This window comes from Pteropus medius, unplaced genomic scaffold (assembly GCF_902729225.1).
Source record: "Pteropus medius unplaced genomic scaffold, Ma_sr-lr_union100, whole genome shotgun sequence".
In the NCBI taxonomy this organism is placed as follows: domain Eukaryota; kingdom Metazoa; phylum Chordata; class Mammalia; order Chiroptera; family Pteropodidae; genus Pteropus; species Pteropus medius.
This window is the reverse complement of record NW_024350319.1, coordinates 14,479,769-14,551,857: the sequence shown is the minus strand read 5'-3', so window position 1 is coordinate 14,551,857 and position 72,089 is coordinate 14,479,769. Positions and strand designations below refer to the sequence as shown.

Sequence of the window (72,089 nt, the reverse complement as noted above, 5' to 3'; positions counted from 1 at the left end):
GCTATTTTTATTTTCACTTATTTGAATATTAGTAAGGTTGAACATATTTTTATGTTTAATCATCATTCAGAGTTTTGTTTACTCTGAATTTTCTCCTCATAACATTTTTCTATTTTTATTGAGATATTTTTTGTTTTATTTTATATCTGTGAGTAATGGGCTATAATAAAGATATTAAGTGTTTGACAACTATAGTAAATAATTTCCACAAATAAATTTTCTCTTAACTTTATTTATTATGTATTTTCTTATACAAAATTTTTCTAAAATGTTGGAAATAAAATTTGCTTTTTAAAAAAAATAACTTCTGGGTTTGGATTTATGCCCCTCAATATTATATAAATATTTACTTATATTTAGTTTCACTATTTTCATTGCTTAATGTTTTATATAAATATTCAATCTGTCTAGAATTTATTTTTGTGTATGCTATGATGAAATTTTTTTCTCAAATGTATAGCTAGCTGATTCATTATCATTTGTTTAATAATGCACCTATTTTCAACTAACTTGAAAAATCAAATTGAGTCTATTCTATACAACAATTACTTTGTTTTGTTCTCCACAAATATGTTACCTTAACTTCTCTAGCAACAGAGTTTGCTTTAATATCTGTGACACAAGTTTTTATGTTATTGTCAAGATTTCTGGGTATTCTTACAAATTCATTCTTCCAAATGACACTTGAAGAAAAAGTTTGCAGTTGTGTTATACAGCATCATGTAGCTTTTTATTGAGTCAAATTTTTAGATTCATTTGGGAATTTAGAAATTTTTATAATCCTGACTCTCGCCACCACAAAAAAATATTAGGATTCTTTTATTTTATATTTATATAAATATTCCTAAGTTTTTATATTCCTAAGTTTTATGAAGTTATTTTATATTGTCTTCTTTTATGCTACAATTTTTTTTGTTTTATTTGCTTGTTATATTTTTCTCTTACTATTAGTAGTATATAACAAAACTATCACTTTTTAAAAATTATCAAAATTGTTTTACAATATCAAATTTTAACATTAACCAAATATTGAACCACTTAATGGCTTATCTAATTGTTTCTTTTCTTTTAACTTATCGGTAGATTAACAAATCTTCTAGATAAACATTTATATTATGTTCAAATAATGGTCTTTTAGAATCTACCTTTATATTAACAATACTATTTATTTATTATTATTTCTGTGTTTTATTACATTGGTTAGATCTTCTTGAATAATATTGAATTACTTTTAACTAACTTGACACTACAAAAATAAATTTCTTAAAATCAGTTAATTTTGTTGGTAACGGTGTTTCTGACATGGTACCAGGCACATAATGATTGCTACTGTGTGGAAAAAAAGTAAGACTAGCTGGCCACTTCCTAAGTAAAGCTTCTACTTCCAACGTGCAGTGTACTTGACAGTATTTCAGGAAATCAGAAGACTGAGAAAAAGAACAATGACTTATTCTGGAAAAACGAATGATCCAATTTGAGATTCAGAGATTTTTTATTTGTTTTGATTTTGATTGTTTTGTTTGTCTCTTTTGCAAGAAAAGAAATGTTTTAAAGAAAAATAGAGCAAAGATAGAATAAGCAAGGCAAGAACAGAGATTAATGAAGAAGCTACAGATAGAACCTAAATGGAGTAATGAGTAATGAACAAATAATAAGTAAAAAAGAGGAAAAAACATGTTTCTCTTGTTTTACTATTTAATTCTAGCAGTTGGTAGTATAACAGGTACTTAAAAAGTACTTAATATATACTGTTAAATAACAGTTTGAATGAAGAATCAGTCAAATGTATGGACTAAGTGCCCATCTTCAACTCAAATGTCACCTCCGGATAATTCCCACAGGTGCATTAAGATCTAGTGTTAACATCCTGACTCCCAAACCTAGGGAATGTATGAATCAGCAGTTTTTCCTCCATAACTGAAAGCTCTAACTCATATTTTAGGGCAATATCCAGTGGGATTAGGGAGAGCTTGGACAAGACAATGAAGATAATTATCCAGTTAAGCTGAATAGGTTCTCGTTACTCCAGGCCACCCTTCTATTGAGCTCTTTTAAAGGAAATAGAAAAATAGGAAAGTATGCTAGTTGCTGAGGGGGAGATTTCCAAATGCTGTTGGTTCAAACTACTGTTGCTGTCCTCAATAATAACATAATACTTTAAACAAAAGGAAACGAAAATGCATCTATAATGTAAATCTCATAAAACAAGACTACAGAACTGTTCACATGAGAAATTTGTGTAAGAAAAGTTATTATCTATATCACACCATAGGAGAAAGCTTTTAGTTAAGACTTAAAGAAATTTGTGGCCTAAGATCTTTACGTTGAAAAGCACATTTATAAGCCTCAGCAACTTGGTAATGCCTAAATACAAACTTTTAACTAGGAAGGTTTAGAGTCCAAAATGCACTGATGATTCAATCAAACTTTAGAGTACTCATTTCAAATGTCACAGTATTATACTTTCACATAAGCAGAGATGCAACATCAAAAAATACTAATTACTACACAAAGTTCTGAAAAACTAAAACAAAATCCTGTGGCAACAAAAACTGTATAAAGAGGTTTCACATGCTCTGATTTACTCATAGCTGTGGGCTTCTTTAATGCTTTTCATATGGTGCATTAGTTCAAACATCCCAGATTGCTAAAATGCACATTACTGATTTAAGCAAACTTCAGTATAGACTTGTTTGGGTTTTGTTTTGTTTTGTTTTGTTTTGTTTTTATTTTATTTTATTATTTTTTTTGATAAATTTTGTCACATATTGAAAAAAATATAGAGATAAAAAACTAAATTCTACACTCAGCTCTGATCAGCTCAGTGGCTATTAAACGTGTCATTCATATATCTTAATTTCTCTAGGACCTAATTGTGAAATGAATCAGTTTATCTCTAAAGCTGATCCTAACAGCCCTTTTCCAGCCCTGTAAGGCCAAGTAGGAGTAGGCTTTGACATGGCTATTAAAATTGAACTTAGCAGGGAATAAATGAACTCATAGGTGCTAAATCCACAAAATTCTTACTCAAGCAATCTAACCAGAACATCCAAATGAAAGAAGAATGGAATAAAGCATAGATTTGAGAAAGGAGTGTGTTTAGGAAAAAAAGGTGAGACATTCTGTTTAGGCCAAAAAAACTTATGGTTTAATGTCACTCTACTTAACAAATCAATTTAGGACACTCATTTGGGCAACTTCATTTGGGTGTGTGCTTGAGAGTTGAGTAGAAGAGAATTGAAGATAAAAATGCTACATCAGTCTTAAAATATCTGACATCCCCCTCTACCAGAGCTATCATGCCTAGCTGTTAAACCTATAATTCTCAACAATATCTGGAAAAATTCCAAATCACAGTTTCTATTAGTTGGGTTTGGCTGAGCCAAATAAGCTTACCACCTGCTCTATGGTGGGCTATAGTGAGGTAATTACAACAGACTGAGAAGACACCATGTATAATGACCCCCACTGGCCCTTCTGTATGACCAGGCAACAACAAAACAGACCTAAAATGGACTCTGTTCAGCCAATTTTGTTTCCTTGGCCATATCCGTTGCCTATCTGGATCGTGGGTACAATCTGTTCGAAACTCTGCTAGAGGATAACTGCTGGGAAGTTCTGAATCAGCTACACCAGGGTGATTTGATTATGTTTTGTCAATGTGGCCATCATCCTCACTTCAAATTATGTGGCAACATTATTGAATGTGGAAAACTCAAGTAGGGGGGAAAGACTCTTGCCATGTGATCTAGATTGGGCTATTTATTTTATGCCTGGAGGTTTCTGGAAGACCAGAAGATAATAGAAAGTGCTCACTCAGAATCTCAATAGAAGATTTCCCAGTCACCCTGGGAAAAGGTCTATACTTTTATTTTCATGCTTGCACAATCGGTTTATAAAAAAAAAAAAGGAGAGACAGAAGAAACAAAGTCAGGAGTGAAAGGGCAAGGACTCAATATATGTAAATGTTCCTATATAAGTTGATATAAAACACATGACTGTGAATGACTTCCAGAATGCTTGAATCCTGTAAGACACACAAAAAAATGAATGATCTGAACACCATCTGTTTGTCCTTTTGGTACATGTGGTAATGGTCACTTATCTGACTACCTGTGGATATGGAAATGCATTTGAAATAATGAAAGACCCTCTGCTCTATTATAATGACAACTACCAATGACATTTATAACCTTAGCAGCGGGTTAGAAACTATTTATGTCCACTCCCATTAAGAATTTTACCTCTTTTGACACGTCCATTTGGTTCTGTTTGAAAGAGAAAATCATTAGTCTGACCTAAAACCACAGATGAAGACCAACTTCTCTCGAGTAATTTACATATACTTAACTATTTATGAGTTCCCTGCTGAGCATCAAAGGTGGTTATCAATCTACCTACACCCCAAACTTCTAGAGAACATTCAGTTTCTGTTAAAAAAAAAACATGCTCAGTTCCCTATGAAATGAAATTTGAGGTCAGAAGCATACTAGGCATTACCTTCTTTTCCTTGGAGAGTATTTTGGCATTTTTTTCAATGAATAAAATTTATCCATTCATTCAACAAATATTTATTAAGTAGCTACAATGTACTGAGCACATAGTCTAATTTTGGAACATGTTTAGATCTTCAGGAGAACAGTATATTAAAATCAATCTTTTTTATCATCATCTATTCTTTTATTGGCATTCACAATCATTCCCTCTTCTTACCATAATTCATTTTGTCATTTGTTGACAGATAAGCTAAATGACAAAATTTGGCAAAATACAAAACATGGAATATCTCTTATTTGAAGCATGTGTACTAGTAGAATACTGGGTCTTTAAACTTATTCAACATAGCCTGCAATAACAACATTTGAATATGTACTTATCTTTTTTACTTGTATATTTATTTCAAGTTCTCATGTTTTTGACTTTCCAATTGATCTAAAACAAAAACAGCAGTTAATACTGTTGTATTTAATATCACTTCATTGCATACAGTGGTGAGGCAGCAATCTTAAGGAAATTACTGCTGCTGCAAGTAAATAAGTTATACATGGTTTTGTTCAAGGAGTTATACTTCCAACATGCAGTGCCTTATGCTTTATTTTGCATTTCTTGATGAAATAATCTGGGAGTATATCAAAAACAAAGCATTAGAATCTTTGTCCAAACTACCAATACTCAGCATATTTTCTAAAATTATGTGAGTCAAATAGCAGGAAGATTGTTTAGAAAGCACAGAACAGAGTCAGAGAGATTTTGGAAAAGATAATTTTACTTCTAACCACTAATGACTTCTGAAGTCTTTTATTCATAGCAAAAAAAAATATTTTAGAAACAAAAATATGTTTATTGATGCCTTTTTCAAGTACTCTTTGTTTTTTAGCATGAAGAATAGAGTGCATTTGTTTCATTTTGTTTTGTGTTGTTTCAAAAATTCATAGAGTCTATTCAATTCCAGCTGACACTGCTGAAGGCAATTTTTAAGATTTTCCATTATATAATGAAAATCATATTTACATTACTTTGCATCATATTTCTGTGCTGTATAATTATCAAATAAACTATTTAGGAGTTATATGGGTGGGAAATTGGGGGAAAAAATTCCTAAACCACTTTCCTGTGGTTTTGTTTGTTTTTCTTTCTCTCTTTCTTCATAAAGTGTTTATAAAATGGGCAAGTTTAGGGGAACTTTCTAATTTGTGGACGGTGGTTCCAAGCTGAGCCTATACAGTTTTATGATTGCTTAGTTCCAAAATGAATAAACACATTGCTCTTCTACATAGCAAAATGCCCAGGACAAGGCAATGTAAAAGAAATGAAGCAGAAAAAAAATATATTGCACCATTTTTTTTTTACATTTTATTTAAAATTAATATAAAGTGATTTTGGCTTCTAGGATCAAGCGAACACTTTCTGTTTGCTGTCTCCTCATTTCATCTCAGCTGGACTTGGCCAACAAACCAATCCCATAACAACTTTTGAGAAAGTCCTCTTAAGTAGGTATTAAAGATTTAGTCTTTCCTTAAAGTCAGCAGCTGATGTTTCTATGTTTCTATTATTTATTTTGAATCTAAATGATTTTTGCTTTGAAGGGTGTGTGTGTTAGAGAGGGAGAGGGAGAGAGGAGGAGAGGGAGAGAGGGAGAGGAGAGAGGGAGGGAGAGAGAGAGAGAGAGAGAGAGAGAGAGAGATTCCTCATAGTCTTTACTTTGCTATGCAAACCAACTTTTCAAAGACTGGCAAAATTCAGCCATCTGCCCACAAAACGCTTGCTACATCAGCTTCAGAACAAAATATCTGGAAGTCAAATTGCTTTAATGTTCATGTTTTAACATACCGTATACGTCTAAGCAATTGGTATGCAACAGAAAGAAAATTCTGTTTGAGAGATTTTGTTTTTGGCTGACAAGCATGATTTTCTGGTGAAAATCCATAATTCTGTGTTGACTAATATAAAATACATGAGTAAGAAAGCAGGAAGGCTTTTGCCACATAGTAGCATTCAACTAACAGAATTTGGATTTGTATCTGAAAGTTAGGAGGTCTTAATGTATTCAATATTTTTGAGAAAGATAACAAAGTATATTCCTACTTGTCTGCTGCTTGTCCAAACTGTAGAGGTTAACCTAACAAACCATTTAGTCTGGTATTAGGAATGTATCCATGAGAAGAATAGCAAAAATACAGACTTTGTTCATGAGTATGTGAGGAGATCCGAGACATGTGACTATCATCCTTCTTTCTTTCATAGCACAAATAAAATTCTTGAAACAGCAGTTGGTTGTAACTTTTTCTGCTCCTTTACCTTCTATTTACTTCTTAAGGCATTAAATAATCTGTTCACAGAGTAAAGGCTTTTGCCTTTACTCCACATGGAAATTGTTCACTTCAAAATTTACCTAGAGGCCTATCAGTAGCCAATGAAATATCTACTTTCATGATCCACTTTTTGAGATTCATTTGAAACATTATTTTCTCCTTGAAACAGATTTAATCGCTGCAGGTGATTTAGTTACTTTCTTCTTTGTGTTCTCATAACAAATTGTTTATAGCTCTCATATTAGAGTAACTTTGATGTGTTATAATTTATCTGTGTACACAGTGGCTGCTCTAACCAGACAGTAAACTCCTTAAAAGCAAGAAATGTTACTTATTCATTTTGTAACACTAACATTTAGTAGATATAGTGATCATATTGTAAAAGCACAACAAATACTTATTGAAGAAATGAATAATGAAGAAATCTCTGACCAGTTTTAGAATAAACTTGTGTTCTATGATTCAATATAATTTTATCATTTATATTAGGAAAAGGAATTAACAGATGTCAATGATTTTTACAAATAGCTTTTTCTTACTAGCATATATCCTTCCTGGAATACTATTTTTGTTATGTTAAACCCCTGTTCCATCATGCATGTAACTAATAACATTAAACATCTATGAACGGGAGTCTTTAATATCACCTTTTAGACTATACACTTAAGTCAAAATTTCTTGAGATCATTTGGCATTTTTAACATGTTTTATTTATCTAGTACATTCCACTAAAACTTATATATTGTAGAAAGGGTAGTGGTCTCTGCCATCTTTTAAGTACAATTAAGTGCAATTAAGTACTGAATGATCCAAAGGTGAAGGCAAAAAAGGAAGGAAGGAAGGAAGGAAGGAAGGAAGGGAGGGAGGAAGGAAGGAAGGAAGGAAGGAAGAAGGAAGGAAGGGAAGGAAGGAAGGAAGGAAGGAAGGAAGGGAAGGAAGGAAGGAAGGAAGGAAGGAAGGAAGGAAGGAAAAGGAAGAGGAAAAAAGGAAAGAAGTGGGAAAAAAGGAAGGAAGTAGGGAAAAAGTCCCCTAAATGTATTTCTATTTCTTTATCAGAATAGAGAAAATATTTTAAACTATAAATTCAGATTGATTTAATATTTGATGGCATATATGTTTTAATTACTTGATTGTCAAAAACACCAAAATGTCAACTAAAAGTAGAGTATCAAACTGGAAAATTATTATAACAGTAAAGGGTTATTTTCTTAAGGGGAAAAAAATTCACTTAGAATTAAATTTAAAAATAGATTAACACCACATACACACACACAACAACACACACACACACGCACACACACACACATACACAGTAATTTGAATGGCCAGAAACCATTTTAAATGATAAATGATATTATTTTATCGGTAAACATAATATTATTTTTCACATGTAAACATGTTAAAATGTGGTCTTAATCTTTAATTTTAGGGAGTTATTTTAGTTTTGTTTGTTATAATAATCAGTGTGGACTGGAATATGTTGAAGCAAGCATTTCACAAACTGTTAGAGAATTTAGTGTAAATTTTTAAAATTGGAAAAATACTTTGTATTTTTTTTTAGTTTTATTTCATTAGTTTCAAGTATATAATACATTGGTTAGACATTTATATAGTTTATAAAATGATCCCCCTAATTACTCCTTCTCTCCTCTGGCTCTCCACTTAGCCAATCTATTAATGCTAACTGCATTCCCTATGCCATGTATTATTTTATTCAGAAACTCAAATTTTCAACATTGTGCCACTAAAATTACTTAAATAGCAATGCCAACACCAAAAACCAACAAACAAACAAATGAAAACAAAGAGAATAAACTCTCAGGTCATTTTTTTAAAACAAAGATGCAATAAAATAAACAATTTTCAAAAGTATAGCTTATATACAAACACATGACAACCATTTTAAGAACTTTGAAAAGAGATTACTAATGAAATGCTTTCTTAAATTACTAATGGGTTCAACAGGAAATCAAAATAACAAAATTAGAGAGACTGCATAGACTATAATAAAAGATTGACATTACATATTAAAACTTATTTGTAGATTTCTAATTCATGATAAGACTTCCATTTCAAGATGGCAGACTGACCACATGTATTATTTTCTTATCTCCAAAGAGCCCTTTGAAATTATAGTAACCAAACAAAACAGTTTAAATTAAATTGAACAGATGAATTGAGGGTGGAGGTGGAGAGGGGATAATCCACATGCCTCTAGAGATTTCATAAAATTTCTAAGATGTGGAAAGCTAATGCAAGAGGAGTAAATAAGAACAGGGCAAGGTAATCAGTGAAGAATGTGAAGAGTTCCTCAGCTAGTGTTTTTTCATAACCAAGGAAAGACTTAGAAATAATGGATACAAAGGGAGGTAAGAAAGAGCCATGGAGTCTCATCAAACCACAAGTTATAGCTGTTGCCAGGACACTGGATTTCTTTTTATTCAGAGACTAACAATTGAAAAAGTGAGTCACTATTGTGATAGGAAAATTGACGCTGATCAGCATGTAAAAGTAAGAGTTCATTTGCACACGAGCACAGAAAGAATGTTTCCTTGTATTCCTTGTGCCACTGTGACTGTGATGGACATGCACAGCCATCCCAGCCTGAAAGGTATGAACACCAAGTGTTATGGACTGAATGTTTGTGTTCTCCCAAAATTCATATGTGAAATCTAATCACCAGTATGATGGTAGTTGGAGGCTGGTCCTTTGGGAGGTAATTATATCATGAAGGTGGAGGCCTCATTAATGGGATTAGGGGCCTTATGAGACAAGAAAGCTAGCTTTATGATGTGTGAATATAAGGAGAAGTCATCTACCTGAAACTTAGAAGAAGACCCTCACCAGAACCCAATATGCTGACTTCCAGTCTCTAGAACTATAAAATATAAATATTTGTTGTTTAAGGCACTCCATCTATGGGAATTTTTTATAGCAGCACAAATTAAAAAAGCAATCTAAGGCTCAGACCCAACAGGATTGAAGATTTGGGTCACACCATGAGGTAAGCCATCAAGACTTCTTGAAATGATAGATGAGCATGGGGACAATTTAGAATGGATAGTGGAAGAAGAAGAGGATTGGTACCAGTTGTAGCTCTGAGACTACATGCACATTGGAGGCTACAGTTTCTTCCAATAACCTTCATCTTCTGTGTCTCCCCAGGAAGAAAGTCCTACAGGAACCATGGAAGACCTGCTCCCCACCTTACAGATCTGTAACATACATAGAAAGGACTACGGTGCCAATGAATAGGCACTGCTCAGGGTTCTTGTTGCAGAAAGCATAATTGATTGATCTTCTCAGCTGCTGCCCTAGTGGATCCATCCATCATCATGTTTCTACTAATGCCACACTATCCACTGCTGGTCCCACCTAATGAATGAGCACAGTGGGAGTTCCAATGCAATTCTAGTCCTCTGATATTCACGGCTCCTTTAAAGTGTATCATTTGCTCAAGAACTCCCCGTTGCTGGCCAAAACTTTCTTAGAACAACACAGTCATCTGAGACTGCTCTTTCTGCTCTCTTTTCTTCCCCTTCTATATCACAGTATTCAGATTTACCTCACAGTCTGAGTATAGGCCCTACCTCATCTGGCTCCCTCCACTTTTTTCTTTCGCAAGCGCTTCCCCAGCAAATATCTTATAAGTTTGTTTCTGCCCTGGAATCTGTTTCTCAGAGGACCAAGATTAAAAACCCTCCAAATTCAATTTTAAAAAGAACAATCATAGAATAATAAGGAGATAGTAACATTAAATATTCTCTGAAAAAAATTCAAATTTATTATTTATTTATTTTATTTTTTATTTTTTATTATGTTGACATTGGTTAATGGATAAGTTTCAAGTGTACAATTCAACAGTAAGTCATATATATTTTGCATTGTGTGTTCACCACCCATAATTAGATTTCTTTCTGTTATCACATATTTGACCTCTTTTATTGCATTTACTCCCCATCCTCTGATAACCACCACCAGTCTATTGTCCAAGTTCATGAGTCTCTGTTTGTTTGTTATGTTTGTCTGTTGCTTTTAGGTTTATATCCCATGTATAAGTGATATCATGTGGTTTCCAACTTTTTCTGTTTGGCTTATTTCACTTAGCATGTTTATCTCGAGGTCCATTCATGTTGTCACAAATGGCAATATTTCATCTCTTCTTATGGCTGTGTAATATCCCATTGCATGCATGTACCACATTTTTTTATCCAATCATCTATTATAGGACACTTTGGGTGCTTCCCTTTCCTGGCCACTGTGAATAATGCTAAGATGAAGATTGGTGTACAAATATCTTTTCGGATACATGTTTTCAAGTCTTTGGGGTAGACTTAGAAAAAATATTAGTGCTGAGAAATATGACAGAAAAGATAATAGACATAGAGAACTGATCACAAAGGACTGACATTAGACAAATAAGAATCTAGAATGTGAATAGAGCAGAGAAAAAAATGAAAGAATTTCTGAGCACTGATAAGAAACCCAAAACTTACACTGAATAATATCCTACTGAATTAATTAATTAAAAAAAAAAAAACACAACGATCTACTTACAGTCAGGCATTTTGAAGTTTCCAGACACTAAATATAAAGACAAGAGTCTACAGCTTTCATGCATCAGAACACATCAACAATGTGAACATGAGTCAAATGGCAATAGACTTCTCAACAGCAGTAGTAGATCCTAAAAGACTATGAAAGGACGAAATCAAAATCAGACAGAAAATAATGTTCACCCTGAGATTCTAAGCTTAGCCAACTTATTAATCAAATTTAAATAAACTAATAGCTATTTTCAGATATACATGAACAGAAAATGTATGGTCTATGCACATTTGCTTAAGAAGTTTTTTTTAAGATCTCTAGAAACATAAAACATAATTATAATAGACAAAATAATTCCTCCCCAAAGACGTCCATACCTTAATTCCAGGAACCTCTAAATCTGTGACCTTATACGGCCTAGGGAGAGGGATTTTGCAAGCATGATTAAGGTAAAGATCTTGATATAGAGATATTATCCAAGCGGGTCCAATGTAATCACAAGCCTGGAGGAGTGAGACAGGAGAGAGGAAGAGTTTTAAAGATGCTATGCTGCTGGATTTGAAGATGGTAAAAGAGATCACCGAAAGCTAGAAAGGACAAGGAAACAGATTCTCCCTAAAGCCTTCAGAAGAAATGAAGTCCTGCTGAGTCATCTTGGGATTCTAACCTCCAGAACTATAAAATTAAATTATATTATTTTAAGCCTTCAATTTTGTTGTAATTGGTCACAATAGCAATAGGAAACTAATAATAACAAAAGAAAGAGTGGCAGAGGTATGGGGTCCCAGAAAGAAGACAACTCATCTTGAAGTAGTTAAAGAAAGCCCAAGACGAAGCTTTGCTGAAAGCCCAGAAGCAAACTTCTTGGGTTGCAAGACTGAGACACAGGAATTTGAAAGAGAGTGATTTGGGGGAAAATATCATGGTCTTATTAGGAAAAAAAACAAAAACAATAAGATTTAATATAAGAAAGACATGGCAAGACATTGGGAGATGGGCAGAAGAAAATATTATATTTTGTTATATTGCTATTTTATCTTGTTTTGCTATTGTTTTATTTTAACATAAAAATTAATTTACTATAACTTTGATTTATAAAGAAGAAAAATAAAAGTGTAAAATTGAAAAAAGCAGGTGAAAATTTAACTGAGATTGTAAGCATTAAAGCAAAGAAACCACAAAAATGAAATCAGTAAATGTGATTATCTTAAATTTTTGCATTTTTGAAAAGACCAAATATGTAAAATTAGAAACAAATAGCAACAGAAAAAAACATATTTTCAACAAATATGACAAAGAATGTATATTTTTTAAGTCTAAAGAACCTTTGCAATCAGTAAGAAAAGTCAAACATTTCTTTGAAAGCACTGGCAAAGTACATGGACAAGTCACAGAAAAATTATGAATGATTAATAAACATAAAAATGGGTAACCTCTTTAATAGTTAACTTGATGTATACTAAAACAAAAAATAAGTATTTTTCTAACTTATAAAAATGATGATGAAATTGATTGATGGTAGTAAATTAGTGATGTGAGAACTCATAAATGACATGAAAAGGTAAAAATTAAAACAGTTTTTCTGAAAGCAATTTAGCAATTATACAGTCTTAAAAGTGTTCTACCTTTTGAAATAGTAATTCTACTTCTAGAAATCTGTTCTGAGAGATTTATGTACTTGAATATGGTGTTGCTTATAATGGTAAAAATTATAAATAATTTAAATGGTCCACATTAGAAGTCTATTTTAAGATATCATGGAACACATACTGTATGACCATTAAATTTCATGTTTATGAGGATTACTTGACATGGAAAACATTTTAAAATACAGTGTTCAGTTAAAAAAATCTTGAATAAATGGACACACATGCCATGCGCTCCAAAGGGATTTATATATTTTTTAAAAATTAAAAATATTCAAGATATTACATTCTGTTATGTATAATGTTAGCATATTTAATTTTATCTGTATATTTTTCTCATTTTTCTACAGTGAATTGTTTATGTATATACATATATATTATATATAACTATATATGTAGTTATATAACTATATATGTAGTTATATATAGTTATATATATAACTACTCTTTGTATTGTAGTTCTGTTCATTTGTTGAGATAGATAGTTATATATATGAGATAGATAGTTATATATAGTAATATATATTATTATAGTAATATATATATTACTATATATAACTATCTCAACAAATGAACAGAACTACAATACAAAGAGTATTTATTTTATTTCCTGGGGCTTATGATTTTTACATTGCCATTTTTGACAGACCACAATTTCTTTACCAAAGTAATTGGTGACCTAAAGAAATGAAATAACATCTTACCCAAATACAAAATTTAGAAGAATATACTTCAGTACTTGATTTTCTCCATGATGTCAGTATCTACCAGCCCCTACCTTCACTTCCCTCTCTGTCCAAACTTGTCTCCAAGGTCACTAATTTTAAATTCTTTACCAATGTCTTCAGTACTCTCTTTGTCTTTCTAACATATGATCAAGGCACTCTTCAAACATAGATAAATAAAATATTTAGTCTACCTATTTTCTTCTTTGGGATATTGAAAATATTCAAAAAAATATGAAAAATGATTAATTACCTTTCAAATTTACATTTATACCCATCCTTTTCAGAAAAGATACTATTCTTTTATTCCTTGCTTGCTCTCTTTCTCTTTCTTTCCTATAACTCCATCCCTTCTTTCCCAAATATTTTCTCCTGTCAGTAGCAAATCCTTCCTTTTCAACTACAAAAAGGACAAGACTTGCCCAGGTCACAGCCTATGAGATCTCAGCTGTGAAGCATAAAGAACCATAGTGAAAGGAAAGGGTTCATCAAAAATGGCAATGTTAGCTCTAGAGCCTCCTAATGGGGCTGCAAACTGCCCCCTGGGGAAAATATCTAGCAGTTTTAGTTACCAACGTGCCAATTGATGTGAGCAGCTAATATTATACTAAGAGGCAGTATATCAGCAAGAACTAACTCAGGAGAAGATTCTCTAGGTTTAAGTCAAGGCTCTACCACTTATTAGTCCTGTGACTCTGTAACAGTTACTTAAATCTGGGGCCTCACTGTCCTCTTATATGAAATGGGGCTCATGTGGACCATATTGCTGTTACTACAGAAGGTTTGTATGAGCATCCAAAATAAAATGTGAATAATTAAGTATAATGCTTTATACAGTAAATAATAAATATTAGTTGCAATTATTAATTCTGTTGTTAATGTTATTTGACTGATCTGGTGGAGTCCTCTATAACCAGATTCATGTGGTCAGATAGAAGGTAATTGTGCTGTCCTTGTGTTTTCTCTTTGATTTAAAGCCAAAATTCAGTGAATTTCTATCAATTGGAATGGATAGTCTTGGTAACTCAAAGAATTACCATATAACCCTAGAGATCATTGCCCATTCTTTTTGGACAGAAGTAGAAGTTATCGAAACTCCTCTGGCTACCTTTTTTTTTTTTTTTTTTTTAAAGAAGGGTTGTAATATCTTGGAATAAATTTTTGTGTTCATTAAGAATATGTTAGAGATCAGTGTCTTTTTGTTAAATTACACAGTTTGACAAGTTCAAAAGATGAATGAGTCATGAATAATGACTGTTAATTAATAAATAGTTAATATATCATGGAATGATTTCCTTCTTATACTATTTCTTGAGCAAACTTTTATTGACAGGCTACTGTGTTCCAGGATCTTGCTCTCATAGAATTTATAACTTAGACTAGAGCTAAAAAGTAACCATATAAATATGAATACACTTACAAATTATATTAAGTGTGAATAAAAGTTCAAGGTAATTAAAAAAATATATAAAATGAATAATAAATGACATTTAGTGAGGAGAACCCTCAAAAAGTGGCAGATTTAAGGTCACAAGTTTAGTTTTAGATATGTTAAGGATCAATGCCTATGAGATCTCCAACAGAGATGTTACATCCAAATTTGCAGATATAGGTCATAAGTTGTGTGTCTGTTTGTTTCACCCAACGAAAAGATTGATAATATCACAGTAAATAGAAAGCAATTATTAATCTCATGAAAGGATTTTTTAAATATTGGTGAAACAGTTGTTGGATGTGTTCTAACTTGGGGCTGGAAGTAGTGAAGTATAAACAATAGAGGACCATAACTCTGCTCTACTCATTTCACGTTGGCAAAATGCACTACAAAGGGACTGTTTCTTCAGAAATGTTTTGTTCTACAGATCAATATAGTATGTTTGGCCAAAAAACAAACAAACAAATAAATGTATTTACTCTGTTTCAGGGAAAAAACATAAAAATAAATACCAAAGGATCTTTTTTTAATACTGTTTGATTACCACTATTGTGCTATCCTATAAATAAAGTATTACCCCCAAGGTTATAGATTTCTCTCAGAGAAATTACTGAGGTGTCTTGGCATAAAAAATATCAACTTTCAAGTGCTGGGAAGTAGCATGTCATCCTAGGGAAGTCACAATAAGCACTCTGATCTTAGCTAAGTGGCCCGAACTACGAGTGGAGGCTGAGCAGGGAAAAACAAAACACACTAGCAGAAAAGGCAAAAATCGCAGTATTTTCTGAAATTCCTTCAATTCGGTAAAAAGCCAACTTCTAAAATAGTAGTTCTTCAGTAAGCAGGTTTTGTACTAGCACTTAATAATAAGAAGCTTTAAAAAAATAATTTACTAATCTGAATTTCTATGAAGAAAAGCATGGCTACCCTTGTGCTTCCTAGACCATAAAAGATCTTAAAGGTAACTGCATACTTTCAGCTGGGATGAGGTGGTGAAAACTGGCATCAAACCTCAACGCTGGTGTTATGAAAGATATTTGACGGCTCTGGAGTTCAAACACCGATGTGCTTTCTTCCGCTTGTTATATATATTAAAACTAAGTAAAAATATTGAAAGTGAAATATTCTGAGAATAGGACAATCCTCTTTATAAGCTTATTTTGACTTCTCAAGAAAGAACAGGGGGAAAAGAAAAAACAGAGTCAACCTCTGTTTATCTTGAAGGCAACTATAACGCTTTTGAATATAATTTAATTTCAAACAATTAAATCCACTAAAAAATAAGAAAGGAAAGAAGAAAGAAAAGAGAGAAGGAAAGAAAAGAGGGAGGGAAAGAGAATTGGAGAAAAGAAGGAAGGGAGAGGAGGAAAGAGGAAAGAAGGAAAGGAGGAAGGAAGGGAGAAAGGGCGGGGGGAAAAAAGTCCTTAGGTAAAATTATTAAAATCCTAAAACTTCAAAGAGCTTTAACAGTGTTCTAGCTCAATCTGGTCAGGAATTTGTTAATTTTTTCTTCCCCTCCATTATTTACTCATCTTGATCAATCACAATAAAAGGGAGCAAAGTCCATTCCCTTGCTAAACACACCTAATTTATTATTCACTTTTTCCTTATGAATTTTTAATTTGCCTTCTAATAACTTTTACTCATTGGTCCTAGTCCTACCCTCTAGGCTTACCAAATAATGTCTATTTCCTTTTCTCACGAAAACCCTTCAATACAAAAAGCCCTGTAGTCTCAGACACTCAGGAAAGACCCCGATCCATGAGGATGCCCAGTCTTGGCAGAATCACAGCAAGTAGAAGCAGACCATCCCTCAAATGGAATGCCACTTTAGAAGTAGATATGACATCATTCTGATGAGAGAAAATGTTGTGGCTGGACTCCTGTGTTGCAGAGCATTTGGTAACATTAAACAGTGAGGCCCATCTTCATAGGGAAACTAAAAACAATTGCAAATGGGGTCAGACTTGCCCAAGGGAGCCTGAGGCAGAAGTATTCTGACAGGAACAGAGAAGATTGGTGCTCTGATGCAGTTAGTAAGGCAATTCTTATATTTGCAGTTTGGCTCAGTAACATTAGAATGATTTGATTCTACTGAAACTAAAGCAGAAAATCTGTTCACAAAAGCATTGTTTTTTATATGCAGGGAGATAGGAAACTAAAGAATTTATGAAGGAGGATAGAAGATGGTGAACACACTAGAGACCCAGCTCCAAGCAGACTATGCAAGCCCTCAAGATGGTATAAGAGCCTTGTGTAGGCACAGCCATTGTAGAAATCTCAGTGAACTCAAAGTTTGATCACAGGAAGGAGACTAAGACTGAAGATGGCATGTTTCCTATAGTAAGAAGATCGTATTTTCCTCCAAAATTTCAATTACAGATTTTCTGCAGATACAGTTGAAGTTGTGACCCAGGAAACAGGACACAGAGAGCAAGCAAAGATTTAAAATGAGGCAACTAGTAGATTTAGAATAATTTCTTTGCTTCTGTGATTAGAAAAATTCTCCACGTTGAAACCCACCGAATAAAGGGGAGGGAACAAAACACCTGAGAAATCAACCCTAGATAAAAAAAAGAAAAGAAAAAAGCAAATACAACCAAAGAATCAGTCAAATAGGAGTAAACTCATATGAATAATGATACTGTCAAGAGGCAAGTTATATCTAATGGAAATAAGCCACCAAGTTGTCAGTCTCCTGATTGTTAAGATAGATCCTGATGGACATGTCGATAGCCCTCATAAAAGGAATAGGTAGAAAAAGTTTGGGCCCAAACGTCAAATCTGAGATAGCTTCACTAGCAGCAAGAAAAACCAATGCTATTTTCTATAATGGTAAGATTACAAATTAAATAGTATTAGAATCAGGTTAGAGAATTTTTCAAGTGGAGCCAAACCAAAAAAAAAAAAAAAAAAATTGTTTGCATTAACAATATACTAGTCTAGGAGAAAAGAGTGGTAGGTAGTTTTCATGTTGCAACATTATTCTTAGAAATTACATCCTGGGCTTGGTTTCTCAACTCACAAAGAACTCTCTCAATGGTCCATTTACTTTCTGAAACAAGCCCCTGACAAACTTGTTTATATTTGTCCCTGTTAGAGCAATAATATTTTACACAGAAATTAAGCAGAAGAAATTCTAGTTCAATATGGGCTTGTGTTTTGAATGGAGGTGATACCTACTCAGGCATCTGCCATGTGGTCTGAGAAGCAGAAGAAAAGCCTGCAGAGGGAGAAATGTGCAACAGAAATCCAAAGAGTGGCAGATATAAGATGCAGGGACTCCTTTCTGGTTTATGGTTAAAATTTTACTTTATAGATCCAAATTTCTTCCAGACTGAGGGCCAACATATGCCTTCTAGTATTCTTCATGAGCTACTTCTATATTCTTTTAATAAACATCTCTCTTTTGCTTTAGCTAATTTAGGTATTGTTGTTGTTGTTGATGATGATGATGTTGTTGACAACTAGAATCCTACATACTACAGAACAGAATTGTGTTCCTAATTTTGTGCAAAATTTTCCACAGATTTAATTTTAGAAGTAAAAATCTTTTTTTTTTTTCCAATCCTTTCTTCAGTCAATCTGAAGAGCCTACTACAATCCTGGATAGGGCGAGCTCCTTAGAGAAGCCTTCTGGCAGAATCTAGCATGTTGATTCAATTCACTTTAGCAAAAGTACCCAAACATGAGGCACCTGTTATGTGTTTAGACACTGATCTGGGTGCTGAGATTTTGTTGGTGGACAATGTGCAGTCCTAACTTACAAGGAGACTATAGAGTCTATAGAGAAGACTAAAGTGCAGTGTGGTGAGTCTTAAAGTAGGAGTAAACTTGCACAATATAAGAGCACAGAGAATGGACGTCTATGCGTCTTTAGAAATCCAGAAAAGGTTTCTAAGGGAAATGAGGTATAAAGCAATACCCAAAAGATAAGCACAAGTTAAACTAGATTAAAGAGTTAAGGTCAGGAGAACATCTCCAGGTCGAAAATAAAGCATGTCACAAGGCTTACAGGCAGGACTTAATATGAGTAACTTTTTACTATGGCTGGCATCTAAAATTCGGAGCAGAAACTGGTGACAAATAAAGCTCAAAAAGGAAAGGGATTCGATGTTAAAGGCAGTGGAAAATCTTTGACAAATTTCAAGCAGGGGGGTTACACAATCAAAAGGGCGTTTTAAAGAGATCATGCTCTTCTAAGTGGGTTGGTGAATGGCAAGGCTGCCCCTTCAAAGAGACCTGGAGGAGTAAGCTGGTTCAGTAATCCAGGCCAAACATGACGATCCCCAGGATCAGTACAGTAAATGAGAGGACTGAGACAGTGAAAAAAGACAGTGAGCTAATGACTAAAGCATTCTGCTGGGGAGATTGTACTAAAAACTCTGAGATAAAGGGTCAGATCCCTTTTTACCATAATCCAAAAACAAAAAGGCTTTGATGCCAAATATAACCACATCAAAATATTTCAAGAGTTACTTTCCATTCCAGAACACTTACGCTCTTGGTAATTTTTATAGTTATCTGAGCCTCAAAGTCCTCCCACACTGGATTGAAACTTTACTTAACCACTTTACTGCCACATAAGTTATAAAGCCTGAGGCCGGCCATAAAGATGTTAATTTAATGAATATTCATAATCAATAAATATTCATTAAACAACATTTCCGTTCCAGGCATGCTGTTGCTCCTGGCAGGTCCCTCCTGCATGGCAGAGTGCACTTGTTAAATGAGTGTTGCTCATTGCAGAAACACCTTATGGGATTTCATGAAAGAAACTATATTCATCTACAATACATACAGATGTGTAGAGACAAGTTTGAACAAATTCTATACAAAAGGAAAAAAAAAACTTTTCCTTTTTTGTACAATGCTTGTGTTTCACGCATCAAATGTGTGTCCAAATATATGAAACCCTATTGGAGAAACCAAGTAGACTTCAAAGGGTTTTATTTCTATCTCTATGTGCTAGGTAAGTGCAAAGGCAGTTGTCCCTAACCAGCTCTATGGCTGCCTGATAAAAAGCCAAGTTTTAAATGCAAATGAAGAATTGTGAGCATAAATGCTCAAAAAATATGTTTTGCATTGTATGATGATGACTTTTGAGAAAGCCATCCATATTATGTTAGATGAAGTACCTATGATGCTGTATACATTTCAATTGGAATATGTGTAGTTTATTAAGATAAATTATTATTTTTTTAATGGAAATTATTACTCACAATGTCTCTCCTTGAAAACCCAGAAGAATTCTGCATGACCACCACCCAAGGAACCTTCACATGTTCTTACTCACTGATAATAACATAAAACCTACTGGATACTGACAATTAACAGATAAATACTACTGCAAAATGTTATCTGCTTCAGAATTTTCTGCTTAATAATACTGTATAAAGCAGGGGTCCTCAAGCTCAGGACCCAGGCAACATAGCAGGAGGTGAGTGGCAGGGCAGCGAGCAAAGCTTCATCTGTATTTGCAGCCACTCGCCAGCGATAGCATCACCGCCTCAGCTCCACCTCAGATTCTCAAAAGAGCACCAGTCCCTGGTGCCAAAAATGGCGGGGACTGCTGGTATAAAGAACCAAATATTCAACAGTTTTTTACATTTTTAAGATGCTGCAAGGCCATCGTTTCCTGCTGATTCCATAGATTGCTTCAGGGAAACGAGGCTTTTCTGCTGTGTTCTAAAAGTATGTTGAGCTTCCAATCAGTGTCTAGTAATACTATCCTTCTCTCAGATACCTAAGATTCTTCCCAGAAGTGTGGATATCCACAATCATCACCCTAATTGTGGGGCAATCAAGCAAATACAAAAACTCCAGTTGGTCTGCCACCATGCTACCAACTCTATGAAAAAGTAGGTTTCTTGAGAAAGGGCATCTTTAGCACTGGGCTTCAGGCTCCTGAAGGAGTTAGCCAAGAAGCTGTGGAAGACTCATAGAACCTTCATAGAACATTTAATGAGTTCTGTTTGTGGTTGTTGTTGCCATTGTTGTCACTGTTGATTTTCAATATTGTGTGGGTTCTTTCCTAAAATTCCCCTCCACATACTCTCGACAACTTTCATTCTAAGAAAAATGAGAGTTTAACTGTAGAGGTAGGTTTCTCTAGCTCCGACAATTTGACCTTTTATTTTTTCCTTCAAATCTTGGAACTTTGATTAATACTTACATATTTTGGGTAAAGTACTAAGGTTTTTGATTCAATAAAGATGGCATTTACTATCATGCGCTTGACATTCTTTGAATAGAAAAGAGATTGGTGGGAAGAAGTTATTGCCCCAAGCATACAAATGGGATAAAAAGCCTCATCTGGGACACACTATCAAAGGAAAAATTATATCTTTATATTTTTCTGCCTTCATTTTCTGGGTAAACATTCTGTTAATAGTTCTTATGTTACATTATTTTCCTTTTAAAAAAAATGATATAGAAACTACAATACTCTCATAACCAAAGTAACTGCTTGTCAAATCCAGGTCACTAATTAGCCAAATTAAAATTTTCATATACTCAACAGTCACCCTCACTGCTAGACACTTTTTATTCCTCCAAAGGAAGTTTAATGGTCATCCTATTACCTAAGCAATTTTAATTGCGTCTTGTGGCATACCATTAGTTTTATTAGTGAGTTACTTAAACATTCTCATGAATAATAATTGTAAAATACAATAAATTTTTAAATACAAATTATAAAAAAGAAAAGTGAACTCAAATACTTTTCTTGGTGACTAATTTTAACCCATGTTGAACTTTGTCTATAAATTTATAATTTTTTTTTTCAGTCCGAGAAGAGAAAACTACAAGGAAAAACTTCCATCTAAATTGGTTCCATGTGACACTATATTTTACAAAACTGTGTTAGGAAAGTGTAATAAATTGACTTGAAAACTATGTATTGCTAATAATATCTTTGTTACTGTGATGACTTTGTCTAATTCCAAAGGTCCTTTTATCCTAATTCTTGATGATCTATGCAACGTAGCAATATACATACTATTTCTTGCTTTTAATTCAATGAGAGATAATATTTCCAAAAGCATTTCAAGAAAGAAAAAGAGTTAAAAAAACAAAGGTATAAATATCAGTCCTGTCTTGTGGTAGAATTCTCTAGTCGCCATTCTTTTGGGATATCACATGAATCTGTCCTCTGAAGCAATGCAACAGTATATAGTAAGGATGAAGAAATTGTGTTTCTATACTCAAATTCGGTGCTTCTTACTTCAAATATTAGCCAATTTGAAATGGCAGTAGAAAATTAAATATGATAATACATTTATGGAGGTTGAGTCTTTCATTTAATTAAACATCCTGAGAAACTTTTGCAAATATACTTCTTAAACTCATCTAACTAAAACTTCTCTCCCTTATCACTGCTCTTCTCCAATTTTTTTCTCAATTAAAGAAGAAATATTCTCACCACCTTGACTTTGCTCCAGACATGTCTCTCTCCACTGCTTGCTCTCCATTTTTCTAAGCCAGGAGTTGTAGACTCAAAAGTATAGAATGACAGCTTGTAAGCCACTAAGATGTCAGGAAAGCTGGAGAAATAGAGTCAGACTTTTGAGCATTTCAAATCAAATCCAAGCAAAACAATGACAGAAACAAAACTTCTTACCAATGATGTGTGCCTTTTAGTTTATTTTATCCCATGAGGAACCAGCCAGTTACCCCTGGTCTAAATCCTAGTGTTCAAAGCTTGTTAACTCTTGAGGTGCTGCAGCAGATGGAGCCAAAGAGCTGAAGCAAGGCTCATTAACAACAACAACAAAAAATTGTCTTCGGCTCTCTTAATTCTGATATATGTGGCTTGGTGAACCAAGGGCATGGAAAAGAATGATGTCAGCGCTTGTATCCTGAGAGACGCTGACTCTTATTCTCTCAACACCTTTCAACAGATCATATCCTGTAGTCTCAAGATCTTTTCTGGGCTTGTTTGGAAACATCTCCTTCAAAACCAAATAGTGTTTAATTGCTATCATTACCAAGTTACTGTTATAACATATGACAGCTATCAGCCAATCATGTCTATCATATATTTAATGGAAAGGCTTATCAGCCACATAGGAACCTTAATTAATTAGGTATTTTCTATTATAAAGTGATACACAAGCATTCAGTTCACATTTATATGAGATAAGCAGTATGAGTCATAGTATAACAATATACTGGTTCCGTGAATGCAGAAATTGAGACTAAGTTTAAAATGATTCATTCAAGGACAAAGAAATAGTCAAGGACAGAACTCAAAATGAATCAGATTTTCCTGCCACCTGTGCTGGTTCTCAGAAAACTCTTTCGTTACTACCAAGGGCAGCAATAGCAACCAAAGGCCCTTTGGAAATGTGTTTTGCATACAAATTTAAAATTCACAGAAATTGAATTTAAAAAGCAGCTATAGAACATAGTAGAGACATCTGAATCTGCTACCTGTAAACTGATAATCTAGTTGGTTTTCTATTCTCCATTCTCTATGCTCCTCTAACTAAAAGAACAGTGACATACATAGTACCACCAAGCCTGGTAATTTGCTGTTTTACCCAGATATATTTTGAAAAGATGAAGTGTGTATGTCAGTTTGCAAAACAGCATGACTCTCTTAGCCTTTGCTCGCTTTATCCTGAGCCAAAAAACGTAGATCTGACAGCATCTGTTTCCACTACCCATGCTATTCCAATCATCAAAAAAAAAAAATAAGGGTTGGAAAGGAAGTTCTGAAAGATTTCACATGCCTGTTCCTTACCAAGAAAGCCACTTTCTTCCATGCATTCATTCTACTTCCCTTATACTTATGTCTGACTCACATGTTCAACTGGGAGATAACTCAAGAGGAAGTCAGGGGAAAAGATCAAGGGTTAAAAAATGTATTAAGTTTCACGATTACAAAAAAAAAGAGATGATGTCAAATATTTTCAAATGAAAGCTAATCACAATGGTTTTTAAAGAGAGAAAAAGAAAAAAAAATGAAACCATCACCCTTGGATCCTGTGAAAATTATGTTAGAACATATTAGACCAGGCATATGAAATTTAACTTTATTGGAAATTTTCAGGAGACAGATCAAAATGTCTTAATATAGGTAATAAAAAAGAGAATAAAAAAATAAATGTATACATTTACTACATTGGATTCCTTGTGAAAAACAGAGATGGAGAATTTAGGATTTCTAAAATCAAATGCATACAGTAGCATTCTCTTCTCTACTATTACATTTTATTTTATTTTTCTTTAAGCAAATGCAAGAATAATTTACCAATAAAATGTTAATTAACTTAGAAAAAAATTTGTGTAACATAGTCAATCCAATATGCTCATCATTTCACCTCAAGTAATTCAATATATGTGGCAAGAAGATGGACAGAAGATCCAAAAGAGGTATTTAAAGGGGGAAAAAATGCTTTTTTGTCTCGTCGTGCATGGCCTGTTGGCATTCTTAACCAATTATCAATGTTAAAAGATGTAAAGAAACATTTGAGCATTGGATTGTTATGAAAAGTTCTTTGCAAAGTTCGTTAACAGGAAAATCACAGTGATGTAAAGATATTTTTATGACATTTTATTTACACTTTGGAATTGAATACACATCGATATAATTTCAACAATTATTTACTTCATTGCAAATATTTAAAAATTTGTATAAAATAAAGAACATTTAAACCTAAAAGCTTGTTTATATCACTATGATCATTTTCCTATAACAAGCTTGGTAAATACTTTTCATAATAATTCAATGCTCGAAATTTTTCTGTATATCATCTAACATGGGCAGTGAGTTAGGTCAGCAGATTTCTACAACAAGCACTTGTATCTCATTCTTTATACACTGAAATTAGATTTATTCATACATATTCAGATCTGATTCCCTTACCCTTACGAATTTTTCACTTAAAATTTCAGTGTCATATTTTTAATATTAGAGAATAGCCTGATCTAATATACATGATTTTGCTTTGTCTTTATTATTCACAGCTCTTTCTCTTTCCATCTAAAACTTAGTAATAAAAATCTAGTTATATGAGCCAATATCTTTGTGACATTAAGCCATCTGTCTAGCCTTATATGTTTTGACTCAATAAGGGCAATCGATGACTTCTCAGAACAATTAATAGAGTTTTTCAAGAGGAACACAGGGAAACTTTTTTTGAATTATAGTCTTTGGAAAAGTTAACACACATTAACCTCCCAAATGACGCATATTCTTATTAGTAAAATTTCACAAACAGTACATACATCTATCATTAACTTTTATGTACACGGTCATACATACTATTTACCCAAATATTATACTGCAATATCAAACTAAAGAGTACGTAGAAAATTTTTTAGAGGTAAACTATCTAAAGTATATATGCATATACGGTATTGAGAAAACTGTGTTTTAATTTTTAACATATTTGCTAAAATTTAACAAAATAAATGTTTCATAAATATTCCAATTTACCAAATCACTGTTTACTTCAATTATTCACCTAGATAAAAATAAATTCAAACATCAAGTATCCCACACATAAATGGAAAGTTGTGTTTGGATATATGTATCTTTATGTGCCAATCCCCCAAGAGCACCTTCCAAAGATAAACTAAGGCAATTGTAGTAATAAAGGTCTTGTTGCACTGTCTTGCCCAGGTGCTCAAAGAAATCAAACTGGTTCTGACTATTCATTTGCACTTATACATTGCAAACTCAATATAGGCAATCAATGACTTCCCAGAACAATTAACAGAGGTTTTCACAAGGAGGAGATCACTTAAAGCCATCTTAGACTAACTATGCACCCTAAACTACTCTTTATTTAGAAGTTTCATAGCAATTTTTAAAGTAAAATTTTGGTCATCTATGCTTGCAAAGTAATATAGGGGCAACCATTTAAATAATTCATACCAAAACAACATAATTCTTCTGTAAGTAATGGTTGCTAAAATGTAAATTTATTTTATTTTTTACTTAAATTATTAAAATAATTATTCTAGTTCCTACTATAAGTGTAGAAGAAATGGAAAAGTTGCTTCACGATGTGACCAGAACAAAATTTCTATATATCTGTGAGTCACTTAATGATTTCTGAAAGATAAACATTTTGGAAATAGATTGAGTTATAAGCATTTAGCTGATTTTTAAAAGTATTTGGACATTGCTTGGACAGATATTTATGAAGTAAAATTTTTATTGTTTTTTTTCAAAGCATGAAATTCCAAAAATAAAGCAAGAAACAAAGAAACTTAGGCCAGAATTGTATCCTTTTAAAAAACATCTCTTTATAAAAAACAGAAGAGATATCATAATTTCTAGTACTTGATTCCAGCTAGATATCTTACTTAGCTGTGTGACTGTCAGAAAATCTACCAAGTTCTTTGTGCCCGTTTTAGTAAACAAGATTATTATGAGAAACAGGAATAATTTATGTGACAGGAATAATACATTATCTCATACCAAGTAGAAACTCAAAACAATAGTGATATTTTTATTATTTATGTAATTTATATAATTTTTAACTTAAGCTAGACCACCACTTAGGCTGTACACTAAGGTTTTGAATATGAAATCAAAATAATTTAATCAGTAGATTGTTATGATCACACATGTATATGAACAAAAATAAATTTTGAATACATGAAGTACTATCTTTGTGCTTCATATTACTTTTAGCTCCAAAGTTTTAATTGTCTACCTGTAGTCAAACAGTGCTCACATCTTGTGGGTATCACCTAGTGAATCTCAACTTTCTTATTTCCTGACTACCCTATATCTTCTTTTGTAATCAAGTGACTTTAATAGTTTACAATTGCAATTTATGGGAGATAGGATATGTAAGCAGATGTTCCACTTTTAGAGATTATGAGTTCCAGTTTTACAGTGAGTTCCAAACCAAAATATCATCTCAAACTTGGTGTCCCTTGAGTTCTGGTGAAGTAATAAAGGGAATTCATGGGTCTTATTATGCTGACTTGGCCAAATTCATTTCTACATCATGTCAGAAATTTTACTGTTTAAGTTACAGTAGCAAATATTTTTTTAAAAAATCCAAGACCACCTAACAACTATATGAAGACAGCATTAGCCTATTATTGTGAACATTATAGTTTTTAAATTAATGATGTACAGAATTAAAGAAAACATTCTTAGAATGACAAGAGAGTATGTAGAATAGAATCAGGGATGTTTCCTCTGATGTGAATACAGTTTACAAGTACTTAATTTTGCCATTTTATTTTTGTGATTTTACAGGATTTTTCTCCTAAAAATATCATAACTTTTAAAACGAATTAAGAAATTATTATTAAAATGTAAAACAAATAAAAAGCTCCTTTTTAATTCTCAAAAAGTTTTACCTGTCTATCTAGTGAGAAACTCCATATAGCACAAAAGTAGTTTCTGCTCTGGGGCCAGAGTGATATAAACAGGAGGCCTAGATTTGCCACTTGGTAGGTATCAGATCTTGGAGAAATTATTTAATCTGTAAACCTCAGTTTCCCCAACTAGAACATAGCATAATAATAGTATCAATTTCATTAAATCAGTTGAAGATTAAAATAAGTAATGAATAAAGTTCTAGCACAGTGCTTGGCATATAGAAAATAATATTATTTTTATTAATAGAATTTTCCACTACTAGCTATAAATACAATTTATTTGACCAAAATAGAATTTCGTAGTCAACATATTTCTACTATACATTTTTAGGTAAAAATATATCTTATCAGTGAGACTTGATGACAATTATTGCAAAATGAGGATTAAGCAAAAGATATGATGCACATGTCTAAATTCTGTATTAAAGAATGAAAACACATATGTTCAACAGCACATTTTGGCTCAGTGAGATGTCACTGCTGTGACAGGATATAAACTTCTCAATGTAAAAACAAATAAATGTGATATAGCCATAACTGCCAGATCATAATTCTTTTCTATTAAACTACATTGTCTCCTTCTCCCTCTAACTTACAGTGAAATGTAAATTGCCAATATTCCCTTTATCAGTTAAAAATTGATGAGAAATAAGGCCCATGCAAAATCAAGTGGTTCTAAAGCAAAACAAGAAAAAGAAGTAACTAACAAAAACTTATTATTTTTCTTAAAACTTACTAAAATGACAGATTTCAAAATGACTTAAGAATGAGTGTCTTTCTGTACGTCTAGTGCAATGATGTAGTACTCTCAAAGATAGCATGCAATATGGTAGTTGCTATGGTAACAAGATGTTTTTCATTGAAGAGCAATAAAAAAAATGGTGACATATAAATAACATATGTACAGTATATTGTCTCTGAGTAAATGACCTTTGCCCTTGGACCATAAGAACATGTTTTCTTCTTTTCTGAAATTCTTGTCCATTTTTGATGTGCATATGTATCTAATAGACTGGTGATCAAACCACCCTCTTTGAAGCTATGCAGGGTACAGGAAAATAAAAGGTGGCTCAATATTGTATATGGGGTTAAAAGGAGTTGATGAGTTGGAAATTGAAGCTTTTGAATTAGGTGCTGTGCTGAAAACATTTCACACTTCACAGGCCCACTTTGCAATTAGAACTTGTAGTAAAGTTATATTTTCTTACAATTTAATAGGAGCACTACTATATAAAGCAATTAATTGTTTATGCAAAAAAAAAAGAGTTATTTGTAGGTAGAGAAGTTAGAAATTTCTTATGTTCGGAGAATAAGCACTGCTGAAAAGGGAAGCACCCTGCATTTAATGTACCATGAAGTCTAACCTAGATTTATCCCTCTCCTACTCTCTGGCATTGAGTGAGTCATTAAGGGACTCTCTTTTCTGTAAGATGAAGATAGGTTTAACCTAATTGGCATAAAGAATAGGTAAAGGTATCAAAATAGCAAATGCAGATGAAACTGTTATTCAAATATAAATAATTTTTATCAAGTATTATGAAAAGAAATACTTGGTAAGGTCAAGTTTTGGAAACAGTTTGTCTTGCTTGCCTTTAAAATGTTGAACAAGTGCTAATGGCAACTCAAATATTTTCTTATTTCATGATCAACTAGTAAGTGTTACTCAGCTAGTAACTATTGACCTTTTAGATTATAATATATGAATGTGCTAGTTTTATAAATGTAAGCTGACATATATTCAATAGTATGGCTGATATTCTAAATGCTTCTGATAATCATAATTGAAGAATAAATTTATTTATGTATATGTATGTATATATAAAATTATTTATGTATATGAATTTCAGAAAAGAAAAAAACATGTTCTTATTGTCCAAGGGCAAAATCAATTTTAGGTATATATATATTTATATTTTAGGTATATATATTTATATTTATATTTATATATTTATATTTTAGGTATATATATATATTTATATTTATATTTTATATATATAAAAAAATCTCTTCAACTATATGTTACAGATATAGTTGAATTTATATACATATAAATTACATATAATGCATGTATATGTATTGTCTTCATATGCATAGATACATATAAAGAGATGGTACATATATCATGTATCTAATTCATCCTTTAATTGGAAGTTCTGGAAAGTATAATACGATATTAAGAAAGGAAGAAAAATGTACATATTATAAAAGAAGACAAAACATTCATAGACAATATAATAGTAAACATAGAAATTCCAGAAGAATCTATACATCAATTATTAGAATAAATAAGAGTTTAGCAAGGTTGATTAATGCAAAATTAATTTATAAATATATTAAATTATATTCAATAACAGCAATATATTAGGCAATATAAGACATTTCATTTGAATAACATCAAACTGCTAAAGTGCCCAGGAATAAATCCAACAAAAAAGTACAAGCTCTTAATGTAATTATAAGGTATTATTGAAATATATTTTCAAAATTTAATTAAGTTGAAATAGAGCTAATGTTTATTATTGGAAGACTCAATACCATAAAAATATAAACTTTTCTTAAGTTCACTGCAATTCCAACTAAAACTCCAATGTAATTTTGTATGAATTTAATGAGCTGAATCTAATATTTTCATGGAAGACTGAATGACCAAGAATAGTTTAGATAATTCCAAAAAAGAAGAAGGAGGTAGATAGAATGAAGATAGAAAGAAGGATGAAAATATTAAGTTTTATTATAAATCTAAGATAGTAAGACAGTGTAGTGACAAATTGCTAAACAAATGTTCGGAGGAACAGAAGAAAGAGCTCAGAACAGACCTGTGCATATATGGAAACTTGATTTATGGCAATATAGACATTATAGATTACATTGGAAAGAATATGTTTTTTTAAATTTATTTTTATTAAATGATCCTGAGATAATTGAGTTATCCCATAAAAAATCAAATTGGGTCCTAACTCATATACGTGCAAAAGTCAGTTCTAGGTAGATTAAAGATTTAAATGCAAATAGCACAGTATAAAAATGTTAAAAGACAAGACGAGAAAACATTTATTATACATATAGTGTACAGAGAATGAATATCTACAAGTCATTAAAAAAAGACAAACAATCCAGTAGAAAATTGGGTAAAAGAATGACTAGGCATTTCATAGAAGAGGATACACAACAGATTTTAAGTCATATGGAAATACGTTCCACCTGGTTAGTAATCAGGGAAATTTAAATTAAAAGTATTCCGATATCTTTTTACAAGTGCAAGATTAGGGAAAAAAATTGAAAGCTAGACAATGCCGATATAGCCTAAAATGTCAGTTAACATGAATTCTCACCTATCCAGAGGATATATATAATTGTACAACCATTTGGAAACAGTTTGACTTCACCTACTAAAGTTAGACATTTGTACTTTCTCTGCATCGGTATATATTCTAAGCACCCTAGAGAAACTTGTATGAATTCATGGCAATTTTTTTCTAAGTTCATAGTAGCATTGTTTAATGTAATAAAAAATTTAGAAATAGTCAGAGTGTTCAGAGGAAGCATAATAGATATATTCAATTGTAATAGTCATAAAACGGAATATCATACACTAGTACAAAATTAAATTTCAGCTATGTATATCAACATTAAGAACCAAGTAACAGAAGAATACACACAATATGATTTCATTTATATATATTTCCATACATACAAAACTAAGTCCTATAATATTTAGTACTTAAATCATATGTAATAAGAATAAAAAGAAAAACAAAAAGATCATTAAAATAATATTTACAAAGGAATAAACTTACTGAGCAAAGAAGAATTTAATTGAGGGATTCTCAATAACTAGTTCTATTCTATTTCTTTAGCTATGTGGTGGCTCAATAGAAATTCATTTTATTTTTCTTTTAACTGAAATATATATTTTATATATATATTTCTTTTAACTGAAATATATATTTTATATACTCATATATATTTTATATATATATTTTATATACTTTCATACATGTGACATATTTTCTAATAAAGAATAATAAGTTGTCATTCATTCGTTCGCTCCTATATTAACAGATAATCATTGAATGCCTTTTCTCTGACATTGTATCCATGTTAAATTGAATAAATGAGTTATATTTTTTCAAAGAGCTAAGTATCTAGTATAAGTTATAAGTAAGCACACCAGAAATAACAATACAGTATAATCACATATTCCATGATAGATCTGTGCACAGAGAAAAGACTGCTAAACAGGTCTAGGGTTTGGGGCTAGGTGAGTTCAGAGAAGACTTCTTACAAATACAACATCTGAGTTGATCACTGAAACATACTTGAGAAGGTGTTAGCCAAGAGACCAGTCCCTAGAAATGAATTCCAGAAATAGCCAAAAGTAAGTGAGGAGGCGGACGTTCTCGAGAAAGCAGGCTTTTTAAAGAACTGGATGAAACTGGTAACTTTCTGGCAATCGCCATCTGATTGCCTAAGCACTTTGGAATTTAAAAAAAAAAAAACAGATTCTTTGGTTGCTGTGGGAGAGGCAAAAAAGAAAAAAAAAATACAGAGCTTTCAGAATCTAGCCATTTTTAGGCATGATGTATTCTTGTTGACCCAACACTTAAACAGGAAGCTACCAAAGGGAATCAAAAGTTCTACAATTCATTTTTTAGCTTGATGTTATATAAAGGGAGTGGTTCTGGTAACCATAAGGTTGATTAGTCAGGAAACTTATGTTTTAAATTAAAACTGGTCAAATGCCTTGAAAAGATAAAAGAACTTAAAACAATTCTCTTCTACTATCAGAGAAGAGGAGTTACTCAATAAAGTAGAGGAAATTATTTAAAGTAAAACAGCAGTTGGAAGGTTCAGAGAAAGCCAAAATAAATCAGAAGAAAGTTTATGAGAAAAGCAAGAAATTAAATTAAAAAATGTACTAGTCTTTTAGACATCACGTTTTAAGAGAGACCAATAAACCCTAACACATCCAAATCAAAGGGTGATGATTAAAATATTAAACAACCTAAACTAGGAGGACGGAGCTTAAAAAATTAAAGTCAAAAGACCTGAGAAATGTTTAGCTTAGAGAAGAGACTCAGGGAAAGAAAATTGTTCTTCAATCTGTCAGTCTTGGATAGTTAACAGTGAAATAAATTTAGAGTCATATAAGGAAGAACTTTCTAACCATCAGAGTAACCTAAATATCAAATAAATTTTCTTGGTGTTGATGAGGTATCTATCACTACCTTCATAAGAAAGGCACAATAAACAGGCAGAGACGGTCTAAAGGTGCCATCAGACCCAATGAGTATATATAGCTCTTCCACACCAAATATTTCCTGAGTATTGTTTCTAATTTTTTTTCCATATTTTTATGGCATCCTTTTGCACCAAAATATTGCATAGTAGAGAATTTTAAACCACTGACATGAATAAATTATTATTTATAGAATATTATAGAAATAGAAATTAAACAAGTGAACCCAGATTATCTCTTAACTCACATGAAGTTTATAGTTTGAATAGTAAAATGTGATAAGACATAAAAGACCTTTTGATATATTCTTAATAACAAATTGTTTCAGAAATAAATTGTTATAAAGGCCATGGAGTAATTTTAGTCTTTGCTACCATCAGGAAGATGAGGTCACTGCTTGCTCTTCCTTCCTAGATCTAACAGTGACTTTCCCACATAGTAAGAATGCGACATGATGACATGCAAACCTTGTTGCTCAGAATTCTAGGAAATTAAAGGAAAAAAATTCCCCCAAAGTATGAACTCCCTGTGAAATTTATTTGTGATTAATCCAGAAAATACCAAGTTTACATGCACACTACAAATGATAGTTGCAGCATAAAGTCCTTCACAACAACAAATTGCATTAAAAAAACCCACAAGTCTCTAGATGACGTAAAATAGTTCAAAAAATCAGTACCAGACAGTGTGTAAATTTAGCATATCATAGCAAAAACCTGATGACCTTAAAACCCAGATCCCCTTAAGCCAAATTTGTTTTTGCCTTCCTTTACAGGAACCAAGAATCATTCAACTCATTCATGTCCTTCATGAATTCAAACCTTAAAATGAAAAGAATCCATTAGAAATCAATAATTTCGAAGCCAAGTGATTTATTTCCTACTTCCTTTTTTTGTCTTCAAATTAAGAAGTGTTGATTTATGTTTTATCTAAATTTTTCTGTAAATTTGTTTGATTAAAGGGTCTTCTCCTAAAATTTGCATTTAAAAACCGTTGGACAAGATGATCTTTATGATCCTTTATAGCTCTAAATTCTGTGAGAACATAAACTATGCCTGTCTTTCTAATCTCCTATTTCCAATTCTCGGCAGTGCCTAACAGCGCTTAGGAAATATTGCTGCATAGATGAATGAATGAATAAATAAAAGGTGAATAAATACAATTCATAATTTTGTCCAATAAGGGATATGAGGAGCATTACCAAGAAATATCTTTTAACTGTTTCTCGGTAAACATTTGTTTATTCACTTATCAAAATTTTATTGAGCACTTTTGTGCACAGGTACTACTCTACACAGTTGAAATACATCAGAGAACCAAGTAGAAAAGGACAGACAATAGATAACAGACATAAATAAATGCTAATTTGGCGGAAGTTGATGACTGCTAAAGGCATTAATGGTAAAATATGGAACAGTGTAAAGGGGTTTAAGATGATCCAGGCACTGGAGGTAATAAATACAGGTTGTGGTAATAAATACCGTGGTCTTGGAAGATTTCCTCTTTTTTTTTTTTTTGAGTTGCCATCAATAAGAAATTTACTTGTTTAAAAAAGAAATCCAAATACTGGCATTGTCCAGAAAAATTTAACAGGTTTATTTATAATTGTTATAAAGTTGAACTGCTGAAACTTGTTCACTGAAACATTTTGACTTTCATTAATGCTTTATGTCCCCGCATTTATATTAAAAATTCACAAACAAATGAAAATAGAAAAACCGTGAATACCTGATTTCTGTCCCCTATTTTTCCACTTGCAATCATATACTTAGGTACCTTTTGACCCCATGGGGGGGGGGGAAATGTCTAACATTTAGAACTGCCAATAACAGGAAGAAGAGTTTTTTTTGTTTTTTTTTTTTAAAGAATGAAATGTTTCCCGTCCTGGTGGATTCTTAAGCATGTTCTCCACGTATGTGCCGTGCTAGCTGGATGTCTTTTGGCATACGTGTTACATATTTGGCATTGTGTCTTCAAAAAGGCCAACCAGATAGGCCTCACTTGCCTCTTGCAAAGCACCAATAGCTGCACTCTAGAAGCACAGTTCTGTTTTGAAGTCCTGATCAATTTCTCGCACCACACACTGGAAGGGAACTTTGTGAATCAGAGTTCAGTGGACTTTGATAATGTCTAATTTCACGGAGTGTCACAGTACCGGGCCTGTAACGATGAGGTTTCTTCACCCCTCCAGTAGAGGATGCACTCTTGTGAGCAGCTTTTGTAGCCAGTTGCTCCCTCAGTGCTTTACCACCGGTGGATTTGCAGGCCGTCTGCTTTCTACGAGCCGTGGTATAGAGACCTCTTTACTTACCCACCTTCTTCGACTGGATCTTGGCAAGCTAGAGGCGGTGCAGCAGCTTGGAAGATTTCTTTTTGAAAGTGACGTATGATCACAGTTTTGAAGATGGTGATCAAATTTGTCATGCAGAATACCTGGCAGAAAAGAATTCTAGGCAGAAGAAATAGATAGTGCAAAATTTCCAAAACAGAAGTACACATAGCATGATAAAGAACAGGAAGAAACTAATGTTTCTAGATTGGAGTGAGCAAATATGAAATAGTAGAAGATAAGGTTTTCTTAATCTGCTCAAACTGCCATAACAAAATATCACAGACTAGGTGACTTACATACCCAAAATGTATTTTCTCACAGTTTCGAAGGTTAGAATCCCAAACTGAGCACATGCAGAGGTGATCCCTGGTGAGAGCTCTCTTTCTGACTTATAGACAGTTGACTTCTCACTGTGTGCCTACATAGCCTTTCCTTGGTGTGTACATGCATAGATAGAGCGTGCGTGCTCGCTATCTCTCTCTCTCTCTCTCTCTGTCTCTCTGTCTCTCTGTCTCTTTTCCCTCTCCCTCTCTCTCTCTCTTCCTCTTTTTATAAGACCATCAATACTAGGGCCCCATCCTTATGACCTCATTTTACCTTAATTACCTCCTAAAGCTCTATCTCCAAATGCGGTCACATTGAGGGTTAGGATTTAACCCTAATATGAATTGGGGGTGAAGGCATAATTCAGTCCATAGCAGAGACCAACAAGGTAAAAGTTGAGGGCGGATTATGTAAGGCCTTGCATACCATTATAAAAACTTGAACTGATTATCTCTGGAATTCTCTGTATAGAGGAGTTTTATTAATCTGTGTTCTATAAGGCCATAGAATTTTTTTTCTTCACATATTTTTGGCTTTTAACTTGAGCTGAAATGGCAAGAGACAAAACTATGAAGATACTCAAGTTGAGTCTCAAATGTCAGCTTCGAATACTAGTTTTGAATATAATTGGAATAATTCGAGTGAATTTATTACTTGAATTCTATATCGCAAACCTTGGAATTATTGTCCTCTTAATTTAACATGCAAATCTATGCAGAAACACACAAAACAAGATTTGTAAAGCAGGTGAAATAGATCTTCAGGCTTTATGCTAGGGGTCAAAGAAAGGAGACAAGAGGCAAGGAACATAAATTCTTTAAGGAGAGTGTTTGTATAATCTAGTATGCCAAAATATATATTGAATGTATGTATATTGGTAAACTGACTAGTTAAGCCAAAAATGAGGTGAGACCGTGTTCAATTTAATTACAAAAAATCTTACTGCATACTGCATAAAGTATACTAATGGTCTAACAGATAATATACAAAGATGTCTAATTGCTACTAAAGATTAGCTATTCAACACATATGTGCCAGGAATTTTTGGCAGAATATCCTTCCATTTAGCCAGAAAGTAACCTACCTAGTGAAAAATCTAATTTGATATTTGTCCAATGTCATTAAGAAAAAAATAAATGCAAAGAGGAAACAAAGAAATTAAAAAATATTTTGTGCTCATAGATTGGAAGAATTAATATTGTTAAAATGTCCATATTACCCAAAGAAAGCTACAGATTTAATGCTATCCTTATCAAAATCCCAATGACATTTATCACAGAAATAGAACAAAAAAATCTTAGAATTTGTATGACATAAGAAAAGACATCAAATAGCCAAAGAAATCCTGAGGGGGGAAAAAAAGAACAAAGCCAGAGGTATCACACTCCCTGATTTCAAACTATATGATAAAGCTATAGTAAGCAAAACAGTATGGTATTGACAGAAAAACAGACACACAGACCAATGGAACAGAATTGAGAGCCCAGAAATAAACCACATATATATTTAACATGATTTATAACAAAGAGTCAAGCCATAAAATGGAGAAAGAACAACCTATTCAATATATGGTGTTGAGAAAACAGGACATCCATATGCAAAGAATGAAATTAGTCCACTATCTCACACAATACACAAAAATAGATTAAAAACTTGAATGGATTAAAAAGACCTGAAATTATAAAATCCATAGAAGAAACATAGGCACTAAGCTCCTACACATTGGTCTTAGGAATGTTTTTGTGAATTTGGCTCCAATAGCAAGAGAAACAAAAACAAAAATAAATAAATGGGACCACATTAAATTTAAAAAGCTTCTGCACAACAGAGGAAACCATCAATAAAATAAAAGGCACCAAAACAAATGAGAGAAAATATTTGCAAATGATATTTCTGTTAAAGGGTTAATACCCAAATATATAAAGAACTCATACAACTCAATAATAATAAGAAAAAACAACCTGATTAAAACATGGTCAGAGGATCTGAATAGACATTTTTATTAAAAAAAAATGCAGATGGCCAACAGGCACATGAAAAATGTTTAACATCACTAATTATTAGGAAAATGCAAATTCAAACCACAATGAGATATTACCTCATACCTATTAGAATGACTATTATCAAAAAGAGAAGAAATAACAAGTGTTGGAAAGAATATAGAGAAAAGGGAACCCTCGTACATTGTTGGTAAGATTGTAAATTGGTGAAGCCACTATAGAAAACAATTTGGAGGTTCTTCAAAAAATTTAAGAATAGAAGTACTATATTATCAAGCTAGTCTACTTCTGGGTATTTATCAGAAGAATATGAAAACACAAATTTGGAAAGATATATGCACTTCTATGTTGATTGCAGCATTATTTATAATAGCCAAGATAGTAAAAAAAGTGTCCATCAACCAATGAATGGATGAAAAGGTAATACACACACACACACACACACACACACACACACATTGCGAGTAGTATATATGTACACAATGAAATACTACTCACAATAAAAAGATGAAATATTGTCATTTGCGACAACATAGATGGATTTTGTGGGGATTATGCTATGTGAAATAAGTCAGTGGGAAAAGGACAAAAATCAAAATTTCACTCATATATGTAATATAAAGCAAAGAGAAACGAATTAACAAACAAAACAAAACAAAAACAAACACAGATACAGATAATCATTGGTGGTTTCCAGAAGAAAAGGGTGGGGAAGAGGGCAAAATGGGTAAATACGATCAAATGTGTGGTGAGAGATAGAAACTAGACTTTTGGTGGTGAACACTCCATAGAGTATACAGATGTCAAATCATAATTGTGCACCTGAAACATTTAATACTGTAAACCAATGTTATCTCAATAAAAAAAAAAGAAATGCAAATAAAGAACATAGTTACTATTATACATTAGAATTACCAAAATTGAGCTATTTGTAAAAATTTTATAAGCATGTATTATTTTAAATCATATCATCATCACCATTATCATTAACAGTAACTCATAATGTTTTAATATAAAATGATGTTTTCTTATGTGATAGCATAGAATATTTCGCCCAATGCAAATTTATGAGGGGAAAAGAAATTGCACGTATTTTTTTGTAAGTCTAAGCAAGGTCTAAGAGATCAGCTGTATAATCTTCTCATTTTACAGGTGGAAAGAGACCCAGAGAGGTTAAATAGTGAAATGTAAAATTGAAGTGATTTGTTCTCACACAGATTTAATGGTTTCATTCTTATCTACCCATTCAACTCCAAATCTAGTCAAGCAAATAAATAAATAATAATTTAAACAAATAATTTAGAAAATGAGATTCACTAAAATATTGCTATTTGCTGTAAGCTTTACCAATAAATCACCGATTTCAACCCTAGGGAAGAGGAATACATTTTTCAAGATGATCTGACTACAAAATTTCTATTATTTGTGTGTTAGGTCTGCAACCTATTTTATTGGTTTGTTTTGCTTTAGATCTGCTAGGAAAAAATACTACGTAACTTTCCATCCTGTTTTAGATACATACCCCAAATCAATTTTCCAACCATAAAGAGAGAAAGACATCAAAATAATATATTAACATCCGTGCATAGATTTCTCTAAACGAGAAATTTTATACAGGGTTGATCTGTGCTCTTTATCTACAATAGACCATGTTACCAAAAGAGTGCCTCAAGAACAATAAAAAAGAACACAAAAGACCTTTGTTATGACCCCATGTATCCAAGGGTCATTGTTCTATTGCAATCAGTGCTTATTGTTAGTTATAAGCTGGTGACTTCTATATCACTGTCATGAGTTATAACTCTGAAAGTAAAATGAAGCAAAGAAACTAGCAAAGCTGACCCAACAAAGACAGATATAAAATTAGCAGTGGACTAGAGATAACTTTATGCCAGTTGCTAAGGGCAACGTACAACTGATGGATAATCTAATAACGCACATTAAGCCACACTTATACTAAATAAGTTCACAACATCATTAATATCCGTAGCAGCAGGGGCACCGAGCTGACTGAGGTAAGCAAAGGTGTTGATGATGACTATACCTTAGGGAAAGGCCTAACCACTTAATGACCTGATAGGAAGCATAACAGAAGGGGGAAAAGAACATTGTAGTTTCTGCTTCATTTGTCCTTACTTTTAACTTAAATAGCCCCTGTGAAACTCTATTTCTTTCCAATGCTGCCACATTTTACGTGTCCCTCTTATTGAAGGTAAAGGAGATATAACCTTATGAACATAAATTCTCCTGTCAGCAAGTCTCAATTTCTACTGTGTCCTGACTATTCTTCCCCACTCATGGTCTGCTTCTTTTCTATACTGATTGCCTGCCTTCTGCTCTACATTGGAATAAAGGGGGCAGGAGGGAAGGAGAAGAAAAGAAAATTGAGTGTTTGAGGAGGTTATACATATGCGAAGGTTATTCCTAACAAAATCATGAAGGCAAAAATAGTCCAGCAATTAACTACACTTTTAAATTTATTATTCTCTGTTCCCATGTTACAGTGATGTGGCTAGTGAGATCATTTTCTACGGCATGCCAAATCTGGACCTTTATTTGTCCCTCTTCCCCATGAATACACTTACCATCATCCTTTTAGGAGCCAATTGACTTAATAACTTAATAACTGTTGACAATTAATTTGAGTACTCTTGATAGAAAATGCTTTGTCTAGAAGGAGCAAATCAAGCAGAGCAATTTCAGACCTCATGACAGATTCTAGATTATGGAGCAGAGATAGCTTGAGCATGGGGTATTGTATATTCCTTAAATAATACTCTCTAGCAGTCAGCAGCTCTATATCCTGCAGAATCGACTTGACCTATATGAAATCACGGAGCCAGCAAATGTTAGAATTCTCAAGGACCTTAGAGATTATCTAGTCAACCACTTTTGTTTTGCATTTGAGAATTTTAGAGTTTGTCCGAAGTCAGTCAAGAGTGATTATAACTACAGTGGTCTTATGGCATTCTCAACAAATAATAACCTCAGACACAAGAAGGTGCTTTGAGACTTGTCAATGAAAAATGTGGGCTCTGAATTCAGGCTGCCTAAGTTTGAATCCTGGTTCCAGAATTTACTAAGGCTTTCTGACCAAACAAGTTACTTAACCTCCCTGTACCTCTTTCTTCATCTGCAAAATTGGATTAATAAAACAATCTACTTCACTGGGATAATAGAATAACTGTAAAGATTTAATAAAGTAATAAGTATAAGCACTAATAATAGCTTGGAACATAAGTGCTCAATAAATTTTATACTATTTTTAAAGAAATGGCAAAAAAGTTTGTACTTAGTGCTGTCTTCTAATCTTGTTCTTTTATCTTTTCTCTAAATCTTCCTCATCCCTTCTTTCTCCCAAACTCACTGCTATCTTCCAAAAACCCTTCATTAAGGCCAAGATGTAGTTTTGTTCAATGCTGTAAATACGATTTCTAAAACAGTGCCAGACATGTAGTAGTAGGCACTCGATAAACACTTATAGAATAAATGTACACTAGATCTGAAATATCTAATAAGAGACATTGTGGTTTTTGAAATTTTTCAGAAAAGTCAATATGTATCTCTTTCTTTTATTTTTTTCTTTTGTTTTAACAATTTATTCCTAAAGTATTTTTGGAATTCTGCCTTTCCCTCTGTGATCTCCAATGGCTGTAGCTAGCTCACCTTTACACTTTCCAAGAACCTGGGAACCCAAATGCTCTGTGTTTATATCATATAAGAAGGCATGGTAATGCCCCATCATCACAGCACAAAGCACAATGCTTTCTCATCTCCAGAAACTATTATGGCTGAATGGAGTTAAAATCATTTAAATTTTAAAGTTTAGGGTTGGAGTCTGAAGTTCACTATTAACCATCTGTGTGAACTTGGACAACTCATAGTCTTTCTGGGCCTCGATTTCTATCTTTATAAAAATAAAAAGATTAATTTAGATGATTTATCTTAAAGTTTCCTTTAATTCTTAAGACCCTAATCTCTATAACTAGAAAGGATGGGTGCTTTGTAGAGAACAAGCTTCAATATATGTATTTTTGATATACTAAATTTTACTTTAACAGCATTTACTCTGAAATCTGTAGAAACTCATAATCTTTGCCCATCATAATTCTAGAGAGAACTCATTGTTGTATCCTATAGACTATGGCTTCCAATTCACTCCAGTTAGACTTCCAGTTAAACTAATTGGAAGTCCTAGGAATGGACAACACATTAACAAGACTTGGAAAGTGAGAAGAAACATTATAAAGGTATTTCTGACATGATTTCATGTTCAAGAACTCTGATGTTGCGGTTCCTGTCTATTTGAGACATCTTATTGAACATAAAGGAGACAAGGTTAGTAATGCTATTTGTGAGGTCAGGGCCTACCTGACTAATTCCTTTATTTTTCTGTATTAAACTTTCCTTTTTCACTCTAACCCAAGTATGAGCTTAGGGCAACTTAGAGGAAACTCGCTTTGTAGTTTCTCTGTCCTCAGCTTCCCCATCTATAAAATTGTAAAACAATGACAATAATTATATCGATTTTAATGACTTGTTATGAATATCAAGAGGAAATATGACTGCAAATTTACTGTGTAAAAAGCTAGTCTATGAGATTTTCAGTATTTTATGAGTTTGAGTACTCCATCAGTCTCTTTTTCTTTCGTGTCAGTTTTGCTCTTCTAATCCAATGCTAGAATCTTTAAAAATAAAAATTTCATCATTTTAGTGAACCAAGCATTGAAAGAAGTAGCAAAAAACCTAATATCTGTCTTAACTGACCAGTAGTCACATTAATGTGTAACCCATAACCTTAAATGAGTCATTTAGACTTTCTGAGACTAGGGTTTTGTTTTGTTTTGTTTTAATTTGTAAATTAGGAATACCACTCTGTCTAGTATGATGATCACAAGTAATAATGTAGGTGAAATATTTTTAACAGTAAATTTCTTTTCAAATGAAGCACACAGGTCTTCAAGTAAGCAGTATAAAGATGAAAATGGCCAATTATTCTATAGACCTCATTGTGTAGTTCTAGGTACCTATTAAGCACTAAATAAGAATTTTGACAATATAGAATATTAGAGTGGGCAAGGATTAACTGTGGAGATTAACTAATCTAATCCTCATATTTTTTTTCAGGTGAAGAGACTTATTTTTTAAATTATTTCTTCTATAAAATTAAACTAACCTGCCTTTAAATAAAAAAAAAATATATATAAATTTAATGTTTAAGAGTTAAACTAAGACATACATGTTAATATATTGACTGATAGTGTACTTTTTTCTTCCAAAAATTTCTGGGATTCTGGACTTGTAATGATACAGGAGTGGATGGAGTGATCCCCTCATGTTCTTTAAGCCAGAAGAAAAATAAAATGATATTGTATTGACCTACAACAATTTCTGAATATAAAATAAGAAATCTCTATCTAAAAAATGAAAGACATGATGGTACTAGTACAAGTTATAGCCGAGGAATAAATGGGCACTACAGATACTTTGTCACATAATAGAAATCTCTGATCTACAGTAGATCATAATGAGACCATCTACCGAATCTGGTTGGCCTTTGATTCTGTGATCTCTAATAGGAGTTCCACTGTAAATTAATTTGAAACTCATTTTATAAATTTCAGTCTTTGTACTGTTCAAAACACTAAACCCGACATTGCCTTAAAGAACTACCCCTTACAGTATCAGTAATGTCTCTAATCAATCGGTTAACGGAGGTACCTCAGACTCAGTTTCAGCCAATTACTTACAGAGAAGTCAGTGCAGTGCCTCACTTAAGAAAGCACAATACGGCCAGGGCAGATAATTTAAATCTAAAGCTTCTTAAGCCAGCTGCTTCATTAAGAGGTAAGCTAGTAACTGATATCTTTAATTTAACACTCTTTTCGAGAGATCTCCCAGCAACCGGGATGTGTGCCAGAGTAATAACCTCATAAAAAAAAAATTTAAAAAAAAAAGAAGAAGAAGAAGAAGAATTAAAACAGGCTCGAAAGAGGGTAGTGGAGAAATAAAAGAAATTGATCTAGGGTTATTTTTCATAACCCAAATGACTCACTTGGTAGCCGCCCAATACTAAACCTAAATTCAAATGCTTTGAAAGAGGAGGAATTGATTGTAAAAGGGGATGTGAGACCTATAGAAATTCAAGTTAGCAGTATAAAGATGAAAATGGCCAAAAATAGAGCACTCTCTGAAGACAAGAAATATAACGGAAATTTTTGGTATTTCTGTATATGATTTTATTATCTGTTTTTTAGTAAAAGTATATTGAGTCCACATTATGCTGTGAAGCCAGTATAGTGCTGAACACCATAGGTGATTCAGATGGAGATAAGATTAAAGAAGAGGAAAAGATCAGTTAATACAAGGTGAGATGCATTAATATGCTCAGATATGAATAAATAGAATAAGTTCAGAGAAGAAAGAGCATAGTGTGGATAGGTCTTCAAAAAATTTTTGCTTGCATACCAGCTAAAAGATTTTTGTCATGTTTAATGGGTTGCATAGAATATAATTTATGGTATATTTTAAGGACTAACATTTATTAAATAAAACAGCTAGAACATTTTGTACAAAGTATCCCAAAGTACCTAAATATCATGGCAATTTGATACCAAATGAATCCATTTTAAAAGCCAGAAATTTTATATTATTTCATTTACTTCTTGGGTTCATATTTTCATTTCAGTTACCATAAAAATTATCTTATCTTTTTTATGCTTATCTTCCCTGTCAAAAATATGAATGTAAATTAAAATTTTTATTTTGATTAAATTTCCCTTGACTTAATATCTTTGACTTAAATACTCCATAATCTCTTTGATCTAATATCATACAATTGATTGAAAACATTAATTATTATTTATTAACTATAAAAAGTAAACTTTATTAAAATAATTTTTATCTAAATGAGGTTATTATTTTTAATTAGTTCACGTATCATAAAAGAATACAACTTATTGGTAAAATGTTAGTGAAATCATTAACAAGTCTATTTCTATTTTTTGTTTGCTTTAAAAATCTACTGAGAAAATTTGTCCTTATAAGCAAATAGATGTGAATAGAAGAACTCCTCAATTCTTTGAACATTTTCTGAGGTACATATCAAAAATCACATTGTGAACTCAATTAGGTCTTTCTTCAATTTTGTTGTAACAATTGAGTCAATAAATTCATATTATTCAGTCATTAGAATCTTTTAGTTTCAGGAAAGGGTTTACTAACACATCAAAACTGTTAACTAGACCTATTCCTCTTTCATTTAGAGGCACCTGATTTGACTTGATTCATACGAAACTAGAAAAAACTTTTAAAATGCTTATGTCATCACGTGCTTTAAATACAATTCCATCAAAAGCTTAGAGAGGCAGATTTAGTTCATTAAATTTGTGGAAAATGCCCATCATGTGACCTTATTGGTATGAATTAAAGCCATATTCATTTTCAAATCAACCAGCCAAGTCAGATTTAATTTGAAGCACAACAATCTGACTTCATTTTTCAATCCAGATAAATATGTTAATATTCATGCCCATGACAAGTAGCTAACTTCTGAATTTTCCAAGTAAGTAGGTTAGTAGATGATAGATGATGGTGCATAGTTAAGTCATAGAACTTTGTCTTAGATTTGCTTCTGGAAAAGTGTAAGCCACTTTAGTATTTCTTTCTAAAGAAATACTTTTGTTTTTGTTTGCTTTCATGAGTCTCTTTTGTTTGCTTTCGTGAGTCTCTTTTGAGTCTCTTTTGTTTGCTTTCAAGAGTTTCTTTTGTTTGCTTTCATGAGTCTCTCGCTGAGGATTGATACATTCGTTAAGGAAAGTCAGAAGATGATATAAGATAGATAGTTAAAAGGAAATTGCTATAATTCCCAGTGCTCCACACTAAAATAAATTTAAATTAAGACATCCAACCATATTCCAAAATATTCCAATTTTAATTCTACATTTGTTCATTAATAGCAATATATGACAGTAACCAAATATTCTATTTCTATACATATAATTTCAAAGACATTTTAATAGCATGGATTATTGATCATCTACATCCATAAAGGGAGGTAATAGTGGGACAGCACCAAAAGGGCAGATTAAACAAATATATCACATTTGGAAAATATGACTTAATCATTAAAGTGACTATAGCACTAACACTCTATATTTCATAACGTTTGTAATCTGTAAAGTGTTTTGCCATCAGTATCAGTCCAGATCCAGCTAGATAACAGAAACTTCTCTTGGTCTTTCACAATGAAGGGATTTAATACAGTGAAACTGGTGTGTAGCTAATAGGACAATTGGGAAGCCATATAAGAGATGGTGAGGCAAGGAAGAGATAGGAAAAGGATAGAAGCTGCTACCCCTAGGGCTAGAGGGACAACAAGAGAAGATGGTAATACCAGAGCCCAGAAGAGGAACCATCTGGCAAAAATGCACACCGAGTGGGAACTGTCCTGCCAGTTTGGACCACAGAAGAAATGGTTAGTTTTTACAGGTTGGAACCAACTCAGTCAGATATTCTACCTAAAGAAGAGTGGACAGAAGAGCAACACCCAGGCTTTCCCATAATTTACATCATTGACTTTTCTAAAACTGCTTCTCATTGGCTGAAACTATGCAGAAGTCAGAAAGCAAGGGAACATGAAGCTTGCAGTTTGGCTCAATACAGAGAAACGAGGAAAGAACAGAGACCAGATTAGAAAGCAAATAGGTAATTGGCAGGTACAGTATCCATCATTTGATTCTTATAATCATTTTAGTAGATAGACAACATATTGCAAGGATTCATTTGTTCCTTTATTTTAATTCATTTTTTTTTATAAAGATAAGGCCACTGGAATTTAGAAAGCTTCCAAGAGTTGGATCTGACCCTCAAATTCAGACATTTTATTCCAGGGATCTTTCATTTGCAACACAGACCTTAATATATCATTTTAACCTTTCAGATTTTGGTTTATGGTGGAAAATAAGCCTTGTAGACATTTGGGTTTAAAATAAGGAAAAGACTGAACAAAATGAGCCTAGTGATCTTTAGTTTACTGTACTGAGATTATTCATGCTGTTTGCAAATCAAAAAGCTAACAATAGAGTTAGTAATTAAGTGTATAATAAACATTTATGGTGTTAAAGAACCTTTGGCTAGGACTATTGTTTATATTCTCAGCAGAGAAAGAAAAATCCAGATTCATTAATGACTTAATGCTGCCCCAGCCTTGTCACTAGCCTATAGCCACAAAAGCATATTCTCAGAGGTATTATCTGAAATGATATAAAGGTATTTTACTATGGGAACAGTTTCTCTTACAGCCTCTGCTATAGCTCTTTTCAATATAATATGATAGTCTAGAAGAAAAGAAATAATACCAACTATAAGAATTCTTAAATAGGAGCTTCTGTGTCTCTGAAATTGAGTGTGCATGTGCATGTCAGTATGTGTCATGGCTGTGTTTTAATTGTTGATCTGCAATAACTATTGCATTATTAGGATGCACAGAAAGATTTTATATTGGATAACTCTTTTTCTTTTATCACACATTTTATTCTGATCTGAACTTAGAAATTCTGAATCCTCCCACAGAGAAGAAGGAGAAAATAGAAAATGGCAGACATTCATTAGCCATTCCTTCTAAATACTGGTTATTCTAAATCATGCTACGGACTCAGCAAATTTTACACTTAATGAAACAATTCTCTGCTCTGGACTCCCATGAATTGTTAAAGGCAAATATCCATATGATTTATTATATTACCAAGCAGAATGCTCTAAACCAAGAGAATCAGGAAAAATATCACTGATGATCAGAATTTTTGTCTGAAACATATTCAATGCTGTCTGCTATTGACACTCAGGAGGTGACACTAAGGGAATGGAGCAGTTAACATAAACATTGCCACAATTAATTATTATACCATTTCCAGGGCTTTGAAAACAGAATCCAATGTCAGAAGAGCCTGAGCACCCACAGAAGGCAATTAATCCAACATTTTGCAATCTAGAGAAAGTTTAGCATCTCTTATGAGTCTGAAACCTGTGAGCAGTGAAGAGAATTCTGAGATAATGCCTAGCCAATTTCTTGCAAAGTCATCCAAGAATGATTGGTAGTGTCATTGTCAATGATAATAGCATCTATCTGAAGAACAGAAGGAAGCAAAATTATGAAACTCTTGTTTTTCTTTTTATTTAGCAATATTACTGGAGGCTCCATATTTTTTTTTTCATTCGTCATGAATGATTCCATGTTTTGTGGGCTATTATAATACTGCAGCTAGATTTTATTAAAAGAGTGACTATTATCAGTTAAATTTATTCTGCATGAATCAAACCAAATTCATTTTGGTATTAATTTTCTATGCTGCTAACAAATTACCATAAACTTCAGTGGCTCAAAACAACACAAATTTATTATGTCATAGTTTCTGTAGGTCAGGAATCCAGACATGGGTTAGCTGGATCCCGTGCTGAGGGTCTCATGGTTTGAATTCAAGGTGTTTACCAGGCTCCGATCTCATCCGAGGCTCAGGGTTCTCTTCCAAACTCACAGATTGTTTGTTGGTAGAATTCATTTTCCTGTGGTTTGATGGCTGAGGCCCTGATTTCCATGCTAGCTATCTGCTGAGCACCACTCTCACTTCCTAGAAGCTGCCTTAGGCTCTTGCCTTGTGGCTCCCTCCTTTACAATGTGCTGTTTACTTTCTTCTTAGTCAGCAGATTAGAATCTCTCTGACACTTCACCTTATGTTAATGGGCTCATCCAATTAAGTTAAACCCACCCCAGATAATTGTCTTGATTTAACTCTTAATCAACTGATAAATAACATAATCTTGAGAATGGTATATCATCATATTCACATAGAAAGTGTATACATCAAGGATCATTTATCTTGGAGACTATCTTAGAATTCTACCTATCACAATTTTCATGACTTCATTGCAGATTTTATATTTCAGTATTTGTAAGAAGACTTCATTGCAGATTTTATATTTCAGTATTTGTAAGAAGACCAGATATTTCAAGAAAAGATTTTTGCTATTTTGCTATCATAGCTACCATAAATTATAACTTTACATAAAGTTTGAGATTATTAAAAATAATCACAGCTGAATATATTTATACAAACATATAATTGATGAACACATATGTATATTCTGTATTAAATCAAACACGCCAAGTCAAATGCAAGGTATTAACTATATATTTTCTTTTTTTCCGTGATCTGAGAAATCCTATATTGATAATTATCACTTTTAACATATAAAATCTTAAACATAAGTATCAGCTCTATTACAATGAGTATATAAGTAGGCACAACATGGTATTATTTGGTTATAAGCATGTTTACCTAGGGCAAATGGTAAATGAGTACATAGTTTTAAGTTCGAAAAGTAAGGACAAAACTAGAACTTTGACTCAGGGTCAAGTGTGGCACTTAATCAAGTGTGGTACATAGTACATTAATACTGGCTCTGATTTGGTTCGAATACATAAGCTTTTGATGTCTCATATGCAAATGTTTGTAACTAACAAAAGAGCTAAAATTTTAAGTTACACCATGATTTAAAAGAAATGTTTTGATTTTAGTGTTTTTATGGTGTTTCTCAAATAGCACTTATCAAAATGAACAATATTCTTAGCAAATAAGCATCATGAAATAAAATGGAATGGTGCCCATTCTGCAAATTAGAGACAATGTTGATCTAATTTGTGGTAGATTGTTAAACAGCAATGTATGAAGTATAATCTTTAATCTTTCAAGTATTTTCTTAGGGAAAGCAAGAAAGAAGTGATTATTACCTGTCTGTTCTTCAAAGAAAGAAGAAACAGCAAGTCTGATGTTTTCAAACAGGCAAAAGAAATCATTTAGTATGTTTTAAATAGCAAAATAGTGGTCTTGGAAGGAAATTCAGATATGTGAAAATAGTTGTGAACTGCCAAGTGATTTCTTTAAGTAGTAGAGAATGGTGAGTGTTTCTGGGTGTATCTATACTTACAGAATAATTTCAACTCTACTCACAGACATAATGAAAGAAATGCTATGTAAAAGTTTGCCACTGTGGTTATTGCTAAAATGCTATGTGGTTGCTCTAAATTAATGATATTTAAACAATTTCCTCAGTCATTTTACTTCACAACTGAAAGGAAGATACATTTTAAGAGCATACTGTTTTTATTCCTTTAAACCAAATGCTCCTCATAATACAAAACAGCACTCAGTGATCCGTGCAGGCTTCCATTTATAATATTAACAGAAGACATGTTCCATGCTAATCCATCTCATTAATATTAAAGAAAGGACTCCAAGACTGGTGAGCACTTAATCATTTGCAATTAGCACCTAACTGTTAATTCTATGGAGGGCTCTTAGGGAGAGAAGCAGAAGAAGTAGCTCCCGTTTGCTAAATGTTAGTTGATTTAACTTAGAGTATTTAATTCTGGGAAAACTCAGCAATTAGAACAATTCATGTAGCTAGACAACTTTAATAGATCAGTTAAAAATAAAAGAATCCCCAACTGAGAGACATGACAAGATATACATTTTGGAAAGGGACATGACATAGCCATTTTGCTAATTTATTTTATTAGGTTCTATGTACAACTAGGCCAATGAATTTGGCATCTAAGCAGAGATGAGTAAATTTCCAGTTCAGACTACCTCAACACAGATCCCAAAATCCAATTAGCAGAATGGGCAGCTTGTCTGGTTTGGCTCCAACTAGAGCAGCTTGCTTCCTCGATGTCAACTCAACCTGAAAAAAGGAATAACTGTGAGTTTCCTACTTTAAGACTCAAAAGAATGTCAAGACCCAGAATAAGAGCTCTATGCCAATGACTCTGAGCAAAACCAAGCTTCCAACTGTGATGCAGTCTTTTTGCTTTCCTTCTACATTTATCCTGCCATTTATTGGGCTCTCCCTCCCAGATCTGAAATCTGCCTTTTTTCTGGGGGCAGCTCCTATTATCAATTGTTGGTTGCAAACTTCTTGGAAGAATCAAAGGCATTGGGAGAATCTATTACAGAGCATCAAAGGGGACTCTACCATTGGATAGACAAGCATGCTTTAAGAAAAGGAATCTGTTTGCACCATCATGCTGACTCAATTCCTCTTAAAGCTACTTCCAGCACCACTTTTTTTTTTTTTAACTGAAGAAAAGCCCAGGTTGGCAAGATTCCTTAAAAGGCAGCAGTATTCCCTGAAATTAGCAGAGACAGGCTTGTCCATCTCTTCTGTTAATATCATTTACTCAACTGGTAGTGATGGAATGCCCCAGGACATACCACACCAAATGTTGTCATGTCAACCTTTAGCACCAGTTCCACTGCCAAATCTAGCAAATTAACCAGATTTAACTAAGCACAATTCTGACAGTTTTTAATTACTGTGACAGTCAAGGCATTTTTAAATTGATCTATTTATTTAACATTTTCATAAAGTCTTATCCTGCAACCTCACCACCTTTCCCATGCACTTTTCTCATTTTATAATGTGTTGTTATACGTCAGTTATTCTTCTTCCTTTCTATGTATTTTGTTGTTTTTGTGGCTTTCCTCATCCTAGTCTTAAACTTGACTGCTTCTATCCACATTTGATAAGGCCACCTGCTAACTTTGCCAAATGGTAGGCTCTTTACAGCATCTCTCCAGATGTATATGGGTAATACAGCTGCATAGCCATTACAGATGGCATGGAGAAATCGGTTTTCAGCCTTCTGCCTTACAATATATCTTAATATTTACCAGCTGTATTGAAGTGTTTTAGATGTTAAGGACTTGGATGAAAAAACATGGGTAAAGCAAAAAAAGTCATCACCAACAGACACGTAATAGCCATAAGGCTCCCCCTGACATAGGATAAACCAGAAGAAGCACTCCAAATGAGTCCTATTGAACAACTAAGTGCATAGACAGAAGAGTAGTATGTAGATGGTACCTAAAAATAGGTTCCATATGCGGTAAATCGCATGTTCCAGGTTTTGAGGTTCTAGACTTACCTGGAGACACTCTGAGAAAGCCTTTCATTCCAAGGGCAGAGCTGGAGAATCTTTGTGAGATTTCATGATGAAGAGTGATATATACTAGGAGGATAAGAAGCATAGAGTAATGGATCATGTATTTAATTTTCTCTCAGTTACCTACTTGCAAGTTTCCTTGTGCAAGGTTGTGAACCTATTTAAGACCATTTCCTCACCTGTAAGATTAGAATAATAACAACGTTTACATCATAGGGTTCTGTGAGGTATACTTAGTATGGTGCCTGGCACATAACACATGCTCATAAGTGACAATTATCAACATTACTATTATTTTAGGTAAACATTTAGATAGGTGGCTTCTGGCATTCTTTTCCTTGATATATAGAAAGTCCAGAAATTTTCTCTTAACTATTCTTGGAAAAACAGACAGGGAATAGTTAGATTTCTAAAGGCTCCACTGCCAGCTGCATGCAACATAAAAGGAAAAAGATGTCAACCAGACAAATAAGTAAGGAAAGGTGACATTTAGCTGGAAAGTAAGATTTGTCTTAGGTTAGCCACTATCATGAACTCTAGAAGTACATTTTGACATGTGTGTAATTGAACAGGTTTCGATTTTTGTGTGCCTACTGTCTCTCAGAAAGTTCACTAATCTATTATTCAGTTATGATGTGTAGATAGCAAAATTAATGAAATTAGAATGCTTCTTTTCTTTCTAACAATTTATACTTAACAAAGTTAGGCAATTAGGAAAGGACATAGAAGTAGGGTTTAAATTCCAATTTAACTGGTACTTGCTGTGAGATATTGACCAAATTTTGTAACTTCTCAAAGACTTAATTTCTGCATCTATAAAATGGGGAACTAATGCCTATTTTGCAATAGTTATTGAAAAGATAAATAATTCCTTTAAAATGCCTTGCTAGTTTTCTGGAACATAATAGCATTCTCTAAATAATAATGGTTATTACCACACTTATAATTCTCTATCAGATTTCCATTGCTGTGTAACAAATTACTATAAATGTAACAACTTAGAACAACACCCATGTATTAGGTCACAGTTCTGTATGTCAGAAGTCCAGACATGGAGTGGCTGGATTTGCTGTTCAGAATCTTAAAAAAACTAAAAGAAAGGAGTCTTTCTTTTATCTGGAGTTCAAGCTTCTTTTCTCAGGTCATGTGACTGTAGCATAATTTACCACTACAAGACTAAGATCTCTGTTTCCTTGCTGGTTGTCAGCTTTCAGCCAGCCACTCTTAGCTCTTGTGGCACCCACATTCCTTGACATATGGTCCCTTTCATCTTCAAAGCTAGCAGTGGAGACTCTCCTTTGCATTGAATCCTTCTCATACTTCGGATGACTCTCTTTTGCCAGGAAGAACTCCATCTTATTTATGGCTCACCTGATTAAGCCCAAAAAGCATAATTTCCTTTACTTAGCCAACTGATTTGGGACCTTAATTACATCTTAAATATCTCTTTACATAGCACATGGATTCGCATTTGACTGAACATCTGGAAAAAGGAATGTATACACAAGAGGACAGGAATCTTGAAGGATATCTTAAAAATTTGCCTACCACCATAATTTTGAGAAACAAATATTATTCCTTTTGAGAAAACTGAGATTCCAAAGGTTTAATTGACTTGCCCGAGGACATCCAGCTGAAAAATATTTCTTAATAGAATATCCCTAGGGAATATTTGGCAATGTTTGGAGACATTTTTAGTTGTCACAATTGGGGAAATTATCAAAAATTTTTAGCTGGTCCATGTTAAAATTCTATTAATATAGAAGAAGAAAACTGACACTGGGGACCAGTGGTAGTTTCTGCCAAAGATTACGCTCATTTATGCCAGGCAATTCTCTGAGAATACAGCTAGAATACAGTAGAAACAGTTCTCGATCAGCTTTCACATCCTGAAAATAACATATCAATAAGAAGCTTTCAGTTAGATGTAGGATTTCTCCAATTTAGCAGTACTGGCATGCTAGGCCAGATAATTCGCCAGGATGGGGGGCTGTCCTGTTTACGGCACATGTGTAGCTGCATCTCTGGCATCATCCACTAGATGTCAATAGTGCCCCCATCTCCCTCCCCTACCACCAAGTGTGATAAACAAAATTCTCCTGGGGGAGGAGCAAAGTCACCCTCAGTTGAGAACCACTGTTCTAAAAGGAAGAAGCAAGCCCTCTCTCGACTCTCTTCCCTTTTTCACTGGTTTCCTTTTTCCAAGGCAGATATGATGTCTGCAGCTAGAGCAGCCATCATGGACCATTCTGGGAATTAAATGCTATGGTTAGTGGAGCCAAAGCTGAGGAACCTGGCCCCTGACATCTGGTCAGCTTACACGTGAATTGTTACGTGGTCAGCTTACACCTGAATTGTTACAAGAGATAGAAATAAACTTTTTGCTCAAATCACCATATTCTGGGGTTCTCTGTATTTGTATCCTAACTAATACATACTTCTTGAGAAAGCCATTTTGACAGAGCTGGTGAGCATTAAATATATTGCCTGTTACCTTAAAATCTTGTAGCTCCATTTTCTTTTTGTTACCCAGTACATTATGTTTACAATATAGCCTGTCCCCAAAGAGGCAATACTTACAATGAGGAGTTGTACTTGATTCTTCAGTAAATACATACTTTGTTTGACCGTATTCTAACAACCCAAATGGAGGTTTCCGTTGTAAACATTTGTTTCACAAGCAAACACATCCAAATTGAAATGTTTCTTTTCATTGTTGCAGCGAAATACCCATTTGCTTTCAGGCCATGGGGATGCTGAATGCTTTTGTAAATGTTTCCACATACTGCTGGCTACTCCAGGCCCATCTCTCTCCCACTGCTCAAGAATTTCCTAACCATCAGGAACTCCCGAGAGACTGGCCCAGGAGTTCAGTGGTTGTCTGATAGAAGTGATCATCAAAATGATCTTGCATTAAGAAAGTGAAGACTGAATTTTTTTTCTATCAGAACAATTAGTTGTCCCAGTGAACACATTACTCTCTTTGAATATATTAAGCATATATAAGAAGCTGTATTAATGCTTTCAAGCCATTCGTCAATGGTTTTTTTGTGACCTTAAGTAATTACCCCTATATCACAAAGTATCTCTACATGTTGGAGATAATTTTTCTGCTGCAACAATCAAATGTTGTAACAATCAAAAAAACCACTGTTTTTAATAGAGTTTTAAAGTAAAGATGAAAACATAAGAGATAAAATGAGTTTGGATATATTTACATCTATTGACACAAGGTGTTGCCTGTGCATGCGCCTCAAGAACTTATCTAAATGCCTTCTCTTCCCACATACATCTACTGAAATGCTACCTGTACTCTGTGTACATGTGTGTACTTTTTTAAGAAAATGTGTATTTATTGTACCTTTTTTCTTATAAGTTAAACTTGTTCTAATGCCCTGGGAATATTTGACTGAACAAAAGATTGTCGCAACGGTCAGAAGCAACCATTTCCATGTATGCTGAACAATTATTGCCAATGCATATTAGCTGAACCTTCTGCCCACTAATGAGTGGTGGCAAACTAGCCAAAGAGAAGGCTCTTTTTGCAAAGAATAAGTGGAATAAAGCAAATCATTCGAGCTCAGGTTGTTATGCTCTGAATAAACCTAGTGAGTATCCCTTTCTTGATGGCACTGGGAAACTTTCAGGTGATGACATCACTGAAAGGTATGTATCCCCTGTTCAGTGTCACAGTACACTCTTGAAATAAATTGCCATAAAACTCCAATTATCAAGAAAGTATCATTTTCTTTGAAATGTGTAAGATTAATATATAGGTATACATTATAGCATTCATCTTAATTTGCCTTCCATCAGTTAGGGGAACACAAGAAATTTAGAAAATTTGGAAATACTAGCTAACGTTTGTTTAGCATTTACCATATGCCTAGTCTTACTTTCTTTTTATCATTTAATCTTCACAGCTCAATGAGAGATATGGTTATAATACTCATTTAATTGCTAAAGAAACAGAACTACAAAGGATACGTGTTTGCGTATACACATGAATGTATAATCTGCCCAAGATCACATGGCTAGAAAATGGCAGATCTGGTTTTCAAAACCAAGCTGTCTTAGAAAAATAAATACTAACATAAATTTTAAAATATGCTATGTAATAAAATGCTAAAAAGAATGAGATTTTGAAGTCCAGTGGATAAAAAAGGGGGACAATAAAGTGAGTAAACAAATGAGTTGTAGACACTGTCCTCTTGATGCAAGTGGCTCTATATTTTTGGGAACTTGCCCTTGAGGTGTCTAATGGAGAACCTCAAAGGCTGAGCATGAAGGACAAAGAACATGACAAAACTTTATATTTTTGTCACATTCAGAACCCTCAAGCATGTAGTAGTGCATTTTAATCAAAGCCAGCATGACCAGGGAAAATGGGCTCAGGTACTGTAGATCGCTGCTCTTTTATCTCATACAAAGTTCAGCTAACTTACTCAGGTAACTTGTTCTCTTCCCAGTGAGCTCCATGGGCCTGTGTGGCCCTATCAACAGGCAGGCATATGTTTGGACCTTGGATCTTGGTTCTGCAACTTCCTGCTGTAGAAACTCAAACAAGTATTTTAAATCTCATGCACCTCAGATTATATAGGCACAGTACTGCTGCAAAATTAAATAAAATGAGAGTTAAGGCACCAGTCACATAATGGTGCCCAAAATGGTTAGGTGTGTGTCATTAGTACTCAAGGTACCAATGAAGTCATACTTATATTTGACCACTATGGCCAACTCCTATATCCCACTGGTAAGTGTTTAATTAAAATCTATTTACCACAAAATTCAAGAATTTTTCTACTCTGTTTATTTACTGTCACTGAATCTGAAGTTCTGAAATACTGCTCCTGTTTATCACCTTTCCAATCTTCTGATTAGATACAGGTTTTGGGATAATGATACTCATTGTAGTAGGGTTTGACCTGCATGTTTCTTTTTCTGAATTAATAAAATATGGGGGAAGAAAAGAATTAGACAAATGGTGGGTGATAAACCCTATGATTTAAATTTCTGCTTGTCCTCATGCTGTGATTTCTCAACTTTATATTTCTAAAATGGTTATTTCATGATAGGGTTGAACTAATTTCTTTTTACTATTTAACAGAATAAGTGTTATTTTCCTCCACATTTCTACAAAGAAAAAAAAAATTAATACAATCATACCTGGGGAAGATTTTTAATTACTTCAATTGTGTTTCCTGAATGAACATATTATTTCTTAATGGGGCTGACATTCCAAACAGTCCAAAGAAGAACTGTAAATGCAGACAACCAACATGCAACCAATTCTTCTATCTCTGAGGGCACTGAATGAAAAGTGATATAGTTTAAAATATGTTACTGTTTCATTCAGCTTTTAAAATTAAAAAAAAAAAAAGATCCACCTTTTAGTTCTGATGGTCACTTAAACTGTCAACCCAGGTATCTTTTATACAAGAGGAAGTTTGGCAGGGCAAAAACAAGGTTGGTAGGTTTCCTTTACAAAGACCTAGAATGTAAACTTAATATCTATAAAAGAAAGACAAAGAGGGAGTAGTCGAACATAAGCTTTGCCAATTTAAAGCTATTTATTTTCCAAGAACAACCTCCCATCCCAAGATCAGTATCATACCAGTCTAATACAGGCTAGATGTAAAAACACACATTAATACAGTATTAAAAATAAATGCTTTGGGAAAGAAATCTGTGGATTTGGATCCCAGATTACCATTTAATGGCTATTTAGCCTTTGGAGAATTACTTCTAGTCTTTGTGCCTAAGTTTTTTTCACTTGTGAAATATTAATACTAATATGACCCACTCATAGAGTTCTTAGGAGAATTAAATTAGTTAATATACACAAAGCAGTTAGAGTAGTACCTGGCATGTTATAAGCATATTAGCATATACATATTAGCTAATAAATATTAACTTCTGTCTCTCTGAATTTGATGACATTACATATTTATTTAGACATTATTTGCCAGTTTGAAATGCCTGTTGGTTTTAGAATCCAGGTTGTTGGTTCTCTGAGGCATTGAAAGGAACATATATAACTGCCAGTTTTGAAGCTGAAAGGATGTAAAAGTGAGGGAAGATCTAAATATACCTACAGACAAATATGTGAACATAGGTAGCTAAGTACTCCGTTTATATTTACATATGATCTTGAATAACAGGTCACTTACCTTTGCAAAAATAAAATAATTAGAAGTATTTCTGCCTCTTTTGTATCAGCTCTAACAGCCTTGCAATTGGCAAAAAAAATCACCTTAATTTAGTGACCCCTTCATGCCTATCGGCAAGCTTTGTGTTTGATGGCTGTATTTTCTACCTTCTAAAACACTCTTAGGTTTTTTTTAAACTATTGTTTTCTAGAAATAATGTTAAGATGAACCAATGAAATACAGGAGTGAAAGGAGCAGAAAGTAAGTCACATAAAAATGCTGCAGTCACAGGAAATTAATGCAAAGTGCTGCTTCTTTGAACCAGAGATTGACACCGGACCACTCTGAGTTTTCATTTATAATGTAAACTTTTTTACTTCTATTAAGTTTTATTAAGCGCTTTATGGAAGAATTTAAGTAAGGTAGAATTTTCTTATAGCAAATATGCATAACTTGGCGTATAGAAATATGTACGTGTTCATTCACACACACACACAGACACACACACAGACACACACATCCAAAAACAATAGAGTTGATGTGCTGCTATATTCATAGTGTTACTGATATGTTTGCTTGATGAATCACTCATAAGATTTTTCTTATTAAAAACAGATAAAGCTTTCTTACTTTGAGAAAGGGCCTACAATCCAAATTAAAGGATCTATCTTTTCTTCACCTACTTTTTTTCATAGTTTATATGGATTTTACTGTTCTCTTGAAGTGATTCACCATTTAGTTCCTAACTCCATGCTAACTAGTCTGTCTTCTACTCTTATTTTTCAGCACTTAATAAATGGAACAGATTGTCTCATGATAATCTGAACATTTCCTTCTGCTTTTCCTGTGTACGGTAACATCTAAAGTGGTAATAAAAGTTTAAACAGAATGACTTGATCAATATCCTTGTAAAACTCATTATTTCCTGATTTAAGTCCTTTCTTTGCACTCTATTAAGTACATTCTAAGAGTGAGGACAAAGTCTTATTCATATTTGTTTATTCAGTTACAAAAAACCTAGCGTATAGTATGCCCTTAAGATATTTTTGCTAGATTTTTTGATTGAAATGATCAGTTACCTTAAAGTTTACACATAACATATATTCTACCTCAAATATACTTGTGCTCTGAGTTGGGTAGACAGTTTTCTTAAACAACTATTATCTACTATTAGCTTTCATGATGTGTGTGGGTCTAGGCCTGTCTGGTCCTAGGTCTGGCTGTGATCCAGGCTGGCGGCTAGGAATAGATACTAGTGTAGTAGGGCGCCTACACCCAGCTCATCATGTAAGCTTGATCCAGCTTATGGTATCACACATGTGTGGCAGAATTCCACTATTAGACTCTGATATATGTGGAGCCCATGCAGTCCCCTAGGGAGCAGAAGCACGTTTCCCGCAATAGAAGTGCCCTCCCCACAATAAAGTTGGCACCTGTCATTTTCATTCTCATGTCGGCCCCTTGGCCCCTCCTGTGTTCTTCCAGCTGGGCATCTCACCACAGAAACCTTCCCTTCTCCATCAGTTCCGTGCTTATGATGTGCGTTTGGCATAAGAAATGGGTTATTTGCAAGACAATGTTTCCTTCTAAAGCTTTTTGAAGAGCTAATTTCTTCATGAAAGTAAAAAGATTCTGGTTCAACAGTTCCCTTAATCATGTCCATAATCAAAAGCAAATTTTATAAGAATATTTAGTGGTGTGAGAAATGTGTTCATGCTGTAAGAAGAAAACTAGCCTGCCCGCCCCCAACACGGAGACCGCAACGAGCACATTTTCTGAGAAGTTATCTCTAAAATCTAGCCCATTTTTAAAAGCTTTAGCTGAGTCTTCTGTAGCTTAAGTATTCTTAACAGGTACATGACTTAACAGTGTCGTGTTTCTGTGTTTCTTATTCCCAGAAGGCTGTCCTGCCACACTTTGAAAGGCAAGGTGTATGTAAACAGAAGTATCTAATACTGACTGCTCTGCCAAACGATGTGTTTTCTCCAATGTTTTCGAGGTGACTTTGTACAATATAGAAAACTAAGATTATATTCTGCCTCCTCAATAGCAAAATTATTAACATTTATATAACGCCCACTGTATGCAAGGTACTAAATGTGTTACACGTAACAATTTATTTAACCTTCAGAACATTTTACGAGTAAGGTACTGACATCATCCCCATTTTGCTTCTTGCATTTTCACAGATAGGCACAGGCTGGAGTTTAGAACAAGGTCAGAAACTAGAAAGTGCCCAGGAATTTGAGAATGGCATGAAATTCTTGGGTGCCTTTTTTTTAAATTATGAGACAGTAAAATAAGTAAACACTTTTTACAATTTTTTTCCTTTCATTGTAATTACCTTTAGTTACTCAAATACATTTGAAAGTCAAATATACAGGCACAGACTTGAGCTGAGATGTTGCAAAGAGTAAATAAACAAAAAATAAAGGAAGATGTAACTTACTTTACATACTTCTAGTCAACATGTTTTTTGGGGTGGGAGCAACGTTCTATTGGAAACTGTGTCTCAGATCTCCAGAAACCAGAAGAAAATTGAGGGGCACACAAAATAATAATTTGAGAGAAGTAGGGGGAAGAATGTGATTCCAAAGAACTGCTTGAACCAGCTCAACAAAAAGAAATATCCTTCCTTATGGTACGTCTTATAAATTAGAGGTGGTGATTTTTGTTTGGGGGAGGGGATGAACAAAGGCTGGCACTTAGGTTATGGGTTTCCTCAAGTAATAAAAACAAGTAAGAGAACATCTGATACTAAAAGAAATCTTAGTGCATATGTTAGCAATGATTATGAGTGAAGAGAGTATGAGTGACTTTTAATTGTTTTTTGTGCTATTGTGAAGTTTTTAATATCATTATGATTTATAAGCACTACATTTTATATTAGAAAGCTGCTATTAAAAAAAAGTTATAGATGCACAATCATGGATAGCCAAGCATATCAGCAATACTTTAAAGATCATCTCATTTAGGAAGGTGCATTTTGTCTCTTAAAGACCAAGGATATTGGTGACAAAAGCCTGCGCTGCCATTTGCCAACTTTAGACTGTAGCCCAGTTGTTTCAACTCTTTTTGCCTCAGTTTCTTTGGATATAATACTGGGAAAATAGTAGCTTCTCATAAACAGATTTCAAAAAGAATTATATAAAATAATACTTGTAAAGCACTTAGACCAGAACCCATCATACAATAAATGTTAGCTAATTATATATACACATGCATATGTATATATAATTCTCACATTCACGCTAAAGAAGATAATGAGGTGGAGTTGTTTTAGTCACTTGTCTATGGTCAAAAAGTCAGAGAAATGTTGAAATCAAGATTTGAATAGAGATATGGCTGATACAAAATTCAATATTCTGCGTAATATTCTATTATTGTTATTGGTGAAACACTCAAAGACTCATGGTGTGTTTGAATGAGTCGTTCTCTGACCATCTGATTAATCTATTAAAATAGAGGCAATATCAATTTTCTTTCCCTTCCTTCCTGCCATCCTTCCTTCCCTCTTTTGCAATTTTTCTTCTTTTCAATTTTCTAGCCTGAAGCACAGAAATGTAAACATTGATGTTACATTAGATTAAGATATTTAATTTTAAAAATACCCAAAGGCAGTGTTAAACAAGACAGAATTTTATTTCTATTTCCTATAACAATCCACAGGTAACCAATACAAGGTAGGAGAAACAACACTACCATTCTCAACAGGTGGCTTCCAAATTTGTTCTGTCATCACTATTTCCTGGCCAGAAGGATGAGAAGGTGCATTTTGTCTCTTAAGAGAAGATACATGGCAAATATATTTAGAGAGATAATTATGAAGTTGCACATATCACTTCTGCACTCCTCATATTGGTCAGATAGGCCAAACCTGGCTGCAAGAGGAAAAAAAATGAGAAATACAGTCTGCAGGATCCAGTGCTAAATAAAAAAGGAGAGAACAAATGTAGAGGGAGCATTTTCAGGCTTACCCAAAGTAATTTAGTGAGCATAGGTACATGATTATTATGATCTCAGAGTTTCTTTTATAAAGTATATTTGTGTCTAATGGCTGGCAATAGAAAGTTTGAGAGCCATTGTATAAAAGACCCATCACAGATTTTGTTATTGATCATTGCCATATTGATGAAACCAGCATCTTTCTTTTATTATAACAGTTGATGTTTTTGCTTCATACTTCAGTACTACCTTTGTGAATGGTGCTCTAGAACTATGCATGCAGCAACACTGGTAAAATTGTTTTGTACTAAATTGCACTTTACTTTAATAATCACAAGTTAGACTGAGTGATATTACAGGAAATAGCTCAATGAAATATGCCAATGCCTTGATGCTTTTGAGGGAAGGGTATTGAGATGTAATTGACTCAACCATTCAGCATTCTTTGAAGATCCTCAGGAGAAATTTCTCCTAGGCCTTGTTGGTGATAAATTCTTCTTTTTGACAATTTTTTTCTCTTATAAAATGAATGTGAATCATTGAACTATTTTGTTTTTGTTACTAGGAAACTCAGTAGAATCTACAGCTTACTTTCATAAATTTATAGGGCTGGTGTGCTAAATTTTTCTCTTTTGTCATCATGCTATTCCGTATTATTTTCCTTCACTCTAATTTATTTAATTTTTATATATTTTTTATAATTTACGCATGGAAATCACATGTATATACAAAAAATGATAGAAATTTCATCATTATAGGGCACATTCCATTACATTTATTTACTATATGATTGTTTACTTAATTAGACATATCTAAAGATCACAATTTTTATTTTTAACTTAAAGTATCTTTAACTTTTAAAATGACAGGAAATTTATTAAGTTTAATTATTCCTTATAAAAAGACATGAATGTGAAACTGTAAGTTGGTAAACTGAGAACTCACTTTTAGCTAAGAACAAATGCTATCAATTTTTAACTCATGCTTAATTAGGAAAAGGTAATGCTTACATATGGTGCTATATCTTCAGATTTGCAAACTAAAAAGGATTTTGCTTATGCTAGAAAACTGAAACGCCTATAGTGACTCTAACATTTTTTTACCGTGAGGATAAAAGGACTTTGTGGGGAAACTTGTGGCTCACAATGCAAGTTTTAACACCTTTCCTGTGATTACCTACACCCCTGGCAGAAAAATCTTTTCTGACCCGATGGGTCTTTGCCACGGTTTAAGCCAGTTGGGACTTTTTAGAATGGTGGATAATCAATTTAGCCTGATTAAATGCAGTTCCCATCTTAAATTATGCAAAATATAAGGACCCGCGGGTAGAAACAGAGGTAGAACTGAAACCCGTAGGCATTCTAGCAGTTAAGCCATGGAGGGCTATGGAGACTGTGCTATGGGAATGTGATTCTTAGTTGAATTGCTTTGAATAATTCTCCTTGCTTAGAAGCAAATGATGATGCATGCTGCTAAAGTCCAAAGAAGAAAAATAGTTTAATGATTTAGATTATGAACGTCGGTATGAAAAAACCTGAAATGTAAAGCCCCTTCAGTCAATAACAGGACAGTTTTGTAAACCACTTAAGGCTGTGATAAAATCCTACTTGACTGGCCCATGAGCAGATGTGACAAGTTGAATTTATTTCCTTTCTTACCAGGAAGCTTTGCAGGAAACTCTTAACATATGGTGCTTTTCTCTTCCATCTAGAGCTATAAATGTTATTGGAAAAGGATGTTCCCAAGAGCAGTGAGTTTCTGACGTCTCTGCCAAATGGAGTCCAAATGATCCTTTTGTGGTTCTGAATTCCCTAAGTTCTTAGGAGTTGGCAACCAAGGGTCTCTGATCTAAACACAGCTCACTAATTTAATTATTTTATTATAGATTTGTGGAAGCTCTTTCAGACCAGTGACTTAGCATCTGTATTGTATCTAGCTATACAGGAAGCACCAGTTAGAAGGGTGTAAATATTTTGTTTCTTAACTGCTTTCATTTGAAAACTTGAAAATTATTTCACACAGAAACCACGTACTACAAACTGAATACAAAAGAATGTGAAATTGAATTAAGTCAAATTTGCAGAAAACTTCCTCATGTTTAGAGCTTTTTGTATTGTACATAGATACACAATCAAACACTACATGGCAATGCGTTAGTAAACGCTCTTAGTGATTAGTAATCATACAAAAATGAAGTATTGCCAAGTAAAAATCACTGACTATAGTTTATAAAACTCCTCAAAGTGCTGAATATAACAAAAGGACACATCCTTATTTGATGTCTTTTTGGAGCATTTCATTTTAATGAATTAGAAGGAAGATATTGATGCTTTGACCATTAGAAATTTGCTGCTATTGGAGCAAATTTAGCAACCACCATGATTGCTAAATTGAAACTAATGGCACCAACTAGTTTTTATTGTCAATGCAATGAACTACGTTGAAATGTCATTCAGTTAAAGACAGCAAATGCATTAAAGTAAAATATCTGAAAATTGACATTATTAAAGTTGTACTATAAATGATTAATTATTATATAATTCTGAACTGATAACTGATATAGTTATGATATATATATCATGTTAATCTATCTTTGACATTTTATAGTATTTTAATAATATTTTAACACTTATCAAAATTAATTGTTCTATAGTCAAAAATATCAGATGTTCTCTAGTATATTTTACAGTTTCACAGTACATGAATTAAGCCCTGAAAACTCAAGTTTAATATACACACGAGTATATGTTATATATATTTTGTGTATATATTATATATTTATACATGTATCACTGTGTACAAATAAATACTTGTCATATGTATGTACAATAAGTTTAGATAAAATTTGTTAGGAAAAGTACATATGTAGTAATCTACGGCTCTTATGGTAAAAACATCTCATAAATTTAATTGTAATTATAATTTAACAGCTGCCTTTGAAAACCTTAATTATCATTTGAGTCTTTCAACCCAAAGTAAGTCTTAACACACTAAAAGAGAACAAGTTATAATGTACCAATAGGTATGCATTTAAGAACACACCATTACAAAATTAAATGAGTTAATCAATATAAACTAATCAGCAATGCCAAAGTCTTAAAATTTAGTTTTAAAATTTTACTTTTGTTAAATTCTTAATATTTAAGAATCAATACACATCTTAAAATTCTTGATAATATTCATTTAGACTGAATATCCTTATTTAAAGAATGATTTTAATTTCATCTTTTCTTCAGTGTAATGTAATCAAGCTAATTTTATCATTGTATTCTTATATGAATTTATAAATTAATATAGGATTTTCCAGAAATTCTGAGAGAATATTAGCCTTTTTTATTGGTATTTTGCCTTTTTGGGAGACTATGTTCCCAGTTTTAGTTATTGTAACCATTAGAATTATTTTTGAAAGTCAAGTCCCCTAGAGCAGTGGTCCCCAACCTTTTTGGCACCGGGGACCAGTGCTCTTATGAGAATCTAGTGCCTGATGAACTGAGGTGGAGCTGCGGCAGTGATGCTAGCGCTGGGGAGCAGCTGCAAATACAGATGAAGCTTTGCTTGCTCACCAGCCGCGCCTCCTGCTGTTTGGCCGAGTGCCTAACAGGCCATTGACCGATATAGGTCCAAAGCCCAGATTGAGAACCCTTGTAGAACAATGTCAAAGAAAGAGAATACAATTCTAGATGCGATTTAACTATAATCTTGTATATGTGATTAAGCAAATAGCTACCTAAATTAATACAGAGATTACTTGTATATTAAAATGCTTTATTATTAATAGTACATAAACATACGACTATGTCATATTTAACATATTTACTTCCTCAAGTGTTTGCTTGTCAAAATTGTTTTCTTTAGTTTTAAATGATAAAGGAAATTTATTGGGTCTCTACCAGGAAATATATCATGATTTCCCTAATTTAACTTTTTTTCTTTCAGTCTTGGTAATTTTTTGGTTCTAAAACTAATAAGTTTTCAAACTATCTAAAAGACAGTGGGATAAGAAAATATCAAGTTGTTTGTTTGGCATTTACTATTCTATGATTAAAAATAAAAAAAACAATTTGATGGTTGGCTGATTATTATTATGTTGCAAAAGCCTATATCTTAACTTATTCTCTTGTTTCAAAGAGGGAAAAAAGACTATAAAACTGAGTGTAGTTAAAAACAGCTTTTTTTTTTTTAAGTTGTTTACTAGACTCACAAAAGTTTTAAAACTGGAAGGCAATTTGGATGTCATCTAACATAAACCTCCAAATATTCATGTCAGGCAAATAAACCCAGAAATGATAAAACATATAGATTTTTGAGACATGCAAGGACCATTACAAGATCATGCAATACATTTAAATCCTGGAAATTGTTGCTTTATCCAGACAAGTTTCCTGAATAGAGCAAACTACTAATGTCAAAAGTCCCTGCATCTTTGTTCCTAAGAAGTTTCTTCATTCTCTTGTCACATGGGTTGTATAAGGGCAATGGATTCAAAACATAATTGAGCTTTTATGTTGGAAGAGCAAAGATTAACAAGTCCAATGCTCTATGTCAATAAATGAAGCCCAGAAAAGTAACGCCAATTCCCAATTAAGTTCAATGTACTTTTTAATTATGTGTTTCAATTCAACGGGGTAATTTATTCACTCCAGATTTTGTGAACCGGGTAAACACAGAGAGTTCAGGAACAGAAGTTGGAACTTTACCAAAAAGCAAAATTACTACTTTTTACTTCCATGAATATGAATAAATAATAATGGCAAGCATCTTTAAGTATACAAGGTTTCCCAAACAACTGACAAATAAACAATTCACTTGATTTTCCAAAAAGAATGTATAATCAAATGTCTGACTACTGATTACTTTAGCTTAGTAGTTGATGCACTAGTCACTCTTCACATATTATTGATTCTTCCCAATCTCATGCCTCACCTTAACATTTTAATTGCTTTCTATGATTCCTCCGGTTTTCCATTATATTTTATTCCTGTTAACCTCTTTATAGCATGTCTTCTTATTATAATAAATATTCTAGGTACTAGAAGGAGTCATCAGTGAGAGTATAAAGCCAAGAATTTAAAGGTTCTGAGATTAATTAAGCAGTTATTTGACTTGTTCTTGATGTACAGCAATAATACATCCACAAAACAAGGAGAGAACATTTAAAAATGAAATTAAATGAGGAAATTCTCGCTATCAAGCAGAGAGGAAGAAATATTAATTATCTAGTAGAATGCGTAAGAGAGGGCAAAGGAAAGAGCAAACATTAATATTATTGTTACTAAGAATAATTTACCAGATATCACTTTGACCTGAAAAAGACTACTTACCACCAATTACCACCATTTTCTGCTTTTTACTCTCTGAATTTTTCTGTTTGCTGAGGTTATGATGTTTGGAAAGTTGTCTGTCTTGAGTTACTTTCTTTCAAAATGGTCACCTGTTAGTGTCACATACAATAGTTGAAACATCTAGCAATCACTTGGTTCCCAAACTAGGACAGCTAACTTCTACAGCTTTTTAGTACTAACATACAAACCCAATTCAGTATAGTTTAAATGCAACACCCTTTTTTTAAAAAGTGGCTGAAAGAAATCCTAAAACCCTCAAGATTTGAAACTCAGAACACAAAGAAAGTATACATCTCATAATCAGCTTATTGTGTCCATGACTATTGCTGAGTCTACCCTTCATTTTGTAGACAGAAGAGTTAAATTGGCCAAAAATAAAGTTTATATCCCAGCACAATATAGGTGAGAATTTGTACCCTCCTCTATCATCTGCCATATGCGAGACAGGTAAAGATAGTCAGACCTGATTTCTGCCATGCATTCTTGCCCCTGCCTCCAAATGAGAAAAGAAAAAAAAAAAAAAAAGCAGAGTGCTGTCAATATTGTCTACTATAGTAATGTCAGTCAAGTCAATTACATATATATAAAATCTTAAATTTTTTCTCTGCTTTCAAGAAAACGTTAAGATAAAAGTTTATGCACTCAAATATTCATGCCTGAAATTGATATTGTTTCTATTTATCAAGTACAACTTGACAATTATATTTATAAAATATGAGAAAATAAATTAAACATGTATTCATTTTTAAACTAGGAATACATCTACTGTGTAAATTAGCACATACCCATGGTCCCAAACAGTCTCAAACATTAAAGAAACTACCGGAGCTTTATAAACCAAAGGCAGATAACATAACTCTAAATATGACCTGGGACACCAAACTTGGAGGAACCCTGGCCTTAGAGTACAATGGCTTGCCTGGGTCCCCCTTCTACCATTTAGTCTCTTTGTAATTTCAGATAAATTAGTAAACTGCTGTGACCTACCATTTCAGTATCTTTAAAAAGGAAAATAACTCTGGTTTGTTGTGAGGATTAAAAGGATTCTTGTTCAAAAGGTGGCCTTGTTTCTTAAAGAGTAAACTGGTCTACAAATATGAAAGATTATTGCAAACAATAATTGTCAAAATAATCAGAATAACAAACTTTGGTTAAGGCCTATCCCATCCCAAATCTTCAGATCCTAGTATTATCATACCTGTCTCTTTTGTTTTTCTTCTCACACGATCTGAATGAAAGCCACAATAATCTCTGACCACAAACTCTTATCATTAGAAGCCTCTCATCTTCTCACTTCTAATGAAATCTGTTTCTCAGTCTCATTAGTCTCCCTCCCTTTCCCATCCCTTGATAGCTCACTATTGTCTCAGTTCATCAGTCCCTCTTCTGGACTCATTTGCTTGCCTAACCAGCCTTGACACTACGGTCAGTCATTTTATTAGATTTTCACACTCTCTCGCCCCAGAGCTGTCGTTCCAATCCCCAAGAATGGGTAAATACTATTATTTTCCTTTTCAGCTCCCAGTCCTGGGCTGCCAAACATTGCCTAAGAAAGTCTTAAAGCCAGGTTGACTGGTTCCACTACAGTTCTGAGCTGTCTGAAGTCAGCTGGCCCTCACTGCTGCTTGACAGTGCTTGTTCTCATCAATTATTTTTTTATTTTTTTTATGCCTACAGCACCCGGTCTTCCTTGGTGGTCTCCCATCCAAGTAATCAGGCCCGACCCCGCTTAGCTTCCAAGATCAGACAGGATCAGGCACGTTCAGCGTGGCATGGCCATAGACTCATCAATTATTTACAGCCCTTTGTATTCCCCATGGTGTCAATTCCAGGATTTCTTCTCATTCTTACTTTCTTATGTGATATGATCTCCCAATGCCTAGAAAAAGTCAAGGCTAATGCTTGATTCTTCCTCTTTCCTTCTCTCCATCTAAAAGCTCAACACTTCCTTCTGATCTCATAGGAAGATGTTCTCATCTCCCATGCTAAGCCTTTCATATGGACAAGCCTTTCCTCTTTCACTAAGAATTTATTGCATCATTTGTCTACATATCTCCATAACAAGTTTTTTGTTTGTTTGTTTGTTTGTTTGTTTTTCCCCCTGGTCTAGGTGCACCCTGGATTTATGTTGTTGTCTTTCTTGGAAAATTCCTTAAGAGGAGACAGTAGTTTACAATTATTCTTTTCACTTTCTTTCCACCTGCTCACTTCTTCTAATCTACTTTCTGCTCCAATAAGTAAATCCAATGATGGCTTTTAGTTTGCCCCCCTTTTGTTCTTTGTAAAGCAATTAATATTATTGATGCTGCACTGTCTTGAACTTCTCCACTATGTTCCTTCCAAAACCATCCTCTTCTCATTCTCATTTCATTACAGTGGTGCTCATAGCTTCCAGGATACTCAGGATTCCAATTCTAGAGCCATGTTTGACTCCTTACTCTCCTCTGAACCTTCTGGTCATTAGTTGACATGTTCAATTGCTTTCATTCCTGCAGTGTTTCTTAAATTTATACTCTATCTGAAATCACTTCTTCTAGGACTACTGCAACAGATTAATACAATTGTCTCCTGACTCCTTCTCTCCTAATTATTTTCCCTGACAATATATTTGAATCTTGGGATTGTCAAGTTCTTCAATATGTCCAGTTTTTATTCTTAGCTCTTCCTACCTTCACCTGTCAAAAGGAACTCCTTCTTCCTCTTATAAAACCTGAGATTATCAGCCTCTAACCTCTACCCAGAGGTGAGCAGTAGGGGAGATGGCCAGGGTAAATCATGTTATGTGGCTTTGCCCCTTCAAACCAAATAGTAGTGATACATATCACGTCTGATTAAAAAAAGTACTAAGGGCTTGGATACTGAACTGTTTTAAGATTCTAAAAATTCATTAAGCTGTATATGTGTGGCATATGTACTTTTCTGTGTATATAATATACTATATTTTTGTATGTATAATACACTTTGGAAAAAATGCATTTATAATATACTTTTCTGCATGTATAGTGTACTTCAATAAAAACTTTTAAAGAATAGCAACAAGGACAGGGTTAAATGAGCAAAAAGAGGGAAAGATGGCAACATATAGTCTAAGCAATGGGTTTAGCAGTATAAAAGAAACTAACTAAAAATTTTATCAGGATTCACTAATTTATTTTCTTAATGCCCTGCCTTCCTGAGTCCCTTCAAATATCTAGTATCCAAAGAAGTAGTAGAATCTCCAGGATAGCAAGATTACCCATATTCTAAGAAAATCTATTTGGACATTACTTATGACAGCATTTTAGATAAGACAGGAGGAACACTGCAATTATAAGCATATCTGAATTTATAATATATGTTTCCAAAAATCATGAAGTGACCCAAGAAAGAACCCATCAGAGAGCAAAAGTCAAGTTGCTGATAAACTCTTTTCATTTAGGGATGGGATAGTAACATCACTTCTGAATTAAAAAAAAAAACAATCAAAATTAAAAATAAAACTTTTAAAAAGCCATGGGATTATCTGTCTAAGTAGTGTACTTAAATGCAGGTTTGAGGGTCAAATCAAACAGACCTGTGTATTGATTTTAGCTTAGTGATTTACTGGCTATGTGACTTGGGAATATAACCTGAACTCTATGAGTTTCAGTTTCTTCATTGCAAAATGTACATAACGACTACCTTGCAGAGATGTGGTGAGAATAAAAATGGATATATGTAATTTGAATAACACAACATTCAAGACTATTTACACGTTCAATAAATAGTTGTTGTTACCTCTTCTCCATACAGTAAGGAGGCTGAAGTAGATAAATTTTAAAGTCTCCTTCAGTTCTAACTTTCTATACTTTCCACATTACCATTACCAAGAGCCCCTTTACCACAATAGCGGCCCTTACTTACAAGTTCTAAGGAAATATTAAAAGGTGATAGAGCCAATCTGATTTGTGAAATCTTAATGATGTCATAGTATTGGTAGACATTTTGGGAGCTAAAGTTTGGACATTAACCTACCTCAAAAAATAAATTATTTTCCATTTTAGCATCTTCAAATCAGATTGTGGAGCTGGTCTTTGCTTTAATTTCAGATATTTTTTTCTAGAGGACTTTTTAAAAAATTCTCTTATGTTTTCACTATTATCTTATGATATTCATTTTTCTCATTATTGCTAGATTAGACAACAAACAATATTAGATTGAATGGAAAACATTCTAAGGGAATGCAAGTTCAGGTTTCCAGTATTAGCCCACTCAATCTATAAGAAAATACAAAATGAAAGAGAATGTAAAATGCTCATTGTATTGGATGCTCTGATGTGTCACCTGGATCCTATAGGACTGAGGCACTTATCTATCAGATAGCAGGAATGCTATTAGCTGCTGACCCCTCACGTCTGAGTCCCTTTCCAGCCTCACAAAAATTTACAACCCCTTTTCCAGAAGCAGCCTACTGACAGATTCAGGCTTCAGAAGCCTGGCTTCTATCCTTAATTCAAGGAAACTCTGAAGGGCCATCCCAGTTTTTTATACTCCCATGGCCTGAGGCCTCGCTTGTAATTTATCCCTCTGCACACTTTTGTCTCCTTCACCTAATAGGTATTGTTCCCTATAAATAAAGCATCTGCATGCAACTCTCCATTTCAGAGTCTGTTTCCTTGGAAACCTGGTCTACCACATCCACTATTATCAAATATTGGCAAGTAATTGGGAAGACATTTTCACAAAATAGCTTTAAAATCAGATACTTTCTACTTAAACCTGAAGTCCAAAATGGGTCTCCCAATTGTTTTAAAGTCACCCTCTTCTATATGACCAGACTTATATTAACTCAGTCAACTTCTACAGATACAGGAGGAATAAAATATGTAGAATCCACAGCAACTATGAAAAAAGTAACCCATCTGGATTTATACAGCACCTTTTATAACATATGAGATCTGTGTATAACTAGGAAATTTAATCCTCTCCACTTGTAAAGTGGTTGACTTTGTTAAATTTGCCTGTGGATGGAATATGAATCATACTGAGAATGTTATATAACCTCACGAACACCATGGTACAGTGTTGTGCTCTCAGGAAGGTGACATAACTGGGACTTTCATAATGTCCAAAGGAAAGTGGCTGCAGCCAATTGGATATTGTGGGAAAACAGAGTATTTGATAAATGAGTTAATGATTATTCTCCCTTCTGGTCATTCTGTACCTATACACTCTTAGTGAGATGACTACTTTTCTATTTGTCAGATACTTACTCAGC

At 33.3% G+C, this 72,089-nt stretch overlaps 2 pseudogenes; both read right to left on the bottom strand.

Annotated features, from left to right (window-relative positions):
• Positions 1-34,654: 34,654 nt before the first annotated feature.
• Positions 34,655-52,772, bottom strand: LOC120583140 (histone H3.3A-like; annotated as a pseudogene).
• A 15,749-nt stretch (positions 52,773-68,521) lies between these two features.
• LOC120583463 (uncharacterized) lies at positions 68,522-68,637 on the bottom strand (annotated as a pseudogene).
• Between the last annotated feature and the right edge of the window lie 3,452 nt (positions 68,638-72,089).